The sequence below is a fragment of the Pipistrellus kuhlii genome, unplaced genomic scaffold (genome assembly GCF_014108245.1).
Source record: "Pipistrellus kuhlii isolate mPipKuh1 unplaced genomic scaffold, mPipKuh1.p scaffold_m20_p_184, whole genome shotgun sequence".
In the NCBI taxonomy this organism is placed as follows: Eukaryota; Metazoa; Chordata; class Mammalia; order Chiroptera; family Vespertilionidae; genus Pipistrellus; species Pipistrellus kuhlii.
This window is the reverse complement of record NW_023425498.1, coordinates 1-67,013: the sequence shown is the minus strand read 5'-3', so window position 1 is coordinate 67,013 and position 67,013 is coordinate 1. Positions and strand designations below refer to the sequence as shown.

General features: G+C 57.5%; 6 protein-coding genes across 15 annotated transcripts in view; 3 read left to right on the top strand and 3 right to left on the bottom strand.

Moving 5' to 3' along the window:
* CNOT3 (CCR4-NOT transcription complex subunit 3) overlaps positions 1-7,898 on the bottom strand; it is an 11,234-nt gene extending 3,336 nt beyond the window's left edge. The window contains exons 1-10 of one of the 3 annotated variants that reach the window (XM_036443161.2): positions 7,639-7,898; positions 4,121-4,198; positions 3,967-4,034; positions 3,641-3,715; positions 3,415-3,504; positions 3,200-3,328; positions 3,016-3,111; positions 1,217-1,439; positions 992-1,125; positions 624-680 (exon numbers count right to left, since the gene is read on the bottom strand). In XM_036443161.2, coding sequence (XP_036299054.1) covers positions 624-680; positions 992-1,125; positions 1,217-1,439; positions 3,016-3,111; positions 3,200-3,328; positions 3,415-3,504; positions 3,641-3,715; positions 3,967-4,034; positions 4,121-4,145 — 897 coding nt within the window. In that variant the 5' untranslated portion in view covers positions 4,146-4,198; positions 7,639-7,898. The remainder of the gene's footprint in view (positions 1-623; positions 681-991; positions 1,126-1,216; positions 1,440-3,015; positions 3,112-3,199; positions 3,329-3,414; positions 3,505-3,640; positions 3,716-3,966; positions 4,035-4,120; positions 4,199-7,638) is intronic. The other 2 variants (XM_036443162.2, XM_036443164.2) reach the window with 2 other exon arrangements.
* A 3,725-nt stretch (positions 7,899-11,623) lies between these two features.
* PRPF31 (pre-mRNA processing factor 31) lies at positions 11,624-21,798 on the bottom strand. Of its 6 annotated transcripts, none has more exons than XM_045583434.1 (14): positions 21,665-21,798; positions 20,417-20,601; positions 20,252-20,312; positions 18,344-18,427; positions 17,471-17,568; positions 16,563-16,669; positions 15,947-16,116; positions 14,229-14,386; positions 13,917-14,006; positions 12,986-13,131; positions 12,830-12,902; positions 12,306-12,434; positions 12,114-12,212; positions 11,624-11,994 (listed from the first exon to the last, which is right to left on the bottom strand). In XM_045583434.1, the coding sequence occupies exons 2-14, from the start codon at positions 20,591-20,593 to the stop codon at positions 11,869-11,871; spliced, it is 1,518 nt and encodes a 505-aa protein (XP_045439390.1). In that variant the 5' UTR covers positions 20,594-20,601; positions 21,665-21,798; the 3' UTR covers positions 11,624-11,868. The 6 variants fall into 6 exon arrangements, with proteins under 6 accessions (XP_045439390.1, XP_045439391.1, XP_036299061.1 ...); XM_045583435.1 differs by having other exon boundaries at positions 12,986-13,113; XM_036443168.2 differs by having other exon boundaries at positions 20,417-20,604; positions 21,665-21,793.
* Positions 21,799-21,888: 90 nt separating this feature from the next.
* Positions 21,889-25,462, top strand: TFPT (TCF3 fusion partner). Of its 2 annotated transcripts, none has more exons than XM_036443172.2 (6): positions 21,889-22,257; positions 22,658-22,916; positions 23,264-23,334; positions 24,665-24,734; positions 24,809-25,024; positions 25,298-25,462. In XM_036443172.2, exons 1-6 carry the CDS (start codon positions 22,235-22,237, stop codon positions 25,415-25,417), a joined length of 759 nt encoding a protein of 252 aa, XP_036299065.1. In that variant the 5' UTR covers positions 21,889-22,234; the 3' UTR covers positions 25,418-25,462. The 2 variants fall into 2 exon arrangements, with proteins under 2 accessions (XP_036299065.1, XP_045439392.1); XM_045583436.1 differs by having other exon boundaries at positions 22,658-22,920; positions 23,264-23,390.
* A 48-nt stretch (positions 25,463-25,510) lies between these two features.
* On the bottom strand, positions 25,511-28,117 carry NDUFA3 (NADH:ubiquinone oxidoreductase subunit A3). Of its 2 annotated transcripts, none has more exons than XM_036443173.2 (4): positions 27,978-28,117; positions 27,685-27,759; positions 25,865-25,942; positions 25,511-25,655 (listed from the first exon to the last, which is right to left on the bottom strand). In XM_036443173.2, exons 1-4 carry the CDS (start codon positions 27,985-27,987, stop codon positions 25,564-25,566), a joined length of 255 nt encoding a protein of 84 aa, XP_036299066.1. In that variant the 5' UTR covers positions 27,988-28,117; the 3' UTR covers positions 25,511-25,563. The 2 variants fall into 2 exon arrangements, with proteins under 2 accessions (XP_036299066.1, XP_045439393.1); XM_045583437.1 differs by having other exon boundaries at positions 27,930-28,002.
* Positions 28,118-34,821: 6,704 nt separating this feature from the next.
* Positions 34,822-39,037, top strand: OSCAR (osteoclast associated Ig-like receptor; the record flags this gene model as incomplete). Its single annotated transcript, XM_036443174.2, has 3 exons — positions 34,822-35,152; positions 37,256-37,519; positions 38,456-39,037. Coding segments are annotated over 3 exons (756 nt in total), but the record flags the coding sequence as incomplete, so codon positions are not given.
* Positions 39,038-46,909: 7,872 nt separating this feature from the next.
* Positions 46,910-66,514, top strand: LOC118721884 (T-cell-interacting, activating receptor on myeloid cells protein 1-like). The gene is made up of 10 exons (XM_036443177.2): positions 46,910-47,169; positions 54,022-54,054; positions 54,173-54,451; positions 54,771-55,067; positions 62,778-62,816; positions 63,208-63,291; positions 63,397-63,424; positions 63,846-63,883; positions 64,317-64,354; positions 65,960-66,514. Exons 1-10 carry the CDS (start codon positions 47,136-47,138, stop codon positions 66,101-66,103), a joined length of 1,014 nt encoding a protein of 337 aa, XP_036299070.2. The 5' UTR covers positions 46,910-47,135; the 3' UTR covers positions 66,104-66,514.
* Positions 66,515-67,013: the final 499 nt, after the last annotated feature.

Genomic DNA, 67,013 nt, shown 5'->3' with positions numbered 1-67,013 from the left:
AGGCCATGCGGCTGGCAGAGGCCCCGGCCCCTGTGTCACCACACCCAGCGGGACACGTGCTCCTTCCTGCACCTCAGCCTCCCCCACTGCCTGCCCAGGGCCCGGGACAGCTTCCCGGAGCCCACGGAGGCCTGGGCCTGGGCAGCCCCGCTCCCACCAGGACAGCGCCTCCCAAGCTTCGCAGGGCCACCAGGGGCGGCAGAAACCCTAAGTGCTTCCCCCCGGAAACCCTCAAACCCGGCACAGTGCAGCCAAGACCCAGAGCCTCCAAAGAAAAGGTGGGTCTCAGGCTGGTCGGGCCCATTTCGAGGGTGCGCGCGTCCCTCGGGGCCCTCAGCCCGGCCCCCGCACACCTGGCCGGCTCCCGCCCGGCGCCTTGGCCTTCACTGACAACTCGCCCGTTACCCCCATGCCTGGCCCAGGAATGGCGCCTTTACCCACTGGACAAGCTCAGGTCTCCCTCCCGCCCAGGGCGGACATGCCCTCCGAGCAGCCTCTGACCGCAGCCCCGGCTGCTGCCCCGGCTCTCAGGCGGCCTGTCCCAGAGCCGCTCTGCGGCATCCTCGGGCTCCCTGCAACTTTGGAGCCAGAGAAGGAGCAAGCGTCCTGCCCGTCAGACCCACCTGGCTGACTTCACTGTCTGTGGAGCGCCCCCTCTTCTTGTCATCTTCCGAGTTTTCCTGAGGGAGGGCGGCAGGCAGAATGTGTGTCAGCTCTGACCCCCGGAATTGACCCCCCTCCGGCCCAGCACTCAAGTCCCCGTGACCTAATCTCACTGGGGATTCCCACTGGGAACTGAAGCCCGGCTCCCCAGGTCCTTGTCTCCTGGAGCCAGCACCCTCCCATCCTCCCCTTTCCCCCCAGCCAGCCTCCCCCCCACACCCAGGACCCCGTGTGGCCTGTCATCTCATCAGACCCTGGATGCGGGGTCCTCGCTTCCTCGATGCCCCTCCCTGAGACCCGCCCCGTGCGGGTGGGGGCCGGGCCTCACCGTGGTGCAGTTGGCCGGGCTGGGCGGGATGGGCGAGCTGGAGGTGGTGGAGGTGGGCGTGCTGCTGGACTGGTTGAAGATCTCGTCCTCCATGTGGCTGTGGCTGGGGGGGGAGGTGGCGACCAGCGCCTGTGCTGTGGGAGGGGAGGGAGGGGGAGCTGAGCTGCTGGGCCTCCTGCCGCCCCGGCCCGCCCCGCCCCGCACGCAGGCCCCCCGGGGCCTCACGAATGTCCTCGAGGTCCAGGTCGTCGTAGAGGAACTCGTTCTCCTCGAAGTCGGGGTCCTGGGAGGAGTCGACGTAGTACTCCACGTCGTCCTTGATCTTGCGGATGGCGTCCACCAGGATGGAGTCGTTGTCCAGCATGCGCAGGATGGTCTCCAGCATGCGCACGTGGTAGCGGTGCTTCTCGATGTGCCGCTTCAGGCCCTCGATCCGGTCCTGCTTCTGCTGGTGAGCCCAGGGCCAGCTCAGGGGCTGCGGGCGCCGCCCGGCCCTCCTGCCCCACAGAACCCGTCCTCAGTCCCAGCGGCCCCGCCCCGGCCCTCGGGAGCCCACAGCTGCCCCGACGTCCCCGCACGCCTCCCACAGCCGGTCCCGTGGGCCTCCTGAGGCCTGGACCCGCCTCTGCTGGGCCCCACCTCCTGTCCGGCTCCCAGTGCCAATGGAGGGAGCTCTCGGTTTGCAATCACAGCCTGTCACACCATGCCCCGCCCCAGCTATGCCCACTAAGGAGCCCGGAACTGAAGCCTGGCTCCCAGGCACTGCAGGTGCCTGCTCCTCGCAAGGCCCCCATTCCCTTTGGGATTTGGCACCTTAACCCCAAGTCTAACCCCTCTCCGCATGGGCCTATCGCAGGACCACGCGTCACTGAGCAGGGACATGTCCTGAGGATGCGTCGTCAGGACTGAGCGGACCTGGGAGGCCTGGCTCACTCCGCCCCGGCTGCAGCCTGTCCGCACGTCACTGCGCTGAGCAGTGCAGCGACGGTAACACCACCTAAGTGTTTGTGTCTCAACAGCCCCAACAGAAAAGGCACAGCGAGAACACAGCGCCGAGGCCCGAGTGTGCAGGTGCCCGTGTGAGCGTGCTCATTGGGAGGGGGGCTGGGGGATGGAATGTTGGTGAGAGGGAGGGGAGAGGAGGAGGAAGACAGGGAAAGAAGGGAAGGGGAGAGAAAGGGGAAACAGAAATCAGGAGACCCAGGAAGATAACGGTAGAGATGAGAAACAAAGAGGGGCTTGGCCGGGGGCGGGGAGATGGGGACAGAGCTGGAGGGGAGCAGTACTGCTAGGAGCGAGAGGACCAGGAGCCACGGGAAGTGAGTGTGTGCACACGAGTGTGCGTGTGTGTGGCGAGGGCTCCCGGGCGCCCTCCTCCCGAGCCCACGCCTCGCCCAGGGCAGGGATCGGCACGCTGAGCCTCCGCCTCCACTTCAACCACCGCTCAGGCGGGAACTTCAACGTCAAGTTCAACATCGTAGTTGGGTTCAGCCTGTCCTTCCAACGTCACAAACAAGTTTTTTGCTTACAGCGTTATGACCTCCTGCGCCACCATCATGCACACAGTCCCTAGCTGATCCGAACGTTATTCAGCACGTGGCTCTGCACCCCGCCCGGTTCCCAGAGCCCTGGGCTCACACACATGCCCAGCCCCTCCCTCTCGCAGGCCATCCCCGCACCAGCTCCCGGGGACCAGCTGTTCCCTGCGACCTCACACCTGCACGCCGGGCTCTGGAACCGGAGGCGGAGCCTCTGGCCGCTGCACACCTCACTGCTCCTCGGCCGCATGCACCGTCCCTCGTGCCGCCCTGCCTGTGCTGTCCTCTCCCGAGGACCCGGCTGCAGCGGCTGGACCCCAGGCCCATCAGGCCTCTCACACACTGTCCCCCAACTCCCCCTCCTCGATGCCCGTTCACCCAGAAGGGACTGAGCCTGCCTCACCTCCTCCCTGCGCCAGCCTCAGTCAGCTAGGCCCTGGCCCCGCCCGAGCGCCCGGCCCACCCTAAGGTGCCGGCCCCACTCACATCCTTGTCGCCCTTCTTCTTGCGCGTCTGCACCGACAGGGACTCCACTTCGCTCTCAAACTGGTCCACCTGCATGTTCAGGGTGTCGATGGTGTTCTGGGGGAGGAAAGGCGGGGTCAGCCAGCAGCCCCAGGGGGCCGGGGGGGGGGGGGCCCGAGGGCCTCCTCGGCTCTGCCCAACGCACCGTGAGCCACTGGCCAACCTCCTCCTTCTCCTTCTGGGCGGGGTCCACCTTCTGCGCCAGGCCCAGGCCCTCCTTGCTGTAGGCTTTGGTCTTGGTCTCTCGCTCCACGACTTTGAACCGCTCCATTTGCTGTGGAGACGCAGTGGCAACCTGTCCCCTCCAGTGTCTTCCCGGGACAGGGGCCCTCCACCCTCAGACGCAGTTCCGCCTCCTACCGTCTCGATGAGCTTGCGGTTGTCTATGAGCTGCCTCTTGTCCTTGATCTCGTTGGACGCTACCCATGTCTTGATCTGGTCCCTCAGCCGCTGAGGGGAGAAGCCCGACAGTCAGGCTGCTCAGCGCCCGGGCCCCGAGGCCCAGCCCTCCTCTTCCTGGGACCCAGAGTCCACGCTCCCACCCTGCCCCCCTCAGGACACAGGGTCCGGCCCCCCAGCCCCTCACTTGAAGCTTCTTAATCTCCTTCTTTAGGTCAGCCTCATACTTTTCTTTCTGGTTCGCGTTGGCTGCATTGTGGAGCTGGGGGCGGAGAGAGGGCACGCTGTCAGTGCGGGACTCGCTGCCCTAGTGCCCGCCCCAGTCTGTGCCGGAGACCTGGGACCTCCGACCCCCCCAGTATTGGCTGCCCTAGTGCCCACGCATCTCTCTGTGCCAGGGACACTGGGGTCACCCCCCAATCCACCTCAGAGCTGCTTCCCTCAGGCCCTCAGCACCCCCTCCCCCTGGCTCTGCCCGCTGGAGCCGCAGGTTCGCAGGCCCAGCCCCTGTACCTTCTGCCAGATATCTTCAAACTGCTCGACGCCCTCGGACACCTTCTTGAGGCAGCGATCAATCTCACCTGCGGGAGGGCAGAGGCGGGCGGTGAGCACCTGCCGGGCAGCCGGCGCCCACAGGGGAGCTCCGAGGGCAGCGGCCGCCGCGTACCTTGGAGTTTGCGCTTGTCCGCCATCTTCCCTGCCCTATAGGCGCGCTCTCTTCATACTCCCCCGGAGACCGACGCTGCTGGAGGGGGAAGGAACACGCAGTTACTCTCAGGCTGGTGCAAGCCCGACGGGAAAGAGGCTGGGAAGAGGGGTGGGGGGGTGGGGGGACGGGGGGCGGGAGAGGGAGGGTGCGCCTACTGCCCGCGGACACGGACCGGCCAGTTCCCTACGCCGCCTCACCTGCCCAGCACGGGCCTGGGCTTGGTCGAAAGGAGGAAACATATACTTTCTATGTGCATCTGACCCAGGAAATGGAAAATTCCTAGAGCGTGGGGCACCCTGCCCCAGACGACACTCCAAAGTCTTGTTCGGGGCAGAAAAAAGCCACCCAGCACCCAGCTGACCGCTAGGGATGAAGGTGAGACCCGAGGCCTCCCTTCCCACCCAGGGGTTGGGGACCCCAACACCCGAGGGCTGCCCAGGCCACGTCGGGGGGCACAGAACAGGCGCGCTCCGGAGAAGGGCCTGGCAGAGTGAGCTGTAAGGGACGGAGGGGGTGGGGGGGCCAGACACGCTGTCACCATGCAGCACTAACCCCCCCTCCCCCCACACACACACTGGCAGGGCTGGGTCCGAGCAGAAGAGCCTCAGAGCACGGAAATGTCTATCCCAGAGCGAACCCTGAAACCAAAGGGGACAACATGTCCAACCCACGGGGCGGCCCCAGGAAGGGCGGGCGGGTGATCTGGGCAGACAGCGGCCCCAGAGGCGGGGGGTGGAGGATAGGGGGAGCTCTGCAGGAGACAGAGAGGAGAGGGTGAAAGGGGACCTCGGGAGGAGCTATCTGCAAGCAGGGAGGAGTTACGTATCAGAGCATCGGAAACGTAGACTCGGACACACACACCGCCAGCGCAAGCACCCGGGACTGGGGGCACCTTCACCTTGAACTGCAGGCACCCCGGGGGGACTGAGGCCCGGGGGGAGGGGTCGCCTGGAGCTCTGTCTGGGGAGGAAGCTACGCCCGAGGACCCACAGCGAGGCCAGGGAGAGCGGGGGCGCTGGCAGCGAGGGCTGCACAGGAGGACGCCGGACGCCAGGCTGTGCCCCAGCTCCCCGCTCTGAGATGGGGGAGCCCAGGACTGAGCCCCAACCACAGGGGAGCGGCTCAGCACAGTCCTGGCTACATTCAACACTTGCAAAGTGGCAGCAACTTTCACTCCGCAGTTCAGTTACATCCGAACGTCCCCGTGGCCAGAGGAGGGGAAACAGGGCAGGCTTTGGAGCAGGCGGGGCCCATAAAGGTGGCAGGTCCCTAACCTGGGGGAGGCGGCGCTGGCCCCCCACAGGCTGCTCTGCATGGGCAGTGGGTGTGGCACCGAGAGGCCAAGCAAGAGAACCAGCCCGGCCCAGGGGGCCAGGCCCAGCCCGGAAAGCCCAGCTCCGGGAAGGGGAGCAGCCGGAGGACCCAGGAGCCGCGGCACCGGGGGACTCAACCCAAGAAGCACGCGGGGCCCAGACCTCAACCAGGGGCCCGGGATGGATGAGGACAGGATGCCACACAGGAGTGCGTGCCCCTGCCTCTCCCCAGGAGCCCAGGCAGACACCGCTGACGCCCCTAAACAAGGCGCATCTCCCGCTCCTTCCCCACCTCCCCTGACTGCGGGGGAATGCCTGGCGGGAGAGCTGAAGTCCTGGAGGAGCTGGGAGCAGGCGCCAGGGAACCCGGGCCCGGCGCGGTGGTTTCGGACAGAACCTCCAAGGGACACGGCTGGACCCGGACGGGACCCCCGTGACCCGGGAGGCAGCTCCTGCAGACGAGGGCCGGCACCGCAGGCCCGGGAGACCTGCGCCCCTAGCACCCCACTTCCACTCCGGGGTCCCCCAGCAAAGGACGGAGAGAAGGGGAGCTCCAGTCTCCAAGGAGCACCCCACAGCTCTGGGGACCTCCCAGGCAGCAGGTCTGCTCCCGACAGCCAGCGAGGGGTCTAACGGCCGAGGAGACTTAACCGAAAGGAGTCCTTTAAGGCACGTCCGCGGTTAGGGAGCCAGCGCTGAGGTGAGCGCGCAGCTCTGCAGACCCAGGAGCGAGATGAAAGGCCCCAGACCGCCCCGGGGTGGGGGTGAGCTGTCACACACAGGCCCAGGGAGAGCAGGGCTGAATCCTGGGACGGACACCAAGCCGCCCCGGGTCCCCAGGACGAGGAGGCCCGGGCCACCGGGAAGTGATGCTGGGAGGCAACCCTTAGCCTGGGAGGCGCTACCGCGGCCTGGCAGGACCTGAGCCTCTGCCCGGTGGGTGTGCTGGGTCCCGAGGCCCCACCTTAGGACGCTTCCGTCCCAGGGAGAGTGACAACAGACAGGTGTCTCCCTCCGCCCCAGGCTCCTGCCTCCTGAGCCAGGAGGCACTAGCCCTGGACGGCCCCCAGCACCCAGGAGGGACAGACAGAGGGGCCAACACCCAGGCAGGCGGATAGGCAGTACCCACAGGGCCCCCTGCCCTGGGGAGAAAGCATATTCCCGGAGGTGCCAGCAGGGTGGGCGGGGTGGGGGAGAGGGCTCTTTGGTGCTGGGAAGCTCACACGTCCACAGGATGGGGGGTTGGGGGGAACCCCTGCCTCCTGGAAAGATGCACCCCAATGGAAGGACTGATGCGAACGGGGCTGGAAGCCTGACCCCGGAAGGGGCAGCAGACGAGCTGAGGGCCGGGGAGGAAGGTCCAAGGCGAACACACACACACCTGGGCCTGCAGGGCGGAGGCGGGGTGACGGGCCCTGACCCGAGGGGCAGGCGCCAGGCTCAGGGGGCCCCCTGCCCCGCGCATCCTGCACACCGGGAGGCGGTGAGCAACGCAGAGCAAGCGGGAGCTTGGGTGCCACCCAGGCGGGACCAGCTGGTCCCCGAGACCAAAGGGAGCCAGAGTGCGAGTGACAGCAGGAGGATCCGCACCTGGAGCCACCGGCCCGGACCAACCCCGGGACAGACCGGCTCCCCGGGCGCACTCGGGGCTTCCGCCGGGACCGGAGCCCTAAATGCAAACTGGCGGGGCCTCGGGCTGCGGAGCCCGGGATGGAGCGGGGTCCTGCGTGCAGGGGGCTCACCCCACCCCGTCTCCGAGGAGCCGGGCGCGTGTGGCGGGCACCCGGCGGCCGTCCCTGCCCGGGGCATGTGGGGGGGCTCGCAGCCCCTCACCCACGTGAAGGGGCGCCCTGCCCGGAAGGGGTTCCGGCACCGGGGACCCCGCGCCCGCGGCCGCGCGGACGCCGAGGGGCGGCACGGCGCCCGGGCTCGCTCCCCGCACCCCGCGAGGCAGACGCGGACGCCACGCGCGGCCCGGGTCGCGGGCGGAGGGGGGGAGGCGCGCTCGGCCCGGACGGCGGGGACCCCACGGGCGCCGCGCGGGGGCGGCCATGTCGAGACAGGAGGCGGTGTTGCAGGGGCGGGGGCGGCGGGGAAGGCGGTCGACGGCGCCGGGGAGGAGAAGGGGAAGGGGTCCGGCCCAGTCGAGCCTGACGCTCTCACCACAGGAGCTGGCGCCGCCGCTGAGGAGCGTATCGCGATAGGCGAGGGAGGCGAGCGCCCGCCGCCTTTTTCCTCGCGCCCCGGGCCCGGGCGCTATCGCGATAACGGCGCGGAGCGGAAGTGGGGTGGGGGGAAGTGGGCCCGGGGTTGTTCTGACGACGGGGTCGGGGCTCAAGGGAGGCCGCGGCGTCTGCCGATGGCTCCGCGGAAGCTGACGGGCCCGGTCCAAGATGGCGGCGGCGGAGGCCTCCCCTCCTCTCTTCTCGTCTCTGGCGCCGACCCGCCCCCTAAGCCCTGAATATAGCCCGACCATTGCGCCTGCTGCACGTCGCTCCTGCCGCTCGGTCGCGTCCTATTGGTCCCTGGCAGGGATGCGTTCGGCCCCCCTCTCGCCGATTGGACAATGGCTCCAAGGCGCGGCGTTTGATTGGCCTCCCGCGCAGGCTACTAGGATTGGCTCAGGTTTTGTTCCCCGTCCCTCCTCCTCCTCCCGCCTCAAGGCACAACACGCTAGCGCGAGGGCCAGCGCGTCAATCAAGAGGCTGGTGTCGTGCTGATTGGACACACCCGCCCCCCTTTCCTAAACCAATTGGCAGGGGGGCGGAGCCAGGCTGATCAGGGGAGGGAAGTCGTCCGTCAAGTTTAGGACCATTTTTAATTGGTTGGGAAGGAATAGTCCATCCTGAAGCCATTGGCCGGTCCTGGAAATGGGTAGGGAAAGTAGAGGAAGGCATGCGGAGTGGGAGTTAAGGACTGAGGACCTAATGGGATACAGACAGGTGCCTTCAAAGCTGAAGTCATCTGCCAATCAAAATATCTCCTGGGCCACGGGGGAGGAGCTGAGCGAGGCCCACCCCTTTCCCCTCATTGGCCCGGACTGTTATCACTCATACCAGGTCGTCCAATAGAGTAGTGAGGGGGCGGTACCCGCTCTTCCAGCGTGTGAAACGGGGCGTAGCAGGCAGACCCAGGAACTGGGGCGCATCCTTCTCTATCCCTAGCGTCAGCCTGTCGCTCGGCAGCTCGTCCTTCTCCAAGTGCCTGTGTGGGGCAGATCTCTGAGACTCAGTCCTTGATGGAGGAAGCACGAGACAGTGCCCCAAGTCACTGGCGCCACGCGAAGCTGCTTTAGTGGGGAAGCGCCGCGGAGGCACGGAGTTTGGTCCTGCCTCGGAGGGTTACGTGGCTGTTCCTCTCCTCTGCACCCTGGCTTCCTCAGTGCAGAAGATACAGGTGCGATTAGGTTTCCCCTCCCACGGTGACCACCTAATGCCTATTGGCCCTTAATAGCTCAGCTCTGCGCTCCACTCTCGGGAGGAAAACTTCTCTGACATCTCACACCAGGTGCTCAAGTTAAGAGCCCCGTGTGTTCATTCAGATGGACGCTTGCACGTCTGACATCATTTTCGTCATTATTCAACCCTCTCCTTATGGATTTTGCATCCCCAGGAGGCACTGAGTGACCCTCCGCTAAACGAATGAATGAATGCAAGGAATGACAGTGGTTAAGACTTGCTAAGGATCACGCCCATCGAGATGGGAAGCCTGATTTGCCCGTTATCTCTAGGTGGAGGAAAGTCAGGGAAAAGCAAGTGAGAACTGATCAGAATCACCTGTGACAAGGGAGATAAGGATGCTTGTAAAAATGCAAGGTTGCCCCGCCAGTGTGACTCAATCGGTCAGAGCGTCATCCCATGGCCCGAACGGTCAGGGGTCTGACTCCTGGGCAGGGCACAGACACACGTTTCCAGTTCAATCCCCGGTTGGGATGTACGTGTAAGGCAACTGACCAGTTTCTCTCTCACATCCATGTCTCTCTCTAAAATAAGGTGACCAGACGTCCCGATTTCTAACAATTTGTCCCTCGTCCCGAGGCGTTTTTAAAAAAGTCTCAATCGGGACTGTCCCGCCAAAAGCGGGACGTCTGGTCACCTTACTCTAAAATCAATAAAAAACATTCTCGGATGAGGATTAACAAGAAAGAAGCCATGTTCTTTGGGCCACACAGCCCCAGAGATTTGTACTTTTACAGACTTGCCAGCTGATCCCTGGGTTCATTACCGTTTGAGTTTTGATGTGGGGCTTTGCTATTCAAAGTGTCCCCCTGCGTGGGGACTTCCCAAGAATGGTTTGGAGGGAGGGGGTGGCGTGGTCAAAATGCAGACCCTGGTCCAGAAGGTCCCAGGTCCTGCTTTTCTAACAAGTTCCCAGGTGAATGGAGCATCCACAGCCCCCACATCGAAGAGCAAAGATCCAGAGCACTGGCTCTCCAATGTGGCTGCAAACGGAACCACCTGGTGGCTTTTTCAAAACCCCGTCAGGCCTCACTGTAACCAGTGAAATAAAAATAAATTAAATCTGGGGCCCGGCCGGTGTTGCTTAGTGGCCGAATGTCAACCTATGAACCAGGAGGTCCTGGTTTGATTCCAGTCAGCGGCACATGCCCGGGTTGTGGGCTCGACCCCCCAGTGTGAGACGTGCGGGCAGCAGCCAATCAATGATTCTCTCATCGTTGATGTTTCTCTCTCTCTCCTTCTCCCTTCCTCTGTCTGAAAGCAATAAAAACATGTTAAAAAATAAATCTGGGGATCAGAGCCAGGTAGCAGTAATTGTGAAACTTCTGAGATGATCCCAGCATGCACCTCATTTTCTGGAGCAGCGGTGCCGTGTGGCCCCTACCTCAGCAGCACAGACATCACCTGGGACCTTGTTAGAACGCACAGCAGTGAGCCTATGACAGACGGACGGAATCAGAAGCTCTGGGCCCAGCAGCCTGTTTCTATCCAACCTTACAGGCAGCTCTAAAGCACAGTAAGGTTCGAGGATCTTTGTAGTAAGTGTACACAGGACGGCAGGGCAGGCGACTCGATTCTGTCCTGAGACCTGCCCCTGCCCCCCGCCACACACACACCGTGAGAGTCGCTCTGGCCAGGGGAGATGGATTCCTGAGGGCCCTGCACAGGGGGACGAGGCCCTTCCCCGGCACTTTGATTTACTCAGGACTTCAGGCTCGAGCACAAACTTGGGGAAAGCTGTGTGACAGGTAATCTGGCGGGTGGGAGCAGAGATTCAGAGAGCTCCTGGGGTCCACAGGAGGGACTGGGGACCTGGGACACACGGCGAGCCCTGAGTTGGGGGGTGGGGGGGGGCGCCCAGGGAGGAACAGACAGGGAGATTGCAGCTGGACCCGGAAGCGAGACCCAGGAAGGCTGTGGAGACAGCGGGAGGCGGGCAGACAGGAGACGCCCCCTTCTGCAGGGCTGCCCCCCCTCAGAGGCACCAGCCCAGGCCCCGCACCCCCTCCCCTAACTAAGGAGAGGAATCTGAACTGGGGGGTGCCCGTAGGGAGAGTTAAGAGGTAATGCATTAAGCTGGGTGATTCCTCTGGCTGACCAGAGGACATGAGGGGAGAGGAGTCTGTTCCTCCCCCAGTAAGTAGGAGGGGCCCGGACTTAGCAGATGAGGGACTGGGCGGCCTCCTCGGTGCCCGTGCGTCCGGCTCGGGGTGCAGTGGACGGGGCTGTGGGCGGCACCCCCCGCCCCCAATCAGGCCCTGCAAGGGTAACCAAGGGTTCCCACCTGGATGCTTAAGTCACTCCCGGAGGCCTCCCCCACCTGCCCTCAGCCTGCTGCTTACACCAGGGAGGGAGGCCCTGGCCGGCCCACGTGGCCCCCGACGGGGCTTCTCTCGTACCTGGTGAGCAGCGGAGCTTGGCACAGCAGCGGAGCTCCCAGCAGACGGGCACAGTGCCAGTCCCCGGGGGGCCATCCTGTGCCGGGTGCCTCTGGCATCAGTGGACTAAGTGGTGACCCCCGGGTGGGCCTGCGCGGGAGCTGGGCTCTGCAGACGCCGCGCTTGGTGTGAAATGACGGGGGCCCGAGGCGGGTGGACGGAGGGGGCGCTCCTCTTCCTGGGGCCCAGGCTCTGTCCCCCAAACCCGGAAGCTCTGGCTCCTGCGGTGCTTGACACACGATCACAGGTTCTGACAATGTCCTTTTAATCACACTTTCCCCCAAAGTATCTCCTTTCCCAGGTAAAGGGACAAAGACGAGGTGTGGCAAGGACCTTCTGCCCCGGACTGGGGCGGCGATCTGGGTGCGGGGGCCTCCGTGCCCCCTGGTCGGTCTGGGCACTGGGCAGTGGCCGGCTCCCCCGCCGGAGCCCCCGGCCCTGGCCCCTCGGGCGCACGTGGCCTCCGCGTGAGCCGTGGGCGGCGCCCGGGCGCGCCCTCAGGTGGACATGAGGCCGTTCTTCTCGCCCTTGACCTTGAGGAACTCGGCCATGCTGGAGAAGTACTTCTGGTTGGCCTCCGCCACCTTCTTCTCGGCCGCCTGGGGGTTCACGATCTCCAGGCCCTGGCGGGGGAGGGAGGGAGACGCAGCTGGGTGAGGAGATGGCCTGGCGCCTGGACATCAGCCCCCGCCCCACACGCACCCCCCTCCCTCCCCTGAAGCCGGGGAGGGGCTCCCGGTACCTGGAGCGGCGTGAAGGCCACGCTGGAGGCGGTGCCTGAGGAGCGGTCGCGGATGGTGGACTTGCCGCCGTACACCACGCTCTGCTTCTGCAGGGTGCGCTGTGGGGGGAGGGGGAGGGCGGCTGTGAGCTGGGCTGCCCACCTGGGCCCTCCCCCAGGGCCACCTATCCCCCCCGCCGGGCCCGGCCGCACCTGCAGCGTCTTGGAGATCCTGGCTTTGGTGGCCTCGTTCACCTGCGTCTGCCGCACGCGCCCGCTGCCCGACTTGCCCAGGTGGCCCAGGCTGAAGCCCAGGTCCTCCTGGTAGGCGTCCTCCTCGATCTGGGGGAGGCGAGGCGTCCGAAGTCAGTCACCCCTCGATCGGCTAGAACCCCCGGCGTCCGCCCCACCAGCCCGTCCTGGGGCCCCCCGTGGGCCCTGTGACTGCTCCTCAGGCTGACAGGTGGGGTGTGTGTGAGAGTGTGGTTCTCGTGGGACCAGGAGGGTGCTCCGGTGAGACTGGGGAAGGGCATGTGACGCAGGGCATGGGAGGGGAGGGGAGGGGAGGAGGGGCGGGTGGCCAGCAGGGCCCAGACCAGGATCCTGGGTTGATGGAGAGCCAAGGGGAGAGGGGCTTGGGGATGGGGACCAGGGAGGAGGCTGGGTGGTGCCAGGTCTGAGGGCCACAGACAGAGCCAGGAGCGCAGCAGGGACAGGCCGGCGGGGCCCAGGCCCACCTCTCCGAAGCTCATGCGGTTGGCCTGCTTGCGGATCTCCGTCAGCCCCAGCCGCTCCTTCATCTTGCGGTACCTGAGGGCGGGCACCGGGAGTCAGGGGGGCCAGCGGGACAGGGGAGCCCCTCCCCGCCCGCCCCGCCGCCCGCCGGCGCCCACCTGCGGCCGCCTCGCTTCTTGCGCTGCCCGTCGAGGGGCGCAGGCAGCGGCTTCACCTGCTTCACCGGGGGCGGCTCCTGCCACTTGTCGAACTTCCGCTCGATCTCGTCCTTGAGTTCGTAGCCCACCTGCGGGCACGGGAGGGGCTGCGGTGCCTGGGCTGATCCCCGACTGATCCCCAGAGACCCCGGGTACCACAGCCCCTCCTCCCACCCTCGCTCCCGCAGGTCAATAAGCGGGAACGCCTGGGACTCGGTCAGCCTCTACCCTGCTTCTCTCTCACCCAAGGGCTCATCTTCAGGAAAGACCCCAATCGGCCTCTTCTCAGCACGTCCGCTGAGCCCGAGCACCTGAGGCCCACAGCCCTCGTCTGCCTCCGTGCCCACCCCCCGTCCCAGGCTGGCTGCACGCCGCCTCAGGGCCGTGAAACGCCTCTCCTCTCTGGGAACAAGTGAGCCAGAAGACGGGCTAGCTGTGGGGGGACAGGCCCCACCCCGTCCCCAGAGGCCCCGCAGGCGTCTCCGGGCCCTGTGGCCGCGTCAGGCTCAGGTCAGGAGAGGGGTGGGGAGGCTGTGGGCCGAAGTCGCCACCACGTCCTCAGAGGCAGCGGGAGGCCACGCTGCGGGGAGGGGCCTCTGGCAGGGGGAGAGGGCACGGCACCCACCTCCCAGGGGCCCCGAAGGAACCACCGGGCTGACACCAGGTCTGACCCAGCAGAACCCTCTGCGGACCGCCCTGAGCCTGCGGGCTCCCGCTCCTGTGCTGCGCTGAGCCACTGGCTTGTGGGCATTTGCTAAGAGCAGCGGCCACAGGAAGCAGATGGGGGGGGACACACACACGGTGACCTCAGTGGGACCACACAGACACCACCCGTCAGGACAATCGCTCGCCGGGACAGCCCTCAGCACCAGCTCAGCCGCCCCGCCCTCACCTTGCCCTCCGTGCTCTCGTGGAAGCTGTCCACGCGGGCTGCCAGCGTGCACTTGGCGGCCACCAGGCGGGCCGCCTTCCGCCGGAGGTCCTGGGAGACCGGGAACGGAGGCGAGTCACGGCGAGGATCACTGAGGCCACGGGGCTCCCGACGCCAGCCCCACGGCCCGCTCCTGCCTGGCAGAGCTCCACCCTCCTGCCAGGGGGCACCTCCCACTTTCCAGATGGAAAGACCGAGGCAGAGGTCACCCAGCTGGCCAGAGGCGCTGCAGGGCCCCAGCCCCGTTCCCCCCGCACGCCGCCCCGGGCTCACCGGGGGCAGGGACTGCACGATGTCGCTGTGGTAGATGTAGCCGGTGTGCGGCAGCACGGACGTGGACGAGAAGCCGGACAGCGTCTTGCGCTGGGCGCCCAGCAGCATGATGTTGCAGGCGGGCATCTTGGAGAGGTTGGTCAGGCCGCCGGCCACCCCTGCAGCGGTGGAGGGGCGGTGAGGAGGGCAGGGCACTGTCCGCGTGCTTTACCGAGTCTGGTCGGATGCAGAGGGCCCACGAGGAGCCAGCTCAGTCGGAGAAGCAGCACAGTCCGCCCTGGGGAGACCCCGGGGCCCCCCCGAGCCAGTCTGCAGGGCGGGGGCGGGAAGAGGGCTGTCAGAGGGAAACCCCGCTGTGTTTGCTGCTCTGAGCTGGTGCTGGGTGTCTTTAAGGGAGGAACCCCTTCAGCTCATCGGAGGAACCCCTAAAACGAGCCTCAGACAGCGTGCCAGCCCACTGGGGGCAGAACAGCCCCGAGAGGCCATCATGGTGCCTCTCGTGGCCAGAGGGCCTCTGCGGACAACTAAGTGAGGGCCCGAGTCGGGGTGACCGCCCTGGGGGACCTGGCTCAGTGCCACCTGAGGGCCCCTCGAGGTGGAAGAGAAAGGCGGTGTCAGTCACAGACGGGAGAGCAGACTGGGGGGGCCTCTACAGCGGGGACAGGCCAGGGGCTGGTCCTCCGGAGCCTCCGTGAGGGAATGCCCAGTCATGAGGTGACGGGGGTGGTGGGGTGGTGGGGCTTGTTTTGCGGTCAGCTGTCACAGCCGCCACAGGAAGCCAAGGCACCCCCGTCATCCTTGGGGAAACCGAGGCTGCGAGGCCAGGGAGGGAGCAGGACCCACACCGAGTTCTGATCTGCACACACCTGCCCTGAAGGCGGCTGCGAGGGGCCCACCTCTGACCGCAAACTTCACATGCTGGTGTCCTCACCCCACCCCGTACTCAGTGAGACCGTATCTGGGAGCAAGGCCTTCACAGAGGCGACTAGGGGATGGGACATCACAGGACTGGCGCCATTAAAAGGCGATACGGACACACACAGAGGGGCGGCCATGTGACCGCACAGGAGATGGCCATGTGATCACTCAGAGGGGCGGCCATGTGACCGCACAGGGAGATGGCCATGTGATCACTCCAAGGGGCGGCCATGTGACCGCACAGGAGATGGCCATGTGATCACTCAGAGGGGCGGCCATGTGACCGCACAGGGAGATGGCCATGTGATCACTCCAAGGGGCGGCCATATGACCGCACAGGGAGATGGCCATGTGACCACTCAGAGGGGCGGCCATGTGACCGCACAGGAGATGGCCATGTGATCACTCAGAGGGGCGGCCATGTGACCGCACAGGGAGATGGCCATGTGATCACTCCAAGGGGCGGCCATGTGACCGCACAGGGAGATGGCCATGTGACCATAAAGGAGACGGCATGTGACCATTCAGAGGGATGGCTATGTGACCGCATAAGAGATGGCCATGTGACCACCAGGGGAGCCTGCATCTATGTCCTCAGGGGGACCAGCCCTGCCCGCACCTGCACATCAGAGACAGTAAGTCTCGGTGGTTGAAGCCGTTCTGGTGGCAGACCAGGCCTGAGAACACGGCTGCTTCACCCAGCGCCCTGGAGTGTTTCGGTTACAGGGGCTGCGGGTCCGGAAGCCCTGCCAGGACCAGGCCCACCTCGGGAGGGCACGGCGCCCCTCCCCCCGGCTCACCCATGATCTTGGCGGCCGTGGACGCGCCGATGATGATGGAGAGGTTGGGCGCGATGAAGGACATGCGGGACTCCACGTACTCGTAGATGCGGTGCTTGGAAGCGTTGAGCTCCAGCGCCATGTCGCAGGCCTCCTCCAGCCGCTCCAGCTCCTCCTCCGTCAGCTGCTGCCTGCAGGGAGGGGACCACAGGGCTGGGTTCCCCGCCTGCCTGCTGTGGGAGCCCCGCCCCCAGCTGTGTGCACACGCGTGTTCGTGTGCACGCATGCAGGCGTGTGAGCCTCAGGACCAATACCCTAAGCAGTGGCAACCTGGGGGCTTGCTGTTCGCCTGCAGAGAGCTCGGTCCTGCGTGCAGCTGGGCCACCACCTCCGCCGGGGAGCTCCCGACCCAGCCCCTCCTCCGTCTGACATATGCCCTTTGGCCTTTGACCTGTGCATGCACTTCCCCCATCCGGGAATCTGCCACCGCGAGGGAGAGTGCCTGCCCACAGGACAAGGCTGGCTCCTCACTCAGTGGGGACCCCCAGCCCAGCCTGCTGCCGGACTGGCACTGAAGTGAACTGTCCCCGAGACGGACCCTGGGGCCCAGCCTCCAGCCCTCCCCGGGCATACGCACCCCTGGGTGGTGGAGGCGGTCACGCTGACCACCATGATGGTGGCGTTGGTCAGGATCTGCTGCAGGTTCTCGTTGTTCTTGCACTTGTCCAGGCTGTTGCCCAGCTCCTGGGGGTGAGGCGGTGGCAATGGACGGGCGGCCCGGAGGCCCAGGGGATCCAGGCCCTCCTGCTCCTGACCCCCATCCCTTCCGGGTGCTGGGAGAACTGGGGTCTGTGCCAGGTACCTCTCCCGCCCCCACCGGCCCTGAGAGTGTCAGTGCTCAAAGCACAGCTCCGTCCGCCCGGCGCTGGCGGATGCGGACACCGACCAGAGCAACCGACCCTCAGCGCGGATCTGCCCACCGCCTCCCTGCACGGACGTCCTGGCCGCCGCCCGCCCCTCGGGGACCCGTGGAGCCTCTGGCTGGGCCCGGCTGTCACCGGCACCTGAGCCCCGGGGCTCGGAGGCCAGACGTGACCAGACCTCGTCAGCTCTGCCTCCTCACTTCCTCTTTCTCGCTCCCTGAACCCCCCAGGGCTCCTTATCCATCGGGTCCTGACACGGAACACTCTTCCCCCAAATCTCTGCCCGGCTGCCCCCCATTAGCTCTCCACACCACTGCTCCGCCCCCGCTCCCTGAGCCACTCTCCCTCAGGAGACCCCTCTCCTCTCCGGAGAGCCAGGGAGCAGAGGGTGGGGAGGAGGAGCCGTGAGGACCTCCTTTCCAGGTTCTGCCCTCATGCCCTGGGCAGCTGGCAGCCGCTGGACCAGCCGTCACCCCTCCAGGCCCCGAGGGTGAGGGAGGCGGCTGGGGCCTCCAACGTCACTAGCTGAGCTTGCTCCCGCTCCTGTGCTCACCGTCTCGGGCAGCCTTTCCCCGCCAGGTCCGGGGGCGGGCCTCCCCCCCCACGGGGCCCCCGCACCCACCTTGACCGTGCGGATGTAATCCAGCGCGTTGGGGACCAGCGACTCCAGCTCGGGGAAGCGCTTCGAGTACTTGTCCCGGATGAACTTGTGGATGATGTCTGAGGCGGGCGGGGCAGGAGACATCTGATGAGGGACTGGCGGACGGCTGGCTATCCCCACAGCCACCTCCCCTCTCGCTCTAGTAACTGAACCCGAGCTTCGCGGGGCGCAAGGACACCCAGAATGAAGGGCCCTTTCCCGCTCCCTCACTGCTGGGCAGGCCGGATATGCCAGTGCTGGTCCAGAGCTGAGGGGTGCAGCTTCAGGGCACCCCTGAAAGGAGAGGTGTGCCCCCGGCTCGGCCGTCTTGCTGGAGGCGAGGGCTGAAGTGGGCAGTCACCTGGTACCACCAAACAGGCAGCGGACCCACAAGATGAAAGAGCCTGGTCTGGCCGGTGTGGCTCAGTGGCTGAGCACTGGCCCATGAACCAAAAGGTCCCTGGTTCGATTCCCGGTCAGGGCCCATGCCCAGCTTATGGGCTCGATTCCCAGGGAAGAAGGGGGGGGGGCACACACAGGGGGCAGCTAATCGATGTCTCTCTCTCATCGGTGTTCTTATCTCTCCCTCTCTCTCTCTCTAAAAACCAACAGAAACCACTTAAGAAAACAAACAAGGAGAAAGCCTGGGCGGCAGACACTGCCACCCCAGGCCCAGCCGGACTGCCCACCCCTCCCACGCAGAGGGAGGGGGCGCTCCTCCTCCTCAGCGCAGCCCGGGCCTCAGCAGCAGAGGCCCCAGCAGCAGAGGCGGGGCTCGGGGAGAGGCCCGGGGACCCTGCCTGCCCCCCCGCCCCCCCGCCGCCCCAGGCAGGGCTGTCTGCCCCCCGCACTCACTCAGCTCGTTCTCAATCTCCACGGTCAGGTTGTTCGCGTCCACGATGACCCGGTATTCGGGCGCCGCCTCCACCGGTCCCATCACTGTGAGGGCGAGAGACAGCAGTGGGTGCCCGTGCCCGCGGCTCTGCCCACACAGCTCTTTCCCTGGTCACTCCCACCCCCCGCCATGCGCCTGACACATTCACACTTCCAAGTCCAATCCAGGTATCACTACTTCCCTGGCCCCCGAAGCAGGGTCAGCTGGCCCTCTGGTGGCTGCAGAGGGTCCCAGCTCCCTCCCTCCTAGGAGGTACTGCCCCCCAATTGTTGCCTGGGACCTGCTGACCTCGGCTGACCCCTCTGGGTGCCTGCCCCGAGGTGCCCGTCTTCCCTTTGCAGAAAGGGACAGTGAATGTCCCTGACACTCCGCTCTGACGTCACCTGAGCCTGACAACCTCCGGCCACCAAACCCAGAACCCCACCCTGGCAGGAGGCATGGGCGGCAACAGGACCGCCCCGAGAGCTGGCCCCACCGGTCAGGAGCCAGCCCAGCGCTGCCCCCAGCTGGGAGGGAGGCCTTAGTGGACGCTCAGTAATCCTGCACGTCTGCGGTTACTTCCTGTCCACCAAAGATACCAGTTTTCCACTCACAGTAACACAGCTCTCCTTCTGAGATACATTTAATGAAAATGGTACGCTGATGTAAAGAAAATGTGGGCAGGGGGTTGGGAGGCTGGGTGGAGGAGGTGAAGGGATTAGGAAGTGCAAATTGGCAGTTACAAATAGTCAGGCGAGTCTGGCTGGTGTTGCTCAATGGTTGAGTGTCCACCAATGAACCAGGAGGTCATGGTTCGATTCTCGGTCAAGGGCACATGACTGGTTTTGGGGCTGGATCCCAGTGATTCTCTGTCATCACTGATGTTTCTATCTCTCCCTCCTTCTCCCTCCCTCTCTGAAATCAACAAAATACATATTTAAAACACACACACACACACACACACACACACACACAAAAAAAAAAAACACCCCCACACAAAAACCAAATAGTCAGGGGAATGCAGAGTACAGCACAGGGAACAGCGTCAATAATCCTATCTAATAAAGAGGGGATATGCAAATTGACCATCACGCCATCACCAAGCTGGTGGCGCCCAGGCCCCTCAGCCCTGCCGGAGTCCCACAGTCCTTCCAGCCCAGACAGTGGGAGGGAGATGGAGGTGGGGGAGACAGGTGCATGGTGCGCCTGGAACCACCTCAGCACCCCCAACCACCCAGGCCTGCCTGAGGCTCAGGTAACCAGGGCCGGCCAAAGTTGCGCTACCAGCAGTGGCAGCAGCAGAGGTGTGATAGGGGTGTCGCCTTCCCCTGATTGCAGGGTCGCCTCCTGGCCCTGAGGGCTCCCGGATTTTGAGAGGGGGCAGGCCGGGCTCAGGGACACCCCTCCCTGCCTCCACTGCAGTGCATGGATTTTCACACACCAGGCCTCTAGTATTATAACCACTGTGGATGCTGCCAAGTGGGCACTAGACTTAGCAGGGGTCACTCTGTAAGGTAAACGTCTAACCACTATGCTATACACCTGGAACTAATATAATACTGTATGTCAACTGTAATTAAACAATAAAAAATAAAACTGGGTGCTAAAAAAAAACCCAACCACACAGGACAAGTAGTGAAACCCCGGTAACTGTTCTTGTGACCTGCTTAGAACCTGGACAGAGACCTAGGCGACTGGTGAGCGCTGTAAAACAGCATCTTTTCGGAGAGAAGGGGACTGGGCTGGGATGCAGGAGAAGAGGGCTCAGGGAAAGGCCGGGAGGGAGAGCAACCAGCTTTCAAAGCCGCAAAAGCAACAGCAGGGGCCCTGGAGCCTGGCGGGGACCGTACGGTGGGGTACCAGGCAGGATAAAGCCGAGGGGAGGGTACCTTCCGAAGCTTTGGCTTGCTTGCTGATGTACTCCTCGATCTTCATCATGATCTCAGCAAACTGGGGAGGAGAGGCTGGTCAGCTCCCAGGACAGGGATGGGGAGAGAGAAGCCCCGCCCACCACGCCCTCCGAGCTCCCGTCCAGCCCAGCCGCGGCCGCTCACCATCTTGCTGTCCCACAGCTTGGCGATGCTCTTGACCGAATCCCCGGACAGATCCAGCTGCGTCTCCTCCTGCACATCCTCGATCGCCGGCTCCTCCTCTTCCTCCCCATAGCTGCCTCCTTCCTCCTCTTCCGCCGCCTCCTCGAGGTCAGCCAGGAGCTCGTCTGCCAGAGACATCCCGAGGCCTACTGGGGGGAGAGCAGGGGGCCCCTCATTACCGAGGGGCTTCCCCCCAGGAGGCCTGGTCCACCCGCGTCCACCCCGCCAGCACGCAGGCCCCACAGGACCGGCATTTTCATCTGCGTTGCTCTCCCGCTCCTAGCTGTGCCCGGCACATAGTAAGTGCTCAGTAAACACCAACTGAATTAACCCACGAACAAACACCCCCAGAGCCCAGATAATCTCCAGCCATAACTCACACCACCTGCCCTCTCTCGGTCACCTCACTGACAAGACACAGCACACCCCCTCCTTAAAGCTTAAGAGATACATCCTGCCTGGCTGGTGTGTCTCAGTGGAGAGAGCACTGGCCTGCGGACAGACGGGTCCCGGGTTCGAATCCCAGTCAAGGGGGGAAGTCCCTGGGTTGCAGGCTGGATCTCCCTGGTGGGGATGTGGGTTGGGAGGCAGCCAACGGATCACATCGATGTTTCTCTCTCCCCCATCTCCCTCTCCCTCCCTCTCTCCCACTGTCTCTAAAAAGCGACGGGGGAAATGCTCTCTGGTGAAGACTAACAACCACAAAATCTAATTTCTAACACTGGAACGCCCGCCTTCCCCTTGAAGCTAACGTTTCCGTGAGAACAGACCCCGTTTCGTTCATTGCTCGCTCGCTCCCCCAGCGCCCGGCGCGGGGCGGGCACCAAGACGTCGCCTGATCCCAACCTGCCACCCCCACCCCCCACCCCGGGGCCCACGAGTCCTCACCTGCCCCCCTCACCTCACCCACGTCTCCCCCACTTTTTCGGGCCCGGGCCCTCCTCAGCCGCCCGTTTTCGCCCTGCACCCCAGCTCCCTGACCCCCGCACCCCACTCTCGGTGACAGCCCGCACGCCCGCGGCACCCCATACACTGGGGGTTACCGTGGGGACTTCAGCGCCCGCCTCCCCGGGCGGAGGGCGCTGAGGGCCGGGGTGGAGGGGGTCCTGCCGCCGCAGGGGCCCCGACCTCCGGGCGGTCAGCCATGTCCTCGCCCTCGGCCGCCCCCTCCCCGCCCCCGACAGGCGCGCCGGCCGCCGCCGCACTCACCACCGCCTTCCCTCCGCGCGCGACGGCTCCCCGGAACTCAGCTCCGGGCGCCGCTCGGTGACGCGCACTGATGACGTCCCGCCCGCGCGCCGCGGCAGACTCGGCGCCGCGCTCTGATTGGCCCCCCGCGCCCCGTCCCTCAGGCGCGCGGTTGGAACAACAACTTTATTAGCACCGGCCGCTGGGCGGAGACGGTCGGGTCGGAGCGGGTGCGAGGCGAGGGGCTCCCCCGGCCCACGGCCCGCCGAGGACCGAGCCTCCCGGGCGGAGGAGAGTCGCCGTGGTCAGGCGGCGCGGCGTCCGGACCAGGATAAAGGCGGAGGCGACTCGGGACGACCGGTGGCGGCGTGAGACCGGAGAACAAGGGCCTTTGGGCCCGGACTCGGGGTGGCGGTGGGGGGGGGGCGAGAGAGGAAAGCCGGAAATAGAGAACTACAACTCCCAGGAGGCTTAGCGGCCGAGCCCCGGTGGACTTGGCTGTGGACTCTGATGGGGCGTGTAGTTTTGCGAAGCACTTTATAACCTAGAGGTTTGCAGCGTCGGGAGTTCTGCGCCGGGAGCCGGGGAGAAATGGAGCTGGAGCAGAGAGAGGGGTAAGTGGCTTTGGGGGAAATCCCAAGAGACGGTGCGGCTGCAGCATATACTATCATCCGCGCTTTGCCCTGAGGGCTGATGGGGGTTGTAGTTCGTGGAATGGCTTTGGGTTAGAATTCTTTATTAGGGACTGGGGTCTGTATTCAGGCATCCTAGGGGGATGAGGGCTGGGGCGTCAAGAGGTTGGAAGCCTGGATTCCTGGGTCTCAGTGAGGGGTTGGGACCTTGAACTTCCCTAAATACTTAGGAGGAGGAATCGGGGGGGTCTGAACTCTCTCGGGGGTCAGGGCTTGAATTCTGGATCCTTTGAAGGAGAGGCTGGGGGGCCTGGCCTCCCGGCTTGGAGGGAGGAGCAGGGGCCCGGAGGTTCAGGGTCCCTGAGTCCCCCTGGCCCCACAGGACCATGGCAGCCGTGGGCTTTGAAGAGTTCTCAGCCCCTCCAGGCTCGGAGCTGGCGCTGCCCCCGCTGTTCGGCGGCCACATCCTGGAAAGCGAGCTTGAGACCGAGGTGGAGTTCGTGTCCGGGGGGCTGGGCGGCTCCAGCCTCCGGGAGCGCGATGAGGAGGAAGAGGCGGCCCGAGGCCGGCGGCGGCGCCAACGGGAGCTCAATCGCAGGAAGTACCAGGCGCTAGGCCGGCGCTGCAGGGAGATCGAGCAGGTAGGTGAGTGTGGATTCCGTTTTGGGGTCCCCTGGCCTGAGTGCTCACTCCCCATCCCCGAGCGTGGGCGGGCGCAGCCTCTCTCGCCCAGCAGGATGAGTCTTTTCCTGCATCGTTCGTTCATTCCACACCTGGAGTGCTGTCTCCTCCAGGGGCTCCGGTGACAAGCCCAGATCAGCTCGCTGATGCCTCACAGGTGCCTGTCCTGCAGTGTGAGCATATGCAGGAGGGACAGCCCCTTCCGGTCCACAGATGGCCTGCGGGCTGGCCTCCTGGCCCCCAGCTGGGCTGGCTGCACCCGCCGTTGAGTGGGTGCAGCTGACCTGTGCTCGCCCCCTCCCCGCAGGTGAACGAGCGGGTCCTAAACAGGCTCCACCAGGTACAGAGAATAACACGGAGACTCCAGCAGGAGCGGAGGTAACCATTGCGCACCTGACCGGCAGGCTTGCCTCTGCCCCGGACCTCGTTCCCACCTGCTTCTCACTTCTCCACTTTGCCCGGAGTGCCCGGCTGGCCATCTGGGGCCAGGAGGAGACCAGGCTGCAGAGGAGGGTGGAGGGCTGAGGCCGGTGGGGGACCAGGAGTAGGATTGGGTCTTGCATAAGGTGACCAGATGTCCCGATTTTTAAAAAATATATATATTTTATTGATTTTTTTACAGAGAGGAAGGGAGAGGGAGAATTAGAAACATCAACGAGAGAGAAACATCCATCAGCTGCCTCCTGCATATCCCCCACCAGGGATATGCCTGCAACCAAGGTACATGCCCTTGACCAGAATCGAACCCAGGACCCTTCAGTCCACAGGCCAATGCTCTATCCACTGAGCCAAACCAGCCAGGGCAGATGTCCCGATTTTTAACAATTTGTCCCGGGTCGTGGGACAAATTGTTAAAAATCAGGACTGTCCCGCCAAAAGCGGGACGAGAGCTGCCCGGGCCTAGGGGAGCAGGTGTATACCCCCTGAGCCGAAAGGGCAGCAAAGGAAGGGATTCTGGCCTTAAGAGCCACAGTCCCAGGCCTAGCTGGTTTGGCTCAGTGTATAGAGCGGTGGTCGGCAAACTGCGGCTCTGTTGACTCATGAGTTTGTCGACCACTGCCTTAGGGAAAAACACTTTTAAAAAAACAACATTTTAGTAATGTTTCTAACCTGAAGTCAAAACTTCTGGGTAAGGATAATGCCTTACGCAGTGGTCGGCAAACCGCGGCTCCAGAGCCACAGTTCACCAACCACTGGGATAGAGCATCATCAGCTTGCAAACCAAAGGGTCCTGCGTTCGATTCAGGTCAAGAGCATGCACTTGGTTGCGGGACACACCAGCTAGGGCCAGACAGGGCACTTTCAGAAGCAGGGATGGGGAGGAGCAGGCAGAGCCCCTGAGAGCTGAGGCCGCCCGGGTGTCCTGCACAGGCCCCCCTGGCCCTTTAGTTGTGAATAAAGATGAAGGCCACATTGAACGTCTGCTCAGCCCACATCCCCCGCGTGCTCTCTGGCCGGCCGGGTCTGGTTGTGGTGTCACAGCCGTCCCTGCAGATGGGTTGTCCCTCCCGATGACAGCGGGAAGCTAAGGGGTGGAGTCGCCTTCTCCTGCCCCAAGTCCACTGGCTGGCCAGGCACTTGGCACCCGGGTCTCAGACCCCAGCCCTCCAGCCCTTCTGGCTTCAGAGGGAGTCAGAGCCGGGCTGTGGGGCCCCTTCCCCTGCCCGTCAGAGACCCAGGGGTCCCCGGCGCTCCTCTCCGGGTGCAGGTTCCTCATGAGGGTGCTGGACTCCTACGGCGACGACTACCGGGCCAGCCAGTTCACCATCTTGCTGGAGGTGAGCAGAGGACGAGGGCCGGGGGAGCCGGGAGCCCAGGACACGGTCCTCACCTGCCGCCCGCCCCGCTCCAGGATGAGGGCAGCCAGGGCACAGACGCCCCCACCCCGGGCAACGCTGAGAACGAGCCTCCGGAGAAGGAGGGGCTGTCCCCGCCCAGGAGGACGCCGGCCCCCGAAGCCAGCAGCCCGGCCCCCGGCGAGGGGCCCAGCGGGCGCAAGAGGCGGCGAGCGCCCCGGGAGGGACGCCGAGCGGGGGTCCCGCTGACCCCGGAGCTGCCCCCCGTGCAGGTGGGAGGCCAGGGGTTAGGGGTCAGGGGTCAGGGGCCGGCAGAGGGTTGGGGTTGGGAGGAGGAAGTTGGGGAAAGCCAGGAAAGCTGGGGTGGGAAGAGGAAGGCTTGGAGGGAGATGGGAGGGGAGACGGGGCTGGAGACCACGGGGACCCAGGCACGCTGGGACTTCCTGGGGTGCACCAGGAGGCTGCCGGTCCCCGAGTGCAGGCATGGTGGGGCCCAGAGCCTCCCCCAGCCCCGGGCCACCTCACACGGAGCGTTTCGCCCCCAGATAAAGGTGGAGGAAGACTTTGGCTTCGAAGCGGACGAGGCCCTGGACTCCAGTTGGGTTACTCGGGGGCCAGACAAGCTGCTGCCTTACCCCACCCTAGCCAGCCCCCCCTTTGACTGACACCCCCCCCCCCCCCCAATAAACGGACCCCGTGCTTTCCTCAGCCACTGTCTGCTGCTCCCGCCTCTGATCACACACACTGGACTCTGGGTCGGTTTTCACATTTTATTGGGGGTCACAGGGGAGGGGACCTCCTCTCTGCCGGTTCACAGGTTCTTCAGCCACTCCAGGCTGTGGCCCTGGGGGTCCTGGGGGTGGCTGGGCACATCGGGCATGTTCCCATCATCCCGGACGGGCACTGCGGCAGGAGGGCGGGCGCTGAGACCAGCCGCTCTCCGGGGTCCCCGGAGAAGGGCTGGCCTGGGGGTGCACATTCACAGAGGGGACCAGGGCCCCCCCCGGGGCGAGGAGACGGGAGAGGGAGGGTCAGAGCACCAGACACACAGACCATCGGGGACATGGAGACCTAGGGGCGCAGGAAACCGGACAGGCGGACAGCCCACTCACCTGGGTAGGTGTAGGGTGTGACCTCGTTGATCATGATGGCGTACTTGGTGAAGGGGCTGATGAAGGGCAGAAGCAAAGCTGTGGAGACATGGGGGTGAGGCCCCCGGAAGAGGGCTCTGGGAGGGGGAGGGGCAGGAGCCGAACCCTGGCAACGTGGGGGCTGAGTGCATGGGGAGAGGGGAGGGAGGGGGGTCAGGTATAGCACCCCCAAGAGGCCCATGGGCACCCCAGGGTCCCTGCTTCTCAGAAGGGTTTATCATTATTTTGGAGGGCACGGGGGGGGGGGGGGGGGGGGGGGGAAATGGACTGAGGGCTGGTGTGGAGAGGGGTCCCCGGAGGTGGGGGAGCATCTTGGGAACGTTCCAGGGGAACCCTAGACACGCTGAGGGAGAGGGGCTGTGCGGGAACAGTCCGCCAGGGTGGAGCCAGGGGTCCTGGGGGTGGGGCAGGGCACCGAAAGGGCCGCTCTAGGCCAACACTGACACGTGACTACATTTCTAATGGCCACACTGCAGTGGAAACAAGTTAGATATCCTGTATAATAAAAGGCTAATAGGCAAACGGTCCCCTCAACCAGGAGTTCAACTGGATGGGGGAGGGCAGGGCCAGCCGCCCACCAACCTCCTGCAGCCCCTCGGCCAGCCCAATCAGCCCTGATGGGGCAGGCCAGCCGGATCCCACCTGTGCATGAATTCGTGCACTGGGCCTCTAGCATATATACCTTTTGTTAGTCCTCACTCCAGGACACTTTTCCCACTGATACTTATTTTTAAGGAGAGTGCATAGGAGGGGGAAGAGATGGAGAAACATTGATGTGAGAGAGAGAGACATTGATTGGTTGCCTCCTGGACGTGCCCAGACCAGGGCCAGGATGGAAAGGGCCAGGGCCCTTGATGGGAATCGAACCCCTTGGCCCAAAGGCCTCACTATCCACTGAGCCAAACCGGCTAGGGCAAAACAAGATGACTTTAAGATATATTTAACCTGGTACATCCAAATCATAGTTTCAACACACCAGACATTGTATGTACCTTTTGTCATAGTAAGTAGCATTTCAAGGGCTGCTCCGTGGCTAATAGGACAACTGACTTCTAAGAACCTGGCCCAATGGCCGGCAGACACGGCGCTGACAAGACGGGACACTGAAAGGCAGTATCCCAGACACGCCCCCCCCCCCCCCCCCCCCCCGCCGAGTCCGAGCCTACTTTTTTTTTAAAAAAAAAACATTTTTAAAGTCCTCATCCAAGGGCATTTTCCCATTGAATTTTAGAGAGGGAAAGACAGGAATATCCATATGAGAGAAATATGGATCCGTTGCCTCCTGCACGCGCCCCGCAGGGGAGGAGCCTACAGCCCAGGTGCATGCCCTTGACCAGAATGGAACTGGGACCCTTCGTCTGTGCCCCCAAGTGACCCCCGTGCACCTTCAAGTATGCGGCACCCTGTCCCAGAGCAGAGGGTCTCCATGGGGCGCACAGTGAAGTCGCAGGTGGGGGGGGGGGGGGGAGGGTGAAGGCGGGGAGGATCTGCATCGCCATTGGTTATCGCTCAGGGGGTTTCCTGCGCGGCCAGGCCTGGGCGCCCCTCCTTGAAAGGGACTGTGGACCTCGAGGTGCAGGAGGAGGGGGGTGGGGAAAGGACCATAGAATTGGGGATGGGGTGGGCCAGGGAACCCCGTGAGGGTGTTGACACACAGCGGGGAGGGGACACGGAACGTCGGGGCGGCCGGGGGTCAGGACGGAACCCCGAGGGGGGCCACGGGACTTTGGGGCGGGGGGTGGGGACACCGGTGGGGGTGATGCACGCTCGCTCTCACGCACAGACGCCCCCGATGGCGAAGGACGCGACCAGCACCGGCTCCTTGGCCCAGGCATCCTTGATGAAGTGGGCGATTCCTGGAGGGGCGGGCGGGCAGGGTCACTCCGCAGGGAATGCCCCCGGTGACCTCTATCCAGCCATCTCGCGCCGCCCCGGCCCTGGAGGAGCCCTCGCGTGGCCTCAGCGGCCCCCTCCGGCCATGACCCCACCGCCTCCGCGGGGGCACCGCCGCGCCCCAGCCCCGCACCGCCCGCGTCCGCCCCGCGCCCCACGCTCCAGCTGCACCAGAACTCACTCCCGGCCATCTTGGTCGCGGCGGCGGCTGCGGCGGCGGCGCGGAGCACGCTGGGTATTGTAGTCCCTGCTCCCGAGACTCGGCGGTCTTAGTCTGCGCGTGCGCACTGACGTAGAACAGCGATCCTAGGCCACGGCGAGGGCGCGGAGCACGCTGGGTTTTGTAGTCCCTGCTCCCGAGGCTCGGCGGTCTGAGTCTGCGCGTGCGCACTGACGTAAAACAGCGATCCCAGGCCGCGGCGTTGGCGCGGAGCACTCTGGGAGTTGTGGTCCCTGTGCCCAAGGAGCCTTGGGTTCCGCGCGTGCGCACTGGAGCAGAACAGAGGTCTATGGCGACGTTCCTCTTTTTGAAGGGCAAGCCCTTCTTGGCACACCTGCCGCCGCCCTCTTTCCTCTCTCCGCCCAGACGTCCCTCTGGAGGAGTAACTTCTCCCCACTGCCGCTGCTGCGGCTCATCCCAGGCGGACGGCAGTAGCCCTCATGTCTTAGTTTACCTATGGGAGCCCATTTTACAGATGGGCAAGTGGAGGCTGGGAGAGGACCAATGACCCGAGCTTTCATGCGAGGCCTCCGCTCAAAATCAGTTCGTCCTGAAACGCCAACTCTCAGCACAGGGGTCTCCTGTGGACGCTCACGGTGCCCCGGGGAGAGGGGGTCCCCATCTCCATTACAGCGCACAGGACCTGTTTTTAAACTGACCGGGTCCGCAGCTGTCTGCCCATCAGACTGGGAGCTGCTGGGAGGCAGCAGCCGGGTCCTGACTCCTCTCTGCGCCCCCAGAATCACGTAGCAGAATCAGAAACACCGATGGGAGAGAAACATCCATCAGCTGCCTCCTGCACGCCCCCTATTGGGGATGTGCCGGCAACCAAGGTACATGCCCTTGATCGGAATCAAACCTGGGACTCTTCAGTCTGCAGGCCAACGCTCTACCCACTGAGCCACACCGGCTAGGACAGTTGCTAATTGTTTTTAAATTTTAATTACTGAACTCTACCCCAATCCAACTTTTCCCACGCACTATGGGGCTGTGACACGGTCCTCAGGGCTCCCCCGCCTTCCCTTCCCCGCCCCCCTTCCCTTCCCGCTCTCCTCCCTCAACAGGGTTCTGACTCTGACTCTGATGTTGCCTCACTTCCTGGGAGGTAAGAGGGCCGGGTTGAGCCCTGCCTTCGGCTCCGGCTCCGGGCAGACCTGCCCACCATGGTCCTGGTACTGACCCTCCAGCTGCTGGCCCTCTCGTGTGAGCCCCCCCACGCCCTCTCTCCGGGTCCATAGCGGGGCTGGGGTACAGAAAGACAGGCTCTGGAGACCCAGACACCTAGCGAATGGGGGGCGATGGCGGGGGGAGAGAAGCAAGGGAGAACTGCTGGGTCTCCTGGGGGCACGTGCAGGGAGGTGAGGCAGAATCAGCTAAGGGTTCAGAACTCCAGGCCAGAATAGTGGGACAGGAGCGGGGCCAGACCCTGGGGTCCCAAAGCATGAGACCACAGGGGCCCGGAATCCCCCGTTCCTGGGAGAAGGGGAAGTTGGGCGCAGGATCCTCTGGCTCTTGGGGCAGGAGAGCTAGACCCCTGAGGGAGAGGGAGGATCAAGTCCCAGGTTCTGAGGTTGGGGGGGGGGGCGGGGGTAGGTGGAAGCCAGGACACCGGGGTCCCTGAGATCAGGGGGAGCTGCAGCCCAGACTCCTGAACCCCAGCAAGGAGGAACTGGGGGCTCAGATTACCATCTCCTGGGAAAGGTGGGGTCCAAGGGCTTATTTCTTGGGTACAGAGGCAAGAGGGTCCTGGGCCCAGATCTCTGGCTTCAGCAGGTGGGAGTGTGGTTTGGGGGGGGGGGGACTTAGATCCTGGGGTTGTCCCTGGTGTGGGGCTTTGACAAGACCGAGTCCCCTCAACCTTCCACAGGGCCTCTGTGTCACACGGGCGTCACCTCCGATGGTGAGTACACCCCCCCTCCCCCCTGCCCCGCCATCCATCCATCCCCCCGTGTGTTGCTGACATCCCATTTCCAACGACTCATATTTTCTCTTTGCTGCCCACCTCGGCCCAAGATTTCCTTATCTCTCTCCCTCATCCTCCTTTCTTTCATTCCTTCTCACTCCCGTGAGTGACCGGTATTGGGGAGTAGTGAGATCATGAACTTTGGAGCTAAAGAGATCTAAACTGGAATGCCCCGTCCACCGTTTTTGTTTTTTATTTATTTAATATATTTTATTGATTTTTCACAGAGAGGAAGGGAGAGGGATAGAGAGTTAGAAACATCCATCGGAGAGAAACATCGACCAGCTGCCTCCTGCACACCTCCTACTGGGGATGTGCCCACAACCAAGGTACATGCCCTTTGACCGGAATCGAACCTGGGACCCTTGAGTCTGCAGGCTGGCGCTCTATCCACTGAGCCACACCGGTTAGGGCCACGTCCACCGTTCTGTTCGCTTATGAACTGGAACAAGCCAGGGCACGCTAGGACTCAGTTTCTTTCTCTGTGAAATGGGCCATTGGGGGGATTAGAGGCTCAGAATGTGGCATAGCTCTGGAGATAGAGCTTCTGGCAGCGCTTACGGTCCCCTTATTTAGGAAGTAGGATCCCTGGCGCTGAAGTAGCCTTGGGTTTCTTTCCAGATCTCCCGAAAGTGAGATCTCTTCTTCCTCCCCAACCTCACCCACCCACAACACTCAGATTTCAAATGATAACCACCTCGAAAGCCATTCATTCATACAGAAGCGATCAGGTTATTTTAAATGACGGTGTTTAAAAAGGACAAAGCGAAAATATGTTCGTGGTTTTTTAAAAATCCGATCATTGCCAGAGGACGTGTAACAGTCTCTCTCTTGCCCTTCCTCCTCTTCCTTAAATAATCTCTGAATCCTTCCTTCAGAATTTCCACGCATCCAAACACATACTCGGATTTACATACTTCTCGGTTTTCTCGCCAAGGAAAAAACTTGATGTTTCGTGACTCACTCTGCGCTGCATCTTACATTTTCCACTTTACAATCTCTCTTGGAGCGATTTCTGTGTCCTTTAGCTAGCTCTTCCCCCCCCCCCCTCCTTGTTTTTTGTTAATCCTCACTGGAATATATTTTTCCATTGATTTTTTTTTAGACAGGGGAAGGGGGTGGGGGGGAAGAGACACACAGAGAAACATGGATGTGAGAGAGACACACTGATTGGTTGCCTCCTGCACACACATCGACCAGGGCCTGGGATCAAGCCTGCAACCGAGGTACGTGCCCTTGACCGAGATCGAACCCGGAACCCTTCAGTCCAGGGGCCGACACCCTATCCACTGAGCCACACCAGATAGGGCTCCCCCACCCCCCTTTCAACTGCTGTCATTGAAGCACTTGCCGCTGTATGGCTGGACTCTCATATGTTTGTTCCTCTTGCTGTATATTTAGGTTGTTTCCAGTTTCCCTATCCCTCCACCACCCACCAGTGCTGTAGGGAATGCTTCTGGTTGAGCTTTCTGTGAGAGCAACCAGGCATGTGCTCCTGACCCGAGTTGGACCCGGGACCCTTACGCCTGCAGACCAATGCTCTGGCCACTGAGCCAGGCTGGCTAGGGCCTCTTTGTGTATCTTTAAAAAAAAAAAAAAATTATATACGGTATTTTCCGGCGTATAAGACGACCCCCCCTAATTTTACAGTTAAAACAGGTTTAGGCCTATATTTGCTGTCTAAGACTACCCCCCACTTCAAAGAAAAGACTTACTTTGCTGACAAGATCTGCAGGTAATTTTTGTGCAATTTTGTTCTTTTGCCCCCGATTTTCGGTTGACTTTTTTTCTGTTCAAACGTCATCTTATACGCCAGAAAATACGGATATATATATACATATATATATATATATATATATATATATGTATATATATATATTTAATATATATTTTATTGATTTTGTACAGAGAAGAAGGGAGAGAGATAGAGAGTTAGAAACATCGATGAGAGAGAGTCATCGATCAGCTGCCTCTTGCACACCCCCCCACTGGGAATGTGCCCGCAACCAAGGTACATGCCCTTGACCGGAATCGAACCTGGGACCTTTCAGTCCCCAAGCCGACGCTCTATCCACTGAGCCAAACCGATCTCGGCGATATATATATATATATATATATATATATATATATATATATATATATATATATATATTTATTTATTTTTATTTTTTTTTTAAAGATTTCATAAAGGAAGAGAGGAGGAGAGAGAGAAACATCAATGATGAGAATCATTGATCTGATGCCTCCTGCACGCCCCCTACTGGGGATGGAGCCCACAACCCAGGCATGTGCCCTTGACGGGAATCGAACTGGGACCCTTCAGTCCTGGTCAAGGTGTCTAGGGCCTCTTTGTGTATCTCGATAGAAACTGGCAAATTGCCTTCTCGCAAGGCACACTCAAGTATACCTAAGTGCCTTCACCCACGTGGGATGCTGCCAATGTTTAGTTTGGACAACCTGATCGTCAAAGATACCTTATTGTTGTTTCAGTTTTTGTTGTTGTTAATCCTCCCCCGAGGGCATTTCCCCCATTAACCTTTAGGGAGAGTAGAAGGGAGGGAGGGCTGAGGGTGGAGAGAAATGTCCATGTGACAGGAGCACATTGATGGGTTGCCTCCCCCACAATCAAACCTGCAACCCAGGTACATGCCCTGGACCAGGAATTGAACCCTTGACCCTTGGTGTGCAGGCCGATGCTCTAACCACTGAACACCCCATCCAGGGCTTTTGTTTTGATTTTTAAAGCAAAGGGGGGGATGGACGGACACTGATTTGTTGTTCCCCTTATTTATGCATTCATTGTTGGTTATTGTATGTGCCCTGACCGGGAATCGAACCCGTAACCTTGGCGTATTGGGATGACACTAACCCTCTGTGCTACAGGGCTTAGGGCCTGTTTTGGTTTTTTAAGTGACTGCGACTAAGGCTGGACAGTCTTCCCAGCACCCCCAAATGTGCATTGGCCAATTGTACTTCCTGTTCTGGGAAATGACGAGTCACATGTTTTACCCAACTTTGGACTGGGCCGGCCCTGGGGTTTCTTTCTAGATGACTCTTGTTTGTTTACTAATCCTCACCCGAGAAGGAGGGGGGAGGAGAGAGAGAGAGAGAGAGAGAGAGAGAGAGAGAGAGAGAGAGAGAGAGAGAGAGAGAGAAACATCAAAGTGAGAAAGACACATAGATTGGTTGCCTCCTGAACTCGCCCACACGCCCCACGGTGTTGGGGGATTGAACCTGCAGCCTGGGTACATGCCCTTGACCCTGTGGTGTTCGGTGTGTGTGTGTGTGTGTGTGTGTGTGTGTGTGTGATGCGCTAACCACTTAGCAACACCAGCAGGGCTCTTTCTATACTCTTGCTCTACAGCATTTATGAGAACGTCATTTCGGCCAGTGCTCTGATCCATGTGACTTTCCTCAGACACGGCTGGGGAATGTCAAAGAGCTCACATTTACTAACCTTATTCCCTTCCAACTTCTCATTTTGTGTTTTAAGACAGCCTTCTGTACCCCAAGACAAATGCATCTTCCTATGCTTTCTTCTTCTTCTTTAAAAAAAAAAAAAAAAAAAAAAAATATATATATATATATATATATATATATATATATATTATATATATTATTAATTTTTTACAGAGAGGAAGAGAGAGGGATAGAGAGTTAGAAACATCCATGAGAGAGAATCATCAACCAGCCTCCTCCTGCACACCCCCTATTGGGGATGTGCCCGCAACCAAGGCACATGCCCTTGACAGGAATCGAACCTGGGACCCTTCAGTCCGCAGGCCGACGCTCTACCCACTGAGCCACACAGGTCTCGGCCTATGTTTTCTTCTGATACTTTTATTGTTTAGGAGACGCGTAGGCCTTTCATAGATTGGGAAACGGTTTTGGGAAGGGTGTGAGGTGGAGATCCAACGTGCCCTCCTCCCTCTAACCTGAGAGCAAGTTTGGTAACTGTTGAATGCTGTTGGGTGCGACACAGATATTCCGGAGAGCAATTTAAAATGGCAGGTTTCTGCCCTAGCCAGTGTGGCTCAGTGGACAGAGCGTCGGCCTGTGAACTGGAGGGTCCCAGGTTCGATTCCGGTCAAGGGCATGTGACTTGGTTGTGGGCACATCCCCGGTAGGAGGTGTGCAGGAGGCAGCTGATCGATGTTTCTCTCTCATGGATGTTTCTAACTCTCCCTCTACCTTCCTCTCTGTAAAAAAAAAAAAAAAAAAAAAAAAAAAAAAAAAAATCAATAAAATATATATTTAAAAAATAAATAAAATAAATAAAATGGCAGGTTTCTGGGACCCAGCTCCTTGACATGATGTTTAAAAATCGCAGAGGAGCCAGCCAGAGGGGCTCAGTGGTAGAGCGTTGACCTATGAACGAGGGGGTCAGGGTTCAATTCCCGGTCAGGGCACTGGCCGGGGTTCGGGGCCTGATCCCCAGTGTGGGGCGAGCAGGAGGCAGCTGATCCACGATTCTCTCTCCTGACGGATGTTTCTCTCTTCCTCTCTGACATCAATTTTTGAAACTATTAAAAACAGCCACCAGCAGCACCCACACGTGGAGGACAGCGTGGGGGGTGAGGGAACTGAGGCTGAGGAGGGGACTGCCTGTCCAGGCGACGCTGCTCTCACCCCAGCCTCCTCTTCGTGTCCGCAGGCACCCAGGAAGCCCGGGGACCCCCGGATGCAAACGCCCCCGCCTCGTTCCCCAGGCACAGGGCGCACGAGAACGTGTGGGATATCACCAAGTTCCTGGAGCTCTTCCCCACGGCCCCACCACCCGCTGGGCCTCCCTCCCACCCCACCATCGGGCAACCCAGGCCCTTGAATCCACACTTCCCCTTTCCATACCCCAAGCACAAGCAGTCAGTCCCCCCAATCTCGGCCCCCAAGCCCCCCAAGCCCTCCCTGGCGGCTCAGCCCGCTGCAGTGGTGACCCCCGGGGTCAACGTGACTCTGACGTGCCGGGCGCCCCAGCCCGCCTTGAGATTCGTGCTCAAGCTGGGAGAGGGCCTCCCGGTGCAGTACCAGTACCCCCAGTACCTGGACGGACCCCAGGCAATGGCCCAGTTCCTCCTGGAGGCGGTGACCACGGCGCAGGGCGGCAGTTACCGCTGCGAGTACCTCAGCCGGGACTGGTCCCAGCCCAGCGACGCCCTGGAGTTGACGGTGACAGGTGAGGGCGAGGCGGGAGCTGATGGTGACAGGTGAGGGCCTGGCAGGAGCTGATGGTGACAGGTGAGGGCGGGGCGGGAGCTGATGGTGACAGGTGAGGGCCTGGAGGGAGCTGATGGTGACAGGTGAGGGCCTGGAGGGAGCTGATGGTGACAGGTGAGGGCGGGGCGGGAGCTGATGGTGACAGGTGAGGGCGGGGCGGGAGCTGATGGTGACAGGTGAGGGCGGGGTGGGAGCTGATGGTGACAGGTGAGGGCGGGGTGGGAGCTGATGGTGACAGGTGAGGGCGGGGTGGGAGCTGATGGTGACAGGTGAGGGCCTGGAGGGAGCTGATGGTGACAGGTGAGGGCCGGGCGGGAGCTGATGGTGACAGGTGAGGGCCTGGCGGGAGCTGATGGTGACAGGTGAGGGCCTGGAGGGAGCTGATGGTGACAGGTGAGGGCCTGGAGGGAGCTGATGGTGACAGGTGAGGGCGGGGCGGGAGCTGATGGTGACAGGTGAGGGCCTGGAGGGAGCTGATGGTGACAGGTGAGGGCCTGGAGGGAGCTGATGGTGACAGGTGTGGGCGGGGTGGGAGTTGATGGTGACAGGTGAGGGCCTGGAGGGAGCTGATGGTGACAGGTGAGGGCATGGCGGGAGCTGATGGTGACAGGTGTGGGCGGGGTGGGAGTTGATGGTGACAGGTGAGGGCCTGGAGGGAGCTGATGGTGACAGGTGAGGGCATGGCGGGAGCTGATGGTGACAGGTGAGGGCGGGGCGGGAGCTGATGGTGACAGGTGAGGGCCTGGAGGGAGCTGATGGTGACAGGTGAGGGCGGGGCAGGAGCTGAGGGTGACAGGTGTGGGCGGGGTGGGAGCTGATGGTGACAGGTGAGGGCCTGGAGGGAGCTGATGGTGACAGGTGAGGGCATGGCGGGAGCTGATGGTGACAGGTGAGGGCGGGGCGGGAGCTGATGGTGACAGGTGAGGGCCTGGAGGGAGCTGATGGTGACAGGTGAGGGCCGGGCGGAGCTGATGGTGACAGGTGAGGGCCTGGAGGGAGCTGATGGTGACAGGTGAGGGCATGGAGGGAGCTGATGGTGACAGGTGAGGGCATGGAGGGAGCTGATGGTGACAGGTGAGGGCATGGCGGGAGCTGATGGTGACAGGTGAGGGCGGGGTGGGAGTTGATGGTGACAGGTGAGGGCCTGGCGGGAGCTGATGGTGACAGGTGAGGGCCTGGAGGGAGCTGATGGTGACAGGTGAGGGCATGGAGGGAGCTGATGGTGACAGGTGAGGGCCTGGAGGGAGCTGATGGTGACAGGTGAGGGCGGGGCGGGAGCTGACGGTGACAGGTGAGGGCAGGGTGGGAGCTGATGGTGACAGGTGAGGGCCTGGAGGGAGCTGATGGTGACAGGTGAGGGCCTGGAGGGAGCTGATGGTGACAGGTGAGGGCGGGGCGGGAGCTGATGGTGACAGGTGAGGGCCTGGCGGGCGGGACCTGATGGTGACAGGTGAGGGGGGGAGGGGGAGGGGGGGCTGGGAGGGTCCCAGAGGCTTAGGCCTGCGTGTACACACACACACACACACACACACACACACACACACACACACGAGGGAGGGAGGGAGGAGGGAGGGAGGGGAGGGAGGGAGAGAGAGAGAGAGAGAGAGAGAGAGAGAGAGAGAGAGAGAGAGAGAAAGGAGGAGGGAAGGAGGGAGGGAGGGAAGGAAGAGAAGGAAGGAGGGAGGAGGAGGGAAGGAAGGAGGGAGGAGGGAAGGAAGGAAAGAAGGGAAGGAGGAAGGAAGGAAAGTTTTCAGCTGGGGCGTTTGTGCGCCCCCCGCCCCCGCCCCAGCTCGGCCGGGCCTGGGCCCTCCCCGTGGAGCCCAAACAGCCCCCCGCGCGCCTGCACTGCGGCCTCCACAACCGAGCGGCCGGCGCCCAGCGGAGGGAGAGACAGAGACGGGAGAGGAGGGGGACGTGCCCCTGGGGCGCGGGGCGCGGGGAGCCGGCGGGAGGTGAAGGAGAGCACCCGCCTCTCAGGCACCGGCGGGGATAGGGGAGGAGGGGGCGCTCCGGGGGCCCGGGCAGGGCGCCCACCGCCCCGCCGCCCTCCCTCCCGCCGCAGAGCTCCTGCCGCGCCCGTCGCTGGAGGCGCTGCCCGGGGCCCCGCTGAGCCTGCGCTGCACCGGCCGCGCCGGCAACATGAGCTTCGCGCTGTACCGCGCGGGCGAGGCGCCGCCGCTGCAGGTGCGCCAGTCCGCGCTGCCCTGGGCCGACTTCCCGCTGCCCCGCGCCCGGGCGCCCGGCACCTACACCTGCTACTACCACACGCCCGCCGCGCCCTACGTGCTGTCCCCGCGCAGCGAGCCGCTGGTCATCAGCCCGGAGGGTGAGGCCCCCCGTATCCCCTCCATCCCCATCCCAATCACCCACCGCCATCCCCATCCCCACCCCCATCCCATCCCCACCCCCTCCCCATCCCCATCCCCATCCCCACCCCCATCCCCACCCCATCCCCACCCCCCCCCCCCATCCCCATCCCCATCCCCATCCCCACCCCCATCCCCACCCCATCCCCATCCTCCATCCCCCATCCCCATCCCCATCCCATCCCCATCTCCATCTCCATCTCCATCTCTCCATCCCCATCCCACCCTCATCCCATCCCCATCCCCACCCCCATCCCCATCCCCACCCCCATCCCCACCCCCATCCCCCCCCTCCCCCATCCCCACCCTCATCCCCATCCCCACCCCCCATCTCCATCCCCACCCCATCACCATCCCCATCCGCACCCCCACCCCCATCTCCATCCCCTCCCCCCCATCACCATCCCCATCCCCATCCCCAGCCAACCCACCTCCTCCCTGACTCTCCTCCCTGCCCCCAGTCTCCTCTCTCAGACCCAGGAATTCAGGCCCCCAGCCCTCCTCCCTCAGGCCCAGGAGTCCAGGCCCCCAGCCCCTCCTCCCTCAGACACAGAAGCCCAGGCCCCCAGCCCTCCTCCCTCAGACCCAGGAGTCCAGGCCCCCCTCCTCCTCCCTCAGACCCAGGAGCCCAGGCCCCAGCCCTCCTCCCTCAGACCCAGGAGTCCAGGCCCCCCTCCTCCTCTCTCAGACCCAGGAGCCCAGGCCCCAGCCCTCCTCCCTCAGACCCAGGAGCCCAGGCCCCCAGCCTCCTCCCTCAGACCCAGGGGGCCCCCAGCCTCCTCCCTCAGACCCGGGAGTGGAGCTCTCCCACCCTCGCTTGGAGGGACTGGGTCCCCCTCATCCCGGAGGCCGGAGCCCTCGGCGGGACGCTGACACCCGCTCCCTTGCCCCCGCAGGCTCGGGCCCCGTGGACTACACCCAGGGCAACACGGTGCGCCTGGCGCTGGCGGGGCTGGTGCTGCTGGCGCTGGCCCTGCTGCTGGGCTGGGAGTGGCGCGACTGGCGACGGGCGGCGGGCCGGGGCCCGGGGGGCCTGGAGCTCGGCCCCGCGGCCTGAGGCGGCGCCCCGAGGGCAGAGGCAGCAGGACGCCCGGCTGAGCCCAGCGCCCCCCAGTAACAGTGACCACCGCCTCTGTCCCGCCCGCGGCCTGGCCTCTTCCCCTGGGCCCTTTGTCCAGGCCTCCGGGATCCGCGCCCGGTCCGGGTTCGAGCCCCAGCACTGCTGCTCACCCACCGTGTGCCAGCAGGAAGGCGGCCCCCTGCGCCTCGCTCTCCCTGGCTGTGCCATGGGCGTTCTGCTACTGCTCAGCTCTGGGACCTGGAGGGTGAAGGGGACATGACGCCGGCAGCATTGTAAACAGTGACAGGCCCGTAGCAAATGCTCAGGGTTAGCGACTGTGTAACGGATTCCTATCCAAGTCTTGTGGTTTTGCCGAAACCGGGTTGGCTCAGTGGATAGAGCGTCGGCCTGCGGACTGAAAGGTCCCAGGTTCGATTCCGGTTAGGGGCATATGTGCCCTGGTTGCGGGCACATCCCCAGTGGGGAGTGTGCAGGAGGCAGCTGATAGATGTTTCTCTCTCATCAATGTTTCTAACTCTCTATCTCTCTCCCTTCCTCTCTGTAAGAAATAAATAAAAAAATATATATAATTTTAAAAAAATCGCAGCTTCATTTGCTTGAGCCGTCATTTTCGTTAAGCGGGAGTCCGTTGCCATGGCAATAGCAAGCAGTGTGTGTGCAGTAGAACCCTGAGCCTTGGCAGGGACACGGTAAACCTCAGCTGGTCTGCTGGGGGCTGCCCTCAGGGCTGAGTTAAAACCAGCGCAGCCTGTTTGCTCTCCTTGTCTGGCCTCTGGACTTCGCAGGCCCGGCTACATGCAGTCTCTTCTGAATCCATTACTCGAAGTTCTGTGTCCATCTGCCAACATCCATGCCTTCCCATGGACCCCCTGGGGCACGCCAAGCAGGCAGGCTCTCCCTCGGCTGAGAATCTACTTATTTGGGCTTCGTTTAAAATAATTGGCTAAGTACACGGAAAAGGCTCTTTTGTTTATTGCATCGGACTCGGCTCCCTGGTGGTCCTTGGGGATCACGAAGTCTGGGGGTAACAGGGCCAGGGTGGTCTAGAAGAGGTTAATGGGGGGAGGGGGGAGATGGGGCACATGTAATACTTTCAACAATAAAGATTTTAAAATAATAATAAAATTAATATTATATGTAACCTTTATGAAGCTTTCCTGATGAGCTTCTTTCCGGTCTCCAAAACACATTGTACTCCATGCTAGCTGTATTTGATAAATCCATGTTCTTTCAGGGGTCCTTGTTTTTTGCACACCTCTAAGCCCTTGAATTTGACATTCTTTTTTTTTTTTCTCTCTCTCCAGGTGAATCATTATTGCACAAGCCTTACTATAATTATAATACTCATAGTAACACTTGCCAACACACAACTTCTGGATTAAGTCTCTTAACTCTTTCTGTGGGGATCTCTTAGTTCTCCCTATAGCTCATGGGATTAATTTATGAACCAAGGGATAAACATATTAATTAAAAACTATGGAGAAAAAAAATAAATAAAATTAAATAAAATAAAATAATTGGCTAAGTAAACATTTGCGTTGGAGAACAGTGGTCACAGTGTTTTATTGGCCTAGAGCCGTGGTGGGCAAACTCATGAGTCCACAGAGCCAAATATCAACAGTACGACGATGGAAGTGTCTTTGGAGAGCCACATTTTTTAAACTTAAACTTCTTTTAACACCACTTCTTCAACATAGACTCGCCCAGGCCGCGGTATTTTGTGGAAGAGCCACACTCAAGGGCCCAAAGGGCCGCATGTGGCTCGCGAGCCGCAGTTTGCCGACCACGCCCCTAAGAGAAAAACGAAGTAAGCCAATTCTCAATGCAGGTTAAGGGGGACGTGGGCATACGTGGAGGGTTTCTGCAGAAAGGCTTTTGAAGAAAATCTTTATGTTTTAAATGTTATTTATATATTTTTATTGATTTCAGAGAGGAAGGGAGAGGGAGAGACAGAAATATCAACGATGAGAACCATTGACCGGCTGCCTCCTGCATGCCCCACACTGGGGATCGAGCCTGCAACCCAGGCATGTGGCCTTGAACCCCCAGTCCACAAGCCTACGCTCTATCCACTGAGCAAAACCAGCTAGGGCTAATACTATTTACTACTATTATTATTATTATTATTATTATTATTAAAGAGGGGGGAAGGGCCGGGACCGGTTTGGCTCAGTGGATAGAGCGTCGGCCTGGGGACTGAAAGGTCCCGGGTTTGATTCCGGTCAAGGGCATGTACCTTGGTTTCAGGTGCATCCCCAGTAGGGGGTGTGCAAGAGGCAGCTGATCAATGATTCTCTCTCATCGATGTTTCTAACTTCTATCCCTCTCTCTTCCTCTCTGTGAAAACTCAATAAAATATATTTAAAAAAAAAAAATAAAGAGGGGGGAGGTTTTAATCTTGTGTTCCCGGGCGAAACTCACTGGTCCGAGGGTGGGCCAGGGAAGTTCACCCTAATACTGTTTTGTAACTGATTTTTGTTGTTAATCCTCACCTGAGGATATTTTCCTGTTGATTTTTACGAAGAGAGAGGGAAAGACAGAGAGGAACATCGATGAGAGAGAAACACATCGACTGGTTGTCTCCTGCATGCAGGGCTCTGGCCGAGGAGGAGCCTGCAACCAAGGTACGTGCCCTTGACTGGAATCGGGGGCCCTTTGGTCCACAGGCCATTGCTCTATCCGCAGAGCCACACCGGCGAGGGCCCTTCATGGACTCTGATGTCCATGAGCCAGGACCGTACTTGTCAGGTTTCTCTCTGAAAAGCTCAGACGCCTCAGCCCTGCCTTCCTGCATGTCTCCCATCTGTACAGTCTCTGGTTCAGCCACGCCCATCATCTTTCCAGTGGAGACCAGTAGCGAGGCCAGAATTTCAGCGCTGATGTAGGAAAGAGATGTGGCCACTAGGTGGCAGTAAGCGCACAACGTTCAGTCTCTCTGCACAGTCACCTGGCCGTCCTCCTCCACTGGGCTTTGTCAATGCTGTTCCCTCTGCCTGGAACACCCTTCCAGCCCCTCTTCGCCTAGTTAACGTCTGCCCAACTTTCAAACCTTACATCACTTCTTCAGCCAAGCCGTCAGCGGTCTCCCTGCTTAGCTCAGACCCTCCAATGACAGGCTTTCAAAACGTTTTCTCTTTGCTATAGTTGCAGGGATGGATATGGCTAATGGTTTCCCAGCATCCCAATTTCCCGTCTTCCTTTAGCAAAGAGAAAACTCCTTTCCCATTTTTGGAAGGAGACACGCCTGTATCCCACCTCCTCAACCCCCACTTCTGCTGCTAGACCTTCCCTCTCCACCTCCCTCCTTACCCATGGCCTCAGAACCAGATTTCAAACCTATGTTCTGATAAAAAGCAAAGCTGTTTATCGATACACTGTTAAGTGAGAGAAGTTAAATTAGATCTAGTGTTCTTTTCTTGGGGTGTCTTTCTCACCCCAGCTTCAAGTGCTCCCTGATCAACACAGCGAGCTGTCATTTGGTTCCTGCTACGGTTTCTCTGTGAGCCACATGGGAGTAGGGTTCATGTCTGCTGTCACTCCCCACTGGGTCCCCAGCACCTGGCGCGGTGCCTGGCACACTGAGGGCCTTAAATTAATGTGTGAAAAGTGGACAAGGAGGGGCAGGGACAACAGTAGAAGTCCCCAGGGTGAGTCCCTGGGTATGTGGGATAAAAGGGACAACACAAGTGAGCTAACAGTCTTCATTATTCTTTCTTTTTTAAATTCTCACATGGGGATACATTTATTGCTTTAGAGAAAGAGGAAGGAGGGAGGGGGAGGAAGAAAGAGAGAGAGGGAGGGAGGGAGGAAAAAGGGAGGGAGGGAAGGAGAGGGAGAAAATATCAATGTGAGAGGGAAACATTAATTCGCTGCCTCCTGTACATGCCCCAACCAGGGACTGAATCTGAAATCTAGGTATTTGCTTTGACTGGGAATTGAGCCTGAAATTTTTTAATGCATGAGACAAAACTCTAACCAACTGAGCCACCTGGCCAGAGCAGTGTTTTTCTCACACACACACACACACACACACACACACACACACGCTAACTGTCCAACCATTTGACTGGTAGCTGACACACCCTGACCACAAGGGGGCAGAGGCTCAATGCACAGGCATGGAAACAGAACAGACTGATGAATCTCAGATGGTAGGGGGTAGGGGGGATGGCGGGAAGAGATTAACCAAAGATCTTATGTGCATACCCCAGTGGGTCTCTCGGCCTGGCCTGCAGGGATCTGGACAAAATCAGCAGTCCGATATCCCCCAAGGGGTCCCAGATTGGGAGAGGGCACAGGCCAGGCCGAGGGACTTCACTGGTGCACCAATCCATGCAAGGGACCTCTAGTATATTGTGTGTGTGTATGTGTGTGTGTGTGTGTGTGTGTGTGTGTGCGTGCGCACTGAGCGGCCACATTATTACGCGTCCAGAGATCATAATAATCTGGCCACTCAGTGTGTGTGTGTGTGTGTGTGTGTGTGTGTATAATAGGCAAGAGTTTTCAGGGGAAACAGCATCTAATCTGAGAGGAAGGGAGCGGGAGAGAGAAACATCAACGATGAGAATCACTGATTGGCTGCCTCCTGCCTGTCTAATGGGGATTGAGCCCGCAACCCAGGCATGTGCCCTTGACCAGAATCCAACCAGGATCCTTCAGTCTGCAGGCCGATGCTCTATCCACTGAGCCACACCATGTTGGACTGTGCCTCCTTACAAGGACCTTAGTGATGACATTAAACCCACCCAGATAACTCAGGATGCTCTCCCTGTCTCATGAGTTTTCATTTAATCACACCTCGAAGTCCCTTTTGCCAGATATAACATCCACAGGGTTCTGGAAACTGGCACTTCACATGGTCAGCAGAACCACTATTCTGCCTACCACGGAAGGGCAAAGTACGGAGCCTGCTTATGGCATCCTCAGCGTGGAGAGCTCATGCAGCCACACTGGGCATGTCTCCCACGCCCTGGGGATATAGGGATAAAACAACATGGTCCCCTGGGAGGAGCTCATGGTCTGGTGCAGGAGAAAGTCAGAATACAGTACATTAGCTCAGGCCAGTGTGGCTCAGGTGGTTGGGCATTGTCCCATGCACAGAAAGGTTGCCAGTTCGATTCCCAGTCAGGGCACATGCCCGGGTTTCAGACTTGACCCACAGTAGGGGGTGCTGCAGGAGGCAGTGATCAATGTTTGCTCTCACATCTATGTTTCTCTCTCCCCCCTCCCCTACTCTTTCAAAATAAAATTTTTACAAAAGAATACAACACGCTAAGTACTCAGGGTGTGATAAGGCACCAGGGAAGCACACATGAGTCAGGCAAGAGTTTTCAGGGGAAACAGCATCTAATCTGAGACCGGAAGGGTGAGTAGTTAGCCAGGCAAGCGGGAATCGAGAGCAGAGACCAACTCGGAGCCTTCCTGGATGACGAATAAAAGGAACCACTGCCTCGAAGATCATAACCTCCTCCTCACTCAGAAATGAAAGTGAAAGAGGAGACTAAAGCCAGTAAAACCCGGAAGTCTTGACTCAAACTGGAAGAGGTTTGTGGTGTTGTGTAGTAGTTGTTTCTAAGAGGCAGCCACAGGGAGAAAAAGAAACCCAACAGGTTAAAGTCCTGTATGGCTCTTAGAAGACTGACATCGCGTGTGGATGGCCAGGCGGCAAAGACTGGGATGGAGACATGGTCCATGGTAGACGGTGAAATCTGCATTATGGCTGCTATCCACTCAATAAACATTCATTGGACACTTTGCTCATCACAAGTGCTGCCAAAACAAGTGAAACTCACAAGAACGTTGTAAATTACCTTGTTTACCTCTGACCATAAAATAAAGCAGCAGCCTGCAGTCTGGATCTTTTCTGTGGTCCCAGTCATGCACAGAAGATCCACCTAGACCCAGCTTCTTCTCTTTGTCTGTCTTTTCATCATCCTTCGCCAGCTCTCCTGCAGACTCGCCAAACCCTTGGCTGTGCTGGTGCGGCACACCAGAGCTCTCTCTTCTCCCTGGCCCTGGGACCAGCCATGTTGGAAGTGTTGGCCGCTCCATCGGACTCAGAGCCTGAGTGACAGGGACGTGAACAGATGTCCCCTGCCTGATGTCATACAACAGCCTCCCTGCCCCTCCTGGCTCCGGGCACGTAGCTCCCTGCCAGGAACCCACCCGTGTTACCAGGTTTATGGACATCTGTCTCAGCCAACTGGGGTTTTTAGAGCAAAGTACTGCAGACTGGGTGCAACAGCAGCTCATTTCTCACAGTTCAGGAGGCTGGGATGTCCGGGGTCAGGGTTCTGGTGAGCTTGTAGACAGTGCTTTCTGTTGTACCCTCACATGTGGGGGGAGAGGGGGGAGAAGAGGGAGAGAAGAAAGAAAGTAGGGAGGAAGGGAGAAGAAGAGAGAGATCTTTGTTGTCTTCCAATGGGGATCGAGGCTGCAACCTAGCCTGCAACCTGGGCATGTGCCCTTGACTGGAATCAAACCCAGCATCCTTCAGTCCGCAGGCCAATGCTCTATCCACTGAGCCACACCAGCTAGGGCCTTGGGCTCTTCTTTTAGCAAAGAGATTGAGTATTTTGTCCTATTTAAATTAGCGCATCTGTTAAATGCGCCTCCAATATCTCCATTTTGAGGATTTGGATTTTATTTTTATTTTTTTTAAAATATATTTTATTGATTTTTCACAGAGAGGAAGAGAGAGGAATAGAGAGTTAGAAACATCGATGAGAGAGAATCATCGATCAGCTGCCTCTTGCACACCCCCTACTGGGGATGCGCCCGCAACCAAGGTACATGCCCTTGACCGGAATCGAACCCGGGACCCTTCAGTCCCCAGGCCGACGCTCTATCCACTTGAGCCAAACCGGTCCCGGGGATTTGGATTTTAATTTTTTTAAACTGACAGAGCCTAGCTGGCATGGCCAGTGGTTGAGCATCGTCTCATGCAACAAGAGGTCACTGGTTCGATTCCTGGTCAGGGCACATACTCAGTTGTGGGCTTGATCCCCAGTAAAGGGCATGCAAGAGGCAGCAAATCTATACTCCTCCCTCATGGATATTTCTCTCCCCCCCCTTCATTTCTCCCTAAAAATATCCATAAAAACATTAAAAAAGAGAATGAAGATTAAAAATCAATTATTTAAAAAGACTGATAGAAAGGACATTTCTTAGGTCATTGGAGAAATTTGTATGCTGACTGGATGGTAGTGCTGGGGCTCAGTTCTCCCAGTACCTATCCTGCTGGGGCTCAGTGCTACCGATACCAATCCTCCTGGGGCTCAGGGCTCCCGGTACTGATCCTCCTGGGCTCAGTGCTGCCAGTACCGATCCTCCTGGGGCTCAATGCTGCCAGTACTGATCCTCCTGGGGCTCAGTACTCCCAGTACCAATCCTCCTGGGGCTCAGTATTCCCAGTACTGGTACCAATCCCGCTGGGGCTCGGTATTCCCAGTACCGATCCCGCTGGGGCTCAGGGCTTCCAGTACCAATCCTGCTGGAGCTCAGTACTCCCACTACCTATCCCACTGGGGCTCAGTATTCCCAGTATCAATCCTGCTGGGGCTCAGTATTCCCAGTACTGGTACCAATCCCGCTGGGGCTCAGAGCTGCCAATACTGATCCTGCTGGAGCTCAGTATGGCTGGTCCCTAATATTGTGGTACTTAGTACTGACTGAGCTTTAGGGGCTAGCAAAGAGCACACACTTCACAGTTATTTCCCAACAGTCAAAGGGGCTGAGGTATCCCTATGTCCACTCGCGGCCGATGTTGCTGAAGGGCTGCTCCTGGTCCGGAAGTCCCAGCACTTCCAGAGGGCCACGGACTTGGACCACGTACTCGTGCATTCACCGGTGGCTTCCTGCTATGTGCCCTGACCGGGACCGAACCCTGACCTCCTGGTACGTAGGCCGATGCTCCACCACTGAGCCTCACGGGTCGGGCAATGAGTACTCCCTCTTAGCTTTCCTTTCCAGGGTCCGTTTTCTCCTCCCCCCACCGATGACATCACAACGCCTCATCTCTCTGCTATCGGCTCTGGCCCAGCTGCAGCCCGCCGACGTTCCCGAGGGGCATAGCTCTGAGCTTGTACCGGTCACGTCCACGCAAGGCCTGCTGACCAGAGACACGGAGTTGCTCTGCTGGCAGCCATAGGTCCAGCTGAATTCCCTCCCCAGGTAAAAGGGGACAAGGGCCATAAAATAATCCTGTGCGCAGGTTCTCACGTACTGCGCGCACTTGCTGCGCACGTGCCTTAGCGCTGCCTAGGTGGGCTCTGCGGCCAGGGCCTCTGCGTCAGGCCTGTGGGAAGTGGCTTGACAGGGTGTTGTAATAAATAGCCCCAACTTCCTGATTTTGACTGCGAGGCAGAAACCGGGGGTATATCTACCCGGGGAGGATTAAAAACGGTGCTGTTTTTGCATATCTGGGAGCCAAGAGACCATTTTTGACAAACAGCAAAACTCAAGCAAGTTCCTTGGAAGAGGCTTTGGGGGCCGCCATGACCCTCCCGTTCCTGGCTCTGCTCTGCGTTGGTAAGTGTGGGCAGGGGAGGGCCGCTGAGGGTGGTGACGAGTTGGGCTATGGAGGCAACTGGGATTGGGGCGACTTGTGGGCCTCAAGCCCAGTAGTAATGGGGTTGGTGGGTGTGCAAAGAGCAGACACTTTCATTCCCCGAATACCTATTACGGACATGTCACATGTCTGTATACTTTTTTGCTGTTAATCCTCACTCGAGGACATTCTCCCCATTGATTTTTAGAGAGAGTGTAAAGGAGGGAAGGCTGGGGAGAAAGAGAAGCATTGATGTGAGAGAGACTCATCGATTGGCTGCCGCCCCGCACATGCCCAAACCCAGATGGGAATTGAACCTGCAACCCAGGTTCATAAATCAAACCTGGACCCTTCAGTTCTCAGGCTGACACTCTAACCCCTGAGCAACACCAGCAGGGGCTCATGTCTGTGCTCTTTCATGAGGGATATTCTTCTTCAAATTGTTCTGGTTTTTATTCTTTAAATTTTTACTGATTGATTTATTTTAAAATATATTTTATTGAAGAGAGGGAGAGAGAGGGAGAGATAGAAACATGAATGATGAGAGGGAATCATTGACCAGCTGCCTCCTGCACACCCCTTACTGGGGATCAAGCCGGCAACCTGGGCATGTGCCATGACCAGGAATCGAACCATGACCTCCAGGTTCATGGGTGTTGTCGCTCAAAGGCCGGGCCATTGATTTATTTTAGAGAATGAAAGGGGGAGGGGCGGGAGAGAGAGAGAGGGAAATCTGTTGTTCCACTTATTTCTGCATCCATTGGCTGATTGTTGTATGTGCCCTGACCAGGGCTTGAACCTTGGCATATTGGATCGATGCTCTACTGAGCCACCAGCCAGGTCATATTTTGTTTTTATTTTATTTAATTAATTTATTTATTTTAATATTGATTTTTTCAGAGAGGAAGGGAGAGAGATAGAGACTAGAAACGTTGATGAGAAACATCGACCAGCTGCCTCTTGCACACCCCCTACCGGGGATGTGCCCGCAACCAATGTACATGCCCTTGACCGGAATCGAACCCAGGACCTTTCAGTCCGCAGACCGACGCTCTACCACTGAGCCAAGCCGGCTTCAGCCATGTATTATTTTTAGGCTCAAAGCTATTTTAAAGATTTGCAATAGAAAATCAATATCCTTCATCAAAAATAGAATATAGTTGCCAGTAGTCAATGAGGGAAACAGTATGATTAAGTTTTAATAACTACTGCTCCTGACTGTAGACACTGGGCCACAGTTTCCCCAGTCATCTTTTCCTAAGAGAGATGAGTGAACACAAGAAATGGCTTGGAGCCGTGGCCGGGTAGCCCGGTTGGTTAGAGCGTCATCCTGATACGCCCATGTTGTGGGTTTGATCACCGATCAGGGCACGTACAAGAATCAACCGATGAATGCACAGATAAGTGGGACAACAGATGGCTGTTTATCTCGCTCTTAAAACAATAAATAAAAATTAAAATAAAAAGAAAATGGGTTGGAAACTCGTATCCAGCTATGGTATTCTTCTGTGATCAAGACAGAGACAGGCCCCGGTTGGGTGGCTCAGTTGATTGGAGCATTGACCCACACACCAAAAAGGTTTCTGCTTTCCCAGTCAGGGCATATACCTAGGTTGTGGGTTTGATCCCCAGTCAGTGTGCATATGGGGAGGGGGGGACCAATCAACGTTTCTCTCTCACATCAGTGTGTTTTCTCTCTTTCTAAAAATCAATGTGAGGATGAAAAGACGAGAGACAGAATGAGAACTTTCTCACACAGAGTCAATGTTAATCCTGTGTCTTTGTACAACCTCAAGTTACATGTCTTAGAAGAATTCTGCAGAATAGTCACATCCCCTTTTTGCCTGAGGGGAATCTGAGGCTGAAAACAGATGTGACACAGGAAGCCACTTGGCCACTGAAGGGAGAAGTTCAATCCAAACGCGGGTCTGCACAGTTCCAGAGACAGCACGTTCCCACCGAGCCAGGCTGGGGGATGTCAAAGGTCATGATTTTGTGGGCAGGTGGCTGGAGCGTTGTCCAATGCACCAAAAGGTCTCTGGTTCCGTTTCTGGTCGGGCCACATACCCAGGTTTTGGGTTTGTTTCCGGGTTGGGACGCATGCAGGGGCAAATGCTTCTCTCTCTCAAATCAATAAGCATATAAAAATGCCAGAAGAATAAGAATAAAAGGTGGTAGCTTGGGGTGGAAAGATTCGGAGGGTGCATGGAGGGAGCCATGGCTGGGAAAACCTAGAGCAAGGAGGTGACAGAGGACCCGACGGGGGAGGTGACAGAGCACCCGATGGGGGGGGGTGATAGGGGGCCCGATAGGGGAGGTGACAGAGCACCCGATGGGGGAGGTGACAGCGGACCCGATGGGGGGGGTGATAGGGGGCCCGATGGGGGAGGTGACAGAGCACCTGATGGGGGAGGTGACAGAGGACCCGACGGGGGAGGTGACAGAGCACCCGACGGGGGAGGTGACAGAGCACCCTATGGGGGAGGTGACAGCGGACCCGATGGGGGAGGTGACAGAGGACCCGATGGGGGAGGTGACAGAGCACCCGATGGGGGAGGTGACAGCGGACCCGATGGGGGAGGTGACGGGACCCAATGGGGGAGGTGACAGAGCACCCGTTGGGGGAGGTGACGGGTCCCGATGGGGGAGGTGACGGGACCCGATGGGGGAGGTGATGGGACCCGATGGGGGAGGTGACAGAGCACCCGACGGGGGAGGTGACAGAGCACCCGACGGGGGAGGTGACAGAGCACCCGACGGGGGAGGTGACAGCGGACCCGATGGGGGAGGTGACAGAGGACCCGATGGGGGAGGTGACAGAGGACCCGACGGGGGAGGTGACTGAGGACCCGACGGGGGAGGTGACAGAGGACCCGACGGGGGAGGTGATTGAGGACCCGACGGGGGAGGTGACAGAGGACCCGACGGGGGAGGTGACTGAGGACCCGATGGGGGAGGTGACAGAGGACCCGACGGGGGGGTGACAGAGGACCCGACGGGGGAGGTGACTGAGGACCCGACGGGGGAGGTGACAGAGGACCCGACGGGGGGGTGACAGCGGACCCGATGGGGGAGGTGACGGGACCCGATGGGGGAGGTGACGGGACCCGATGGGGGAGGTGACAGAGCACCCGATGGGGGAGGTGACAGGGGACCCGATGGGAGAGGTGACAGGGAGCCCGATGGGGGAGGTGACAGAGGACCCGACGGGGGAGGTGACAGAGGACCTGATGGGGGAGGTGACAGAGGACCTGATGGGGGAGGTGACAGAGCACCCGATGGGGGAGGTGACAGGGGGCCCGATGGGGGAGGTGACAGAGGACCCGATGGGGGAGGTGACAGAGGACCCGACGGGGGAGGTGACAAGGGGCCCAATGGGGGAGGTGACAGAGGACCCGATGGGGAGGTGACAGAGCACCCGACGGGGGGGTGACAGCGGACCCGTTGGGGGAGGTGACAGCGGACCTGATGGGGGAGGTGACAGCGGACCCGATGGGGGAGGTGACAGAGGACCCGATGGGGAGGTGACAGAGGACCCGATGGGGGAGGTGACAGAGGACCCGTTGGGGAAGGTGACAGCGGACCTGATGGGGGAGGTGACAGCGGACCCGATGGGGGAGGTGACAGGGGACCCCATGGGCTCAGTAGGTGTTGGCGAGCTTCTTGGGTAGAGGGCCGAGGGGCAGAGGCTCTGTGGGCCACGGGGGCTCTGTACAAGCACTCACCACCTGGCAACATGGCCGCCGCCGAGGAGAGGGATCAGTGCTGGGAGGGACGTGCTGTAAGGGAACTGCTGGTGGAAATGTAAATTTGTGCGGCCACGGGGAAGTTCCTCCAAAAACTAAAAATAGGATTGCCACATGACCCAGCAATTTTGTTTCTGGGAACATATATCTGAGGGCGTGAAAACTGGACCTCACAGAGATATCTTCATCCCTATGTTCACTGCAGCATTTACAATAGCGAGAACACAGGAACAACCCGAGAGTCCATCAACAGATGCATGGCTGGAGGACTGAGAACTATCTACCCATCTGCCATGTAGCTAGGTAACATAATATTATTCAGCCGTGAGAAAGAGGAAACCATGTGGATGGAGCCTGGTGATATTATGCTAAGTGAGATAAGTCACACTGAGAGAACAGATACTGCCTGTTCCCATTCATATGGGGACCTCAACATGCTGAACTCACAGAAACAAAGAGAGGAATGGTGGTTACCAGGAGCTGTGTGTGTGTGAAAGAAAGAGAAAAATGGAAGATGTTGGTAAAAGGGTACAAACTTCCAGCTAGAAGATGAGTAAGTTCTGGGGGTCTGTTACACCAGCATGGCGACTAGAGTTAACGATAGTTTGTATTTGCAAGTTGCTGGGATGTGGCCCACTGTCCCTAGTAGAGAATCACTCCTCTCGCTAATCAGACGAGACCACCTACCTTGGTGTCTGAAGGCACACTTCTTGGGGCCAGTTTGGTCCAGAGCTGTAAGGACAGCCACCAGATGGGAAAGGTGGGGGACAAAGCATCACTCCTCCGCACCATACAGATTTTGGATTGTTGAGATTCGCTCTGGAGCACCAGGGAGGTAACCCATGGCCGATGGCAGAGCCAGAGACACGCAGGCATCCTCTGAGAGCAGGAAGGAACACCCGAGGGCAAAGGACCAGGTTTCCAGCAGCCGATGCCCTTGCACCTCTCTCTGCCTCCCAGATGCTGTGAGTGGGTATGGTGTTGTGCTGAGAGGGGTTTTGGGGAGATCATTGCTATTTCTGTTCATCAAAAATCTTTGTAAATGACCCTCCCTCCCGACTCGTAAGGCTTCAGGTCAGTCAACACAAAATTACCAAACCTTTGCTGAAACATAGGCACTGTCCCAGGCACCGAGGATATATTCTCTGCCCTCAAGGGGCGCAAGTCCTAGTGACTCCAGATATAAATTTCCCCAAGGGCATGAGGAGTTAATAGGTGTCAGTGAAACCAAGGTGTCTTTTCCAAATGGCTTTTGTCGCCAGTGATGTCTCTCAGTCTAGAATCGACAGCCCCAGAGGAGAGGGGAGAGTCCTTTGCCCTCTACAATGTTGACACACCAGGAGACACCTCAGCGACCATTTGGGGTGACAGAGACATTCAGAGATAGTCGTGTCCCTTGTCTCCTCCACCATGAAATCTAGAGACAACATGGCAAGATATGGTAAAAGAGAAAGATGGGTAAAGGATGGATGATGAATCAGAGGGAACGGGAGGTGGGGGAGGTAGGAGAGGGTAAAAGGGAGATGAGTGGTGGTGGAAAGAGACTTGACTTGAGTTGGTGAACACACGATATAATATACTGATGATGCACTGTAGAATTGTACCCATGAAACCTATATAATTTTATTAACCAACTAGAGGCCCAGGGCACAAAATTTGTGCATGGTGGGGGGGGGGGTCCCCCTAAGCTCAGCCTGCACCCTCTCACAATCTAGGACTGCTGGCTCCTAACTGCTCAACTGCCTGCCTGCCTGATCGCCACTAACTACCTCTGGCTGCCTGCCTGATTGCCCCTAACTGCCCCCCCTGCCAGCCTGATCGCCCATAACTGACCCCCCCCTCCCCTTGCTGGCCTCGTTGCCCCTATGCGCTGCCCCCTCCCCCTGCCAACCTGATCACCCCTAACCACCTCTGCCTTCGGGTCTGGTTGCCCCCAACTGCCCGCCCCCCCACCCCGCCAGCCTGGTCGCCCCATGCAGCCTGCTGTCCAGTCATTTGGTCACCCCATACAGCCTGATGTTCCGTCATTGCATGAGGGTGTCCCAGCCAATATGCACATTCTCTATTATTAGTATAGCTGTCATCCTAATAAATTCAATGAAAAAGGATGAATGATGGGGAGAAGTGGATCAGTTCTGGAGGAAAATAGCAAGACCATCAACATCATGAGGGCATTGTGAGAGGAGAGGAACCTGGGACGAGAGAGAAAGGAATAGACACTGAGTAGCAGGCTCCCCGAAGATGTCTGCGTCCTGATTGCCAGAATCTGTGAATATGTCTCCTTCGGTGGCAAAGGAGAACTGAGGTGGAAGATGGGCCCAAAGTTGCTCAGCAGATGACCCTAGAGAGAGGATCCTGAATTATCTGGTTGGCAGAAGAGAAAGTCGGACTCGACCAACCTTTGCTGGGTGCAAAGATGTGGGGAGAGGCGCCCTAGCCAGTTTGGTTCAGTGGATAGAGTGCTGGCCTGTGGATCGAAGGGTTTTGGGTTCTGTTCTGGTCAAGGGCACATGCCTTGGTTGCAGGCTCCTCCTCAGCCTGGGGCCTGGGCAGGGCACATGCAGGAGGCAACCAATTGATGTGCTTCTCTCACATGGATATTTTCCTCTCTCTAAAATAAACGGAAAAAATATCCCCAGGTGAGAATAAAAATAAAAATAAAAATAAAAAAAAGATGGGAAAGAGGCCACAAGCCAATGCAAGCATGTCTAGAAACTAAGGAAGGCAGGGGATGGATTCTCCCACCCATGCCTCCAGAAGGAATGCAATCCTGCCAACATCATCATTTTGGCCAGTGAGACTGAGATGCTGGCTTTCTCACACGGACCAAACGGCAGGATGAGACAGTGTGCTGTGATGAGCCAGGATCTGTGTGGTAATTGGTTAGAGCAGCCCCAGCTGCTAACAGAAGCTGCGAACAGACTGTGATGGCAGCTGGGTTCTCGGGGAGGGTGTTGGGACAGAAGGAGAACAGGATGATGAGAGGTCCGTTCCCAGCAAAAGCCCTGGGTGGTCCTCGGGGTCCAGGTCAGGGTAATGACGTGGGCTCCAGGCAGGAGCTTCTGTCTCATGACGGTTCCTTTGCAGGGCTGTGTGCTGGCCAAGATCTAAGAAGAGCTGGTGAGTGTTTCTCAAGGAAAGCCTTCCTTCTCCTTCGCTCCAAATCCCCTCACCCACCTCTTTCTTCAGAAGAGCAGGTGAGTGAATCAAGTCCAGCCTGGACTCTGCTTCCTTCCAGGGTCACTTCCCAGGCCCTCCATCCGTGCCTCACCCAGCTCCGTGGTTCCTGCCAATAGTACTGTGACACTGCGATGCTCCATTCCTTCTGGGAAAGTCAAGTTTGCTCTCAAAAAGAACAATGTTTCTTTGGAGTCTTCACCATCCTCAGGGGCCATGGCAGAGTTTCACCTCACTGACCTAAAAACCAGTAACGCTGGAGAGTACACCTGTGAATACAGGACAGAGAGCCCTACCAGAAGGTCACTGCTCAGTGATGTCCTTATCCTACTGGTGACAGGTGAGGAAGGGAGCTCACAATGACACACCATCTCCCTAGGACAGGAATGAGGGAGGATCCAGAGAATGAGAGAGGAGCAGGGGTCTCCCCTCCAGTGTGGATGGGGAGGTGAGATGGAGAAGGACAGGAGCAGAGCTGAGGGCCCTGCCTTCACCCAGGGCTTGTGGGAGGGACATCTCCTTTCTGGAGTCAGAGCAGAAAGAGGGTGAGGTCAGGTGTCTGTCACTTCCCACACTCCCTGGGGACCTGCCAGAACAACAAGCCTGAGTGGGGGACTCAAGGCTTCTGCCCATGACTCCTGAGCTTCCTTCTCTTACAGGAGAATTAGCTAAACCTTCCCTCCACGCCCACCACAGGGGTGAGGTGACTGCAGGAGAAAACGTGACTCTGCAGTGCCAGAAGCCCAAGCATGTGATTGGACCCCACATGTTTGCTCTACTGAAGGAAGGAACTTCAACACCCATAAAACTCCAGCGTGCAATAGGAATGGAGACAGACTTCTCCCTTCCCAGTGTGACAGGCAGTGACACTGGGAACTACAGCTGTGTGTACTACCTACCAAGGACTCCTTTCTGGACCTCACAGCCCAGTGATGGGCTCAGGATCTCAGTGACAGGTAAGGTTCTGACCATCACCGAGATGATGGCTGTGTTATCTGCCAGTGGACTTCCTGCCACCTGAGTACATCGGAGGGAGGTTCCATCCCTCCAGGACTCTGGGGCTTGGGAAAGTCATGTGGGGAGAGGAAGTCAGGGCCAGGATTTCGTGGAGGAATGGACAGGAACTTCTGCTAACAGAGAGAGAGTGAATAGTGGAGAATGACAAGACAGGAGGCGGGGGTTATCTGTGATACCTGGCCCTACAGGGAAAATAAGATCTAACCACAAAGTCACTCATTTAGACTGAAGTGTGAATGATGCATCCTAGAGTTATACAGTATGAGATTCCAGAAAGAAGGTAGAGGGGGAGGGAGAATAGGAAAGAGCCTTGGAAATACCTTTTTAAGACATACTCAGAGACCTCTGGAAAGATGTGTTTCATTTTCATTCTCTACCATCCATGCTTTTAGCTCAACCAAGTGTAGATTTTTTTCCCCTGCCTGGACTTTTTAAAGGGATGACTTTTTAAAAAACATATTTTATTGATTTTTTGCAGAGAGGAAGGGAGAGGAATAGAGGGAGAGGGTAGAGAACTAGAAACATCGATGAGAGAGAATCATTGACCAGCTGCGTCATGCACACCTCCCACTGGGGATGTGCCTGCAACCAATGTACATGCCCTTGATCAGAATTGAACTGGGACCTTTTAGTCTGCAGACCAACATTCTATCCACTGAGCCAAACCGGTTTCGGCTAAAGGGATGACTTTTTTAAAAAATGTGGTAAAAATGCATAATATGAAAGTTACCATTTTAACCACTTTTTAAAATTCTGGATTGTAAAGCTCTTTTATTTTTATTTAAAAAGGCTTTTGTGTTAATCCTCACCCAAGGATATTTTCCTCCATTGATTTTTAGAGCGAGTGGAAGAGAGAGGAAGACACACAGAGAGAAACATCGATGTGAGAGAGAGACATTGATTGGTTGCCTCAAGCACGCACTCCGACCAGGGAGGGCTGGGGATTGAGCCAGCAACTCCATGATCTCAACTGGAGTCAAACCTGGGACCTTCAGTCCTTGGGCTGATGTTTGAACCACTTGTCAACTGGCTACTGCTATCAAGCGTTTTTAAATTATACTTGATATACAATGTGTTAGTTTCAAGTGTACAACAAAGTGAGATTTTACATTTATATGCCTTACAAAGTGATCACCACAAAAAGTCCACTACATATCCGTCACCATACAAAGTTATTATGATACTAGAGGCCCGGTGCACGAAATTCGTGCATGGGTATGGTCCCTAGGCTTGGCTGGCAATCAGGGCTGATCAGGGCCTTCCTCCATTCTGTGCTGCTTCCCAGTCAGCGCACATCATAGAAGGCAGTCGAACTCACAGTCGGTCAAACTCCCGAGGGGACAATTCGCTTATTGGCCATTTATTATATAGGATTATTGGCTGCATCCTATGCTGTACTTTACATCCCCATGACTTCCTTATATGATAACTACAAGTTTGCACCTCGTAATCCCCTCCACCTTTTTTCCCATACTCTCATCACCCAACCCTCTGACAACTATCAGTTTTTCTGTATCTTATGAGTCTGTTTGTTTAGTTTGTTCATTTGTTTAGTTCTTTTAGATTCCACACATAAGTGAAATGATATGGTGTTTGTCTTTCTCTGATTTATTTCACTTAGCATAATACCGCTTAGGTCTATTCATGTTGTTACAATTGGCAGGATTCCATTCCTTACATGATTAATATTCCAGTGTGCCTTTGTGTACATACACACACACACACACACACACACACACGTATATATCTGCTTCTGCTTTGTCCATTCATATACTGATGAACACCTAGGTTGTTTCCATATTTTGGCTATCCTATATAATAAAATCCCAGCGACCAAATGGTGGAACGACCACTTGACCAGTTGCTATGCCAAGTACTGACCACCAGGGGGCAGATGCTCAAAGCAGGAGCTACCCGATGGTGGTCAGTGTGCTTCCACAGTGGGAGCACCACTCTGCTGACTGGATGAGCGGCTCTCCCACAGCAGGCCAATTCCTGTAGGCCATACCCCTGACCAGTGCACAAATCCTATGCACGGGGCCTCAAGTCCTGTATAATGAAAGGCTAATATGCAAATTGTCCCCTTGGTGAGGCAAGAAAACCCCCACTCCATCCTGGGGGAATGAGCAGCCCCAAAGAGAAAGAAGGGTGCTTTTCTCTGGTGCTATGATCTGAATGTCTCCCCCACATCCATGTGTTGAAATCCTAGTGCCCCAATGTGATGGTATTTGGAGGTACAGCCTCTGAGAGTGCTCAGGTCATGAGGGTGGAGCCCTCGTGAATGGGATTAGTGCCATTATATAATAGAAGAGACCCCAGGGAGCTCCCTGTCCAATTGTGCCATGTGAGGACAGAGGAAGTCTGCCTCCTAGAAGTCACCCTGACCTCTGACTTCCAACCTCCAGCACTGTGACTGGAAAGTGCCTGATGTTTGTAAATTGCCCAGCCTGTGGTATGTGTTTATGGGAGCCTGATGGCCTAGAGCAGTGGTCGGCAAACTGCGGCTCTAGAGCCGCATGCATCTCTTTGGCCCCTTGAGTGTGGCTTTTTTTTTTTTTTTTTTTTTTACAAAATACCACGGCCTGGGTGAGTCTATGTTGAATAAGTGGCATTAAAAGAAGTTTAAGTTTAAAAAATGTGGCTCTCAAAAGAAATTTCAATCGTTGTGCTGTTGATATTTGGCTCTGTTGACTAATGGGTTTGCTGTCCACTGACCTAGGTAAAGGTCCCCATGGTTGGGAATTGTGCGGAAGGGAGCTTTGTTTTAAAATAATTATAATAACCACTTGGGTTTTAGTTGGAGCCTATTAACAAATAACCCATTTCCCCAGATTACTTAGCCTGTCTCTGTCTCAGTTTCCTCATCTGTTAAATAAGGTTGATAGCTGAAACCGGTTTGGCTCAGTGGATAGAGTATTGGCCTGCGGACTGAAAGGACCCAGGTTCGATTCCGGTCAGGGGCACATACTTTGGTTGAGGCCCATCCCCAGTAGGGGGTGTGCAGAAGGCAGCTGATCAATGATGTTTCTCTCTTATCGATGTTTCTAACTCTCTATCCCACTACCTTCCTCTCTGTAAAAAATCAATAGAATATATTTTTTAAAATGAGGTTTATCGATTCTCGGCCTTTTGGCTAAGATCAAATGTAGTAAAAATGAGGTTGATAATAGCACCTAACATGATGGACTCATGGCAAGATTCTGATGACACATTTTACCTAAATGCTTTCCCTAGCAAATGTCATATAAATATTTGCTGTTATTAACAACATGAAATCCAAAACTTCTCCCTCTGAATTCTGAGTCTTATCAAAGAATACACTCCTGTTTGGATTTCCATTGTCAGTTACCCCTGATTAGCCTCAAAGCTCCAGGAGGGAAGAGACATCACCCCCATGTCTAGCACCCGTGTCCCCGACACACTGCCTAGTGTCCAGCACAGGGTAAGTGTAAATAATAAATACATTAAAAATGAAAAAGGAATACACTCCTAATGGAAGACTTTCCAGAAAACAGTAGGCCAGAGAACATGTGTCTCCCTCTCATAATAATGGTAAATGTTCTCATCATTACTATTAATTAGGAAGATCGGTGGGAAATTATATGATATTGAAGGTCTTCCAGGTTCTACAAAGGCCAGAGGTGTGTGTCTGTCTCTTTAACTCAGTTCAATCATATGTGACAAACTTAAGCACAGATGAGATGGCCTTTTCCAAAAGGGGTGACAAAACAGAGAGGAAATCCCAGGCAGGGAGCGTCAACTTATGAACCAGGAGGTCATGGTTGGATTCCTGGTTGGGGCACATGCCCGGGTTGTGGGCTTGATCCTCAGTGGGATCATGCAGAAGGCACCCAATCAATGATTCTCTCTCATCATTGATGTTTCTATCTCCCTCTCGCTTCCTCTCTGAAATTAAAGAAGCAAAATGGGAAGGGAGACATAATACGTTGGATCTGCTCTCCACAGAAGGAGGAACTTTCAAATATTTTTGGTTATTCAACAACTGCCAATAGTTTTTTCCATTCCTGCATTTATTCTGGCATATGAGGAGCCTTGTGAGTGTCTTACTCAATGCTCAGAATTATTGCTGCTTCTGACATGCAGGTGCTGATATAAAAGGCGACCTGGAATGCTGAGGTGGCTGTTGTCAAGCTCAACCTACACCTTCCAGCTGCTGTCCAAGTCCTGAAAAGTGTCACCAGGGGTCACACTGAGGAAAGAGGAGGATGTCGGTGGGGGTGTGCTTAGAGGGCAGATAATTGGGGGCAGGTGCAGGGGTACATTATTGAAACTGGCCAAGGGTTCTCCTTTGGGCTTCCTCAGGACCTTTCATAATCCCCTGAGTTTTACGCAGCTGTTGTGGGACCAGAACCCTGACCTGCTTCCACACCAGCACGTTGAACTTGTGGAGATGTGAGGGTCACCTGATTGGCCCAGGCGGGAGGCCGAGCAAGGTGGGTGACAGTAATCCAAAAAAGGTGGGTGAAGAGAGGAAAGTCACCTTCACCTCATCCCTCGTTTTCCGTAGACCATTGGTACTCAACCCAGTGACATATGGCAACATCTGGTGATGTTTTTGGAGGTCACAACTGGGGCATCTAGGAGGTAGAGATCAGAGATGCTGTAAAGGACCTTATGATGCTCAGGATCCCCTCCCCATAAAGAATTACCCAGCCCCACATGTCAACAGTGCAAAAGTTGAGAAATCCTTCTGTAGATCCATCGTCTAGTTTCCAGTGAGATGACCGTGTTCTTGGCAGGGACTTTGGGGACGACAACATACTCTCCTCCAGTGCCTGGAGCCTCTAATTATTTTAAATGTGTGTCCCAAACCAGTGGCTGTTCAAGAAATATTTGTCACCGCACTTGACACCATCCGTCTTCAAGGTCACTCGTGTGTTTCTCTCCCTCCATTCCAAAGTTGGATCTGTCTCCACAGTTTCCCAGTTATTCATTGCTTCTGAACTTGAGCGAGTTCAATGCCGCCTCTGGTTCTGAAGAAAGCTGGGGCAGCAGGCGGGGAGGACTGAGTGCACAGGAGGAGTTGTGATGACTAGCACCCCGCTTCCTGGCGGTGCTCTGAGAAGGAAGCCAAGCCTGGTGAGGTAGAGAAGTGAGGGCCCTGAGGCGGGAGCTGGAGAATAGAGGAAATATGTGGTGGGACGGTTATGAGGAAACTGTGAGCTCCCTGCGGCCACTCCTTTTGAAGCACGAACTGAAGGAGGGGCACTCCTGGGATCTCAGGTCCGTTTTCTTCTATTTTGTCAACTCCAAGGCATGGACAACACAACCGCGGCTGGTGAAGCAGTGAGTGCCACAAGCGCAGAGCTAGCAACATCAGAATGTGCCTCCAGCCACACTCTGCTACTCACAGGTGTGACCTCGTGCAGCTCAAGTAACCTCTTCGAGCTTTAGTTTGCTTATCTATAAAAAATAAAACCCATGCTTCCTCTATTCTAACCTCTCCATGCAGCAGGGTTACAAAACAGCTACGTGGGTATGGGGAAGATGAAATGTTGATTATGTGAGTAGGCACTCAGCACACGCTAGGTTAGGTTCTTACTATTATTTTGTCCTCAGAAGCAGTACAGAAAATGGGCGAGATACTCCATTTAGCCTGGAAGCACAGCTGCATCTGATGTAAGAGAATTCGGTCCTGCTGTGTTATCCTGGGTTCTCCAGCGAAATATTACCAATCAGCATGTGTCATATATATGTACACACACACACACACACTGGAGACCCAGTGCACAAAATTCATGCACAGGGGAGGTGTCCCTCAGCCCAGCCTGCACCCTCTCCAATCTGGGATCACTCTCACAATCCAGGACTTCTGGCTCCCAACTGCTCACCTGCCTGCCTTCCTAATTGCCCCCTAACTGCTTCTGCCTGCCAACTTGATCACTCCCTAACCACTCCCATGCCAGCCTGATTGATGTCTAACTGCTCCTCTAACAGCCTGTTTGCTCCTAACTTCCCTCCTCTGCTGGCCTGGTCACCCCCAAGTTTCCTCCCCTGCAGGCCTGATCACCCCCAACTGCCTTCCCTTACAGGCCTGGTCCCTCTCAATTGCCCTCCCTTGCTGGCCTGATAGTCCACAACTGCCCTTCCTTTCAGGCCTGGTCCCTCCCAACTTCCCTCTCCTGCTGGCCATTTTGTGTCCACATGGGGGCAGGATCTTCGACCACATGGGGGCAGCTATTTTGTGTGTTGGAGTCATGGTCACTCTGCATATTACTCTTGTATTAGATAGGATAGAGGCCTGGTGCATGGGTGGGGGCTGGCTGGTTTGCCCTGAAGGGTGTCCTGGATCAGAGTGGGGCTTCCCTTAGGGCATGGGGCGGCCTGAGCGAGGGGCCTGTGGTGGTTTGCAGCCCAGCCACACATCCCGGCAATCCAAGTGGAGACCCTGGTATCTGGGACTTATTTATCTTCTACAATTAAGAATTTGTAGCCTGGAGTGGAACCAAGACTTCTGCTCACTCCATGGCGGCAGCCATTTCTGTTGGGTCTTATTTATCTTCTATAATTGAAACTTTGTAGCATTGAGTGGAGGTCTAGGCTGGCAAGGGCAGTGGGAAAGCTTGACTTCCTCCATTGCCAGGGAAACCCAAGTCTCCTTCCTGCTCTCCGTGGCAGCAGCCATTTTGGTTGGGTTTATTTGCGTACTCACTCTGATTGGCTTTGTGGGCATGGCTTATGGGTGTAGCAGAGGTATGGTCAATTTGCATATTACTCTTTTATTAGGTATGATATATAAATATATGTATATTTATGGTTAACAATTTTTTAAATGATTGATTTGAGGGAGGAAAGGAGAGTTCAACATTGATTTGTTGTTCCACTCACTCATGCACTCACTGGTTGATCCTTATTTGTGCCTGACTGGGGATTAAACCCACAATCTTGGCATATTGGGATGTGCTTTAACCAACTCAGCTAATTGGCCAGGGCTATTGTATATATTATATATACATATACACTGAGTGGCCAAATTATTATGATCTATGAATGCATAATAACCTGGCCACTCAGTGTATCTGTATCTCAAATGGGCACCAAAAGTATTCTAGACTTTTACTGGAGATCAACCACCTATTTGCCCTGAACTTTCTATCAGCAAATGCAAAGGGGAAAATTGATCAGGTGTATGATTTATAGTATCTTTGATATCAAATAAATAAGGTAGTCAAGAGAAGTACACTGAGTGACATTCAGAGATCCTAATAATCTGGCCACTCAGTGTATACACACAGAGAGATTATATCAATTATAATTATTGTAATATATACTATATATATATATATATTTGTTTCCTATGGAAATTTGAAAAACATTACCTAACAGAATAGAAATAATAAGAAACAGATAGTCATGCATCACCACCCAGAATGACACTTGTCCCATTCAGTCATAGTTGCTACAAGTCGCTTTCTTCCCACAAATGAAGGCCTCTTTTCCTCCCCACACCATGCCCGTGATCTCGCCCCCTCCGGTAGAAACGTCCACCCTGGCCTTGGTGTTATCATTTGTGTGCACATCTTTAATACGCTTACAATATAGGTACACCTCTGCGATGTAGACTTTAAAAATTACATACCAATGGTATACTGCGGTGGTTGTTCTGGAACTTAAATTCTGTCTTCTAGATGAAACGAAGCCTCCCAAGATGGCAGGAGTGACACTAGGTAAGAGAAGAGACCCTCCTGGGATGCAGAGTCCTTAAAACACGGATGAGGCTCCCAGAGAGCTCTCTGCTGCTGGGCACGTCCTTGTGGATGCTTCTCTATATTCTGGTGATGCCAGAAGATTGTGGTTCAATGCAACGTCTTTCAAGGTGGGTGGGGTTGGAGTCCCAGCTGTGGGTACTCAGTAGTTGGGTGCCTTTAAAAACCTTTCAGCTCTCTGACCCTCTGTAAAATGGGCATCATTCTTTCTCTCTCCCGGGATACTTGTGAGTATGAGAGGTGTAGTGAGTTCCCACCATGTCCCAGGAACACAATCAATGGTAGACACGGTCAGGCATCAGAACAGGTCTCAGGAAACCAGCTGGGCCTCTCCTCTGCTCTCCCCTCACAGGAACCACCGAAATCATCCTCATTGTCATCGTACCTCTACTCTTCCTCCTCGCAGCCTTCCTCATCTGCAAATACACCTGCTGTGGTGAGTCAGAGCAGGGGATGAGTCTTTGGGGGGCTGAGGGGGAGACATAACGACAAGGCTAACACCTCAGCGTTCACACATCCCCCCCTTCTTTCTCATCCCCAGGGGCAGCTCTTAAAAAGACAACCAGAAGGTAGGCCACTCAAACCCCATCAGCCAACACTTCACTGGTCCTCCCTCACTTCCTGGGCCACCTCATCTTTTTTGTTACATCAACCTGTTGTGTGCCCCAGACCAGCTCCCACGACCACCCCGGATCTCTAAGTTCTCTCTTCTTAGCACCGCCCTCCACTTCTCACTCAGTGCCCTTTCCTTGGCTTCTTTCCTCATGGCCGTGCTGTCCCCAACCACTTCCTTCTCCCTGGCTCCCAAGACCTTCCTGAGCATGTGAGGACTTGGAGACCTGAGGGGGAGGGAGGGTGTCTGAGCTGGGAGGAGGAGCTGGAGAGACGGGTGGGGTGACTTTCTCTGCGGCTGACCTCCTCCCACACAGGATCTTGATTTCTCCCCGCAACTTCCTTGATCTCTAATACTTCACTGTTTCTCTCTAACAGCTCCCATTCTTCTAAGAAAATGGAAGAAGTGGTGACAGGTAATCAACCCGGGAAAGAAAATGGCGGTGGGGGTGGTCCGTGTGTCTGTTTGTAAATGTGTATAGGAGTATGGGATGCAGGCATGTGGGGTGTGCACACATCGTTGCTGTGTGCATGTGTCTACACATGTAGTCGGGCACACATTCATGTGAACACATACATGTACACATTCAGAACGAGTACAATGTGTGCACTGTTTGAGTATGCATGTGTGTATCTGTGTGGTTTGTATGTTGTTTGTGAACATGAGTAGTTTGGATATTTGTGTGCATGAGTGTGTATATGTGAATATTTCATGCATACCTGCATTAGTGTGTGCATGCCATGTGCATTATGTGAGTATATTAGTACATGTGTAGCTGTGCGCATGTGTGTGTAGACATGACTCCTGGAGCTGGGAGTGAACAAATGGTAGAATCTTCTCCCTTCCAGATGCGTCTCCAGCTACGAAGAGTGGCTCTCCCGCCCTGGTGAGTTTCCCGTCAGCCCCTCGCTCAGTCCCGGCTCTCCATGGCTCCCCTTTCGTTCTGTCAACGGTCTGGGCCTTTGCTTTCATCTGCCCCAGCCCTTCCTCTGCATCCCAGGAGAACCAGGTCTGAACTCATCTGTGCGACTCTGGCCATGGGGCCCTCATCCCATGATGCCTCTGTGAGGACACCTCCCAGTCCCTAAGGGGGTGCACTTCCTCATAGGATTAACGGGGTGGTTAAGTGAGCTCACAGTGCGGGGCCGAACTTGCAACCTGGGTACGTGCCCTTGACTGCAACTGAACCCAGGACCCTTCAGTCTGTGGGCTGATGCTCTACTCACTGAGCCCAACCAGCCAGGGCTAATCCCAGCTCATGATGAAAATATGGTAAGATCCCTCTGTAAAGCACTTGCCACACTGTACTCCATAGAGCAGACCCTGTATCAGTTATCAGTAGCAATGTTAGAAGTAACCCTTATTTTTTCCCTTTTATAATTCAATTTTTTAAAAACGGTGTCAAAATGCACATAACAGAAAATTCACGGTTGCAACGTGTACGATTCAGCGACATTTGGTAAGCTCACAATGTTGTGCCACATCACTGTCATCTAGTTCCAGACATTTTCCCCCAAAGCACCCTCACGCCCTTGGAACAGTCACACCCCATTCCCTCCGCCCCTCCCCCATCCCTGGCAGTAACTAACCGGCTCTGTCCCTATGGATTTAAGATCCTGAGGGTTTCCTACTAACACTCACTTTGGTAACTGTTTGTATAAACGATCTGTTGCTGTGTAACAAGTCATCCCTGAACACAGTGGCTTAAAGCCCATCGCTCCGCCCACCTGTGGGGAGGACCTGGAGCGCTGAGTGGCTCCCTCTGGGTCACAGCTGTGAGGAGCGGCTGGGCAGGGCTGAAGGGGGCTTTGCTAGGAGAGGCTGTGCTTCCACTCTCACCCAGGTGACTCACTTCCTGGCTGACTGTTGGCCAGAGACCACACTGGCCGGCCCTGGGGGCCTCTCCATAGGACAGCTCCTCACATGGAAGCTGACTTCATCAGCGTGAGCGAGCCCAGGACTGCCAGGGACAGCGGAGAAGTGGGCATGAGAGAAGACATAGTCCTTCATTGGCTCATCTTTGACACAACATCCAGTCATTTGGGTGTATATATTTTTTCTGCATTCCTTTGATAGATGTAAGACACTAGGTCTGGCTAAATAGGGGAGGGGACCTGCCTGGGCCAGTTGCATAGTTGGTTGGAGCATCATCTAGTACACCAAAGGGATCAGGGTTCGATTCCTGGTCAGGGTACATACCTAGGTTGCAGGTTTGATCTCCGGTTGGGGCACATTCAGGAGGCAACTGGATCAATGTTTCTAGCTCACATCCATGTTTTTCTCTCTCCTCTCTAAAAATCAGTAAAAAGATCGTTGGGTGAGGATTAAAAAGAAAAGAAAGAGGGAAAACCTCGCAAAGGCTTGAGGGGTAGGAGGCTCTGGGGAGGGGGCCTGGAAAGCTGTCTACCACCCTGCTACTATGCTCGCCCAGTCCTCCCCATGAAGTAAGTCCTCCCTGGAAGACTTGGCCTCTTCTCTCGCTTCCCTTCAGGATGAGGGATCGCAGGTGTCCAGGGCTGAAGAACCGCAGGGAGTGACGTATGCTGAGCTGAACACCAGAGCCCTGCGCGAGGGCCCCTCCACCCAGGTGCCGCAGCCCCCAGAAACGTGCGTGTACTCGGCCCTCAAGATGTAGCAGGAGAAGCTCTGGCACCAGGAAGAACTGCCAATAAGGGGGTGGACAATGGGGCAGAGGGCCCTTGGGGGACTGGGCAAATGAGGAAACCTTTCCTCAGTCTCCACTTCAGACTTGCTTCCTCCTTCTACGAAAGTAACATTTATTTTTTCAAGTGGAAGGTATCATTAACATAGAGTGATATACAGAGAGAGGACTCAGTCCTATCATTGCCAGGAAGACCAACCACGTGATGAGGAGGTTTGGAACCAGAGCCAGGTGTTATCAGCCGGTCCTCTGGGGAAGAGAGGGAGGCTGGGGACGGACTCTGTCACGTGGGCAGTAACCCAATCAACCACGCCTGCGTGATGGCATCCCAACGAAGATGCTGGACACGGACACTGGAAAGCTTCCAGTTGGTGACACTCCATCATGTCCTTGGAGGTGGACACATCCTGAAGACATAGCAAGTTGCCCTGCTGGTACTGATTTGTATTCTTTATATAATAAAATTGTAACCTAAGTATAGTACTTCCTTGAATTCCTTGAGTGGCTCTAGGAAATTATTGAACCTGAGTGGAGGTAGTAGTGGGAACAACCACCATGTTTGGCTGTTGGTCAGAAGTGCAGGTGGCTGGGGAACACCTGAGCCTGCAGCTGGTGTCTGAAGTGTGGGGCACTGCACCCCTAACCTGTGAAGGCTGTGCTAACTCCAGGTGGCACGTGTTGGAATTGCACTGCGGCTCAGAAGTGCAACCTGGGTATGTACTCTTGGACAGAATTGAACCTGAGACCCTTCAATCTGCAGGCTGATGCTCTATCCACTGAGCCAAACAAGCTAGGGCTGCTTTTGTTAATTTTAGAGAGAAAGGAAAGGGAGAGAAATACTGACTTGAGAAACACTGATATATTCACTGAGTGGCCAGATTAT

Bases quoted from the DNA above. Each gene is read 5' to 3' on its own strand.
- TFPT (XM_045583436.1), top strand. From the start codon at position 22,235: ATGGAGCTGGAGCAGAGAGAGGG. The intron at 24,735-24,808 runs GTGAGCAGAGGA...GCCCCGCTCCAG, and splicing joins AGTTCACCATCTTGCTGGAG to GATGAGGGCAGCCAGGGCAC. The intron at 25,025-25,297 runs GTGGGAGGCCAG...TTTCGCCCCCAG, and splicing joins CGGAGCTGCCCCCCGTGCAG to ATAAAGGTGGAGGAAGACTT.
- LOC118721884 (XM_036443177.2), top strand. From the start codon at position 47,136: ATGACCCTCCCGTTCCTGGCTCTGCTCTGCGTTG. The intron at 47,170-54,021 runs GTAAGTGTGGGC...GTTCCTTTGCAG, and splicing joins CCTGGCTCTGCTCTGCGTTG to GGCTGTGTGCTGGCCAAGAT. The intron at 63,292-63,396 runs GTGAGTCAGAGC...TCTCATCCCCAG, and splicing joins CTGCAAATACACCTGCTGTG to GGGCAGCTCTTAAAAAGACA.
- NDUFA3 (XM_045583437.1), bottom strand. From the start codon at position 27,987: ATGGCCGGGAGTGAGTTCTGGTGCAGCTGGAGCGTGGGGCGCGGGGCG. The intron at 27,760-27,929 runs GTGCGGGGCTGG...CCGCCCCTCCAG, and splicing joins GCGCGGGGCGGACGCGGGCG to GAATCGCCCACTTCATCAAG. The intron at 25,656-25,864 runs GTGAGTGGGCTG...CTCCTGCCGCAG, and splicing joins CACACCCTACACCTACCCAG to TGCCCGTCCGGGATGATGGG.
- PRPF31 (XM_045583434.1), bottom strand. From the start codon at position 20,593: ATGTCTCTGGCAGACGAGCTCCTGGCTGACCTCGAGGAGGCGGCGGAA. The intron at 18,428-20,251 runs GTACCCTCCCCT...TCGCCCTCACAG, and splicing joins GCAAGCCAAAGCTTCGGAAG to TGATGGGACCGGTGGAGGCG. The intron at 16,117-16,562 runs GTGCGTATGCCC...CCCTCCCTGCAG, and splicing joins ACCGCCTCCACCACCCAGGG to GCAGCAGCTGACGGAGGAGG.